The sequence below is a fragment of the Pithys albifrons genome, chromosome 3 (assembly GCF_047495875.1).
Source record: "Pithys albifrons albifrons isolate INPA30051 chromosome 3, PitAlb_v1, whole genome shotgun sequence".
Lineage (NCBI taxonomy): Eukaryota > Metazoa > Chordata > Aves > Passeriformes > Thamnophilidae > Pithys > Pithys albifrons.
In genome coordinates this window covers 66,494,696-66,566,784 of record NC_092460.1, presented here as the reverse complement: position 1 = coordinate 66,566,784, position 72,089 = coordinate 66,494,696, and the positions used below count along the sequence as shown (strand labels likewise).

The 72,089-nt window shown below is 42.2% G+C and overlaps 1 protein-coding gene across 3 annotated transcripts; it reads left to right on the top strand.

Annotated features, from left to right (window-relative positions):
- Window positions 1–26,495: 26,495 nt before the first annotated feature.
- Window positions 26,496–41,660, top strand: DYRK2 (dual specificity tyrosine phosphorylation regulated kinase 2). Of its 3 annotated transcripts, XM_071552264.1 has the most exons (3): window positions 26,496–26,822; window positions 27,520–27,656; window positions 35,947–41,660. In XM_071552264.1, exons 1-3 carry the CDS (start codon window positions 26,768–26,770, stop codon window positions 37,546–37,548), a joined length of 1,794 nt encoding a protein of 597 aa, XP_071408365.1. In that variant the 5' UTR covers window positions 26,496–26,767; the 3' UTR covers window positions 37,549–41,660. The 3 variants fall into 3 exon arrangements, with proteins under 3 accessions (XP_071408365.1, XP_071408366.1, XP_071408367.1); XM_071552265.1 differs by lacking the exon at window positions 27,520–27,656 and having other exon boundaries at window positions 26,497–26,822; XM_071552266.1 differs by lacking the exons at window positions 26,496–26,822; window positions 27,520–27,656 and adding an exon at window positions 34,639–34,644.
- The last annotated feature ends 30,429 nt before the right edge of the window (window positions 41,661–72,089 follow it).

Here is a 72,089-nt window from a genome sequence, read left to right as displayed (position 1 = left end):
GCTTCTAACTTTAAGTCATTTCTTGTTTCTGAAGTAGTAGATACTTTTCTGGCAGCATTCCTGCAATCCAAGGAAAGCAAAAGCTTGTTGCCAGAAATCTGGCTGAATTAAAATGGGATTGGCACAAAAGTTAGCGTGGAACAACCTATGCAGATAACTTGATTTGGCAGCAAATAAGGTGCTGTTTATAGTCACATTAAGAAGCGTGAGAATGCAGGGGTGGAGCTCCTCAGTGGATTTTGTAGAGAAAGCAAGAAATGCAAGAGAAGGAGACTTGCCTCTTGCCAGCCTCAGGCAAGGAGTCAAGCTTGCAAGCGAGCAGCCTAGAGGATAGAGTTGCTGAGGAACACCCAGCCTCCTGCACAAAGAAATGCTCATCTGTGTGCCTTCTTTCCCACACCACAGCTATGCCTGTGAAACATTACAGCATTTTGGCCACAGCACAGTCTTAAAGCTGCATTTAACACACTTGTGATATATTCAGCTGAGCTTTTTTTCCCATGTAGTAGTGAGAGTTCTGAAAAGCCTGGGACCCCAGAAGCTATCTGCATTAGTTTTTCTTGAACGTTATATTTTTAGAAATAATTTATTTTTAAAACATACTTTGACAGCACAAGTAGGGTTTAGAGCCTTCCTGGGTTGCCCACAGGTATGAAAAGCCAAGCCCTGCCTCAAAAAAATGCAGAGACTGAGGGAAAGACATGACATGAAAAGGGCTAGGAAAAATTTGCTACAGCCAGGTCTATATGATGCAGACAGACATACCTACATGCAAAGGCGTAATTTTTCTCCCAAACAGATTTGAGACAGATAGATAAAACTGGTGTGCCATGCCTGCACTCCAAAATACTGCTTACATGCCCTAAGGAGGGAAATGAGAGAACCAGGACGTCACTTGTTTCCACGTGAGAACATGGACGTTTATATACGTCTATGAGCACGAGGGGGAAAATAACATACATATGTTTATAAATGTAAGCCGTGTGCCCGTGTACATATTTACAGGTAAGCAGACATGTTCAGCCCCCTGATTCATGAGTGAGTTACTGGTTGCGATGCCTGAGCGCAGCAGGAAGGTTCAGAAGCAGGAGGAGCCGTGGCAAAGCCGCCGCTGGAGGAGGAGCTGGCAAGGGGCAGCGGCAGCTGCTGGGGGACAGCAGGAGGAGGCTGCTGCCAGAGCTGCACAAATTCCTCACTCGCATTCCTGGCTGTGCAGGGAGAAACGGAAAAACACTTTTTTTCCCAACGCAGAAGCTGCTGGACATTATTTTTCTTGACTACGCCACTATAGCAATGAGAGAAGGGGCAGAAAGACACGGGCCAGAGCTTTTCACTGGTGGAATGTAAGGACATGGAAGCCCTCAGCCGGGATCATACTGAGGGTATGAAGGGGTTGGCAAGATGTGGAAGGAAGATAATATTACCAGGCATCGTTTGTTTGAGTCAGAAGAGAATAATAGAGGTATTAAAATGCAGAATAGACGAGGACAATGAACTGATGCTAGAGGAGAATACAGTTCAGTTGCCCATCTCGCCCTCCTCCCTGATTTCTTTCATCAAAAGACTCTTATAGGGAGGAGTGAGGGAATGGGCACAGAGCCATAATGCAGCAATGATATGGATGGCTGTGGTAAAAGAAAAAAAAAAGAAGAGGGGGAAAAAGGTGCACAGAGGAACAGACCTGATGAAAGGAGCATGAAGAAAGTGTCAGAAGAGGGAATGTGAAGTCAGCATAAGAGAGAGAGGAGGACACTAACAGTGAAGTCATAGATTTCTATGACTGGCAAAGACAATGGCTGAAAGAAAAAAGACACAAACCCTGAAAGCTGGAGCAGGAGCAGCATTTAAGGCATTTGAGTACTACCGGTCTGTCTGGGATCAACTGAGGAGTAGAAGACCATAAGCAAATGGTTAACAAGTAGTGGAGATGTCCTGATGAGAGCTGAAGATTCTGAAGCCAGAGATTATGATAGCAGCTACATCAGAGAAACAGAGGAACCTGTATTTTTTTCTGCTGATTTCCACATGCACCTCACCCGCATGAAATAATTTAAAAAACAATGGATTTTAATTACTGAGAAAAAAATTGAAATTTTTCTAAAGTCTCAGTCTAAAAATTACCTATCAGGGATTTACCATTGAAATAATTAGTCCATATCTGAAGGCCAGAACAAACTGTTAGCCTAAGCACTCTGAGCTAAAAAAAATATGGTTCGCGTGATTCTCAGGCTTATGCTTTATCATGCTTACACTTTTACATTTAAACATGTTTTTTTCTTTTTAATTTAAAACTGCACTGTTATATGTATACTTTTATGTTTAAAAGAACTACGCAGAAAGGTATTCAAAACATTCTGCACATCTGAGATCTTAAAGTGACATTCAACTCCAGAATGAGCAGAACCAGCAATTTATGAATCTAATTCTCTTATCAGATGGCTATCAAGGAAAAGTGCCTGTAAACCCAGCAGAATTGCACCAATGTAAAATAAATGTGAGTGAAAGGAGAGTCAGTTCTATATGTCCACAGAGAATGGCTGTAAACAAGGTGTCAACACATTTCCTTCTGATGCTGACATGAGGACCTTGTTATCACAGTGTGATGGCACTGGAATTGTCATGAAGCCATGTTACTCATTTTCAGTAGAGGACAGATATGTCAAGATTGTAGACAGGATGAAAGTAGAGCTAGATCTGCTTATAATCATGCATGACCAGCTGGTCTTAAGCAGTAACAACTCTAAGCGTGGAAGCAGTGTGTAGAAGTAATGAATGTGTATAGCAGTCTGCAATTGGAGTTTAAATACTGATCACAGGCTAAACAGCTTGGAAAATTGTTAGTCTTTTACAAAATTGATATTATAACTGGAAAATGGCTGATAGTGTCTTGCTTATGCATATAGAATAGTTATCAAGACTGCATGCCACTGTACAAAGACAGTAGGATTGGAAGAGTAAGTTCAAATGAAATAAAATGTTCCAGATAGCTTGTCCCAGAAAACCTACCTCAAACTTTAGATGCAATATGCTTAGCCTCAAAAACACAGATGAGAAAGAAAACAGTCTTCAAAAACTTTGTCAGAAACTTCATGTGCAAAAATAGAAAGTTAAAACTTTAACAAATGATTGCTGGTTCGTGATTTGCAAACCAGCAGCTTTACTGAAGAAAATGCATCTAGCTAAATATATACTATGATATCAAAGTCCCCATCTAGCCTACTGAAAACCTCTTATTAGTTAAAAATATCTACAATTCTAGATGTATCCTAAGAACTACTTTATCCTACAAAATTAATTGCTAAATTTATTCTAATCTTGGGTATTTGATTCTGTGAGGAACTGCTACCTTTTCAGCTGGAAGACATTTCACTATGGCATCCATACAGTGCTAGAAGCAGTGCCGCTTTGTAGTGTTACAACCTCCCTCCAAGTCAACAGCAGAGCTATTTGCAGACTCTATTCTTTATAGTGACCCATGAAGCTCAAAAAGGGAGATACTCCTGTCCTAAACAAGATTAAATTAACCTTTTCCTTCAAACTGCTGCTTGGAATTTCCTGATTCATTATACTTGTAGAGCCAGACTGGTTTGTTCACAATAAGGGAAGTTACCTGGATTTAACCTATTGATTCTCTGCAAATACAACAAGGAAAAAAAAAAAGGAGAAAATGAGAAAAATTAGAAAAACATAAACACTTTTAAATGAGAAAAAACTCAGGCACTGGTGAGGCCTTCTAGAGGTGTCTATGTCTCTTCCTTGATAAAGGAAATAAAAGATGTGTTTATACTGGGAACCAAACTTTAAGGGCGCTAATGTTGGCAGAGGACTACTGCTCCTAATGACTAAAACTCCAGCTCCCCGAGCTCTGTATCAGGAAGATACAGGATATATTCCATGCCAAAGTTTGCATCGTTGATCAACAATGCAGAAGCAATCAAAGCAAAATTGTTTCCTGCAGAAGAACATAATTTTCAATAGATGGTATCCACAGTAGCCCATAACTGTGACATTCCCAGAAAGTGGTTGCATAAAATCCCGAAGCTGAATTCTGCTTATATCCAAGTTTTTATACTAAGTAGTGGCAAATACTTTTGCTTTATGTGACTAATTTCAACTATTATTCAACCACTGACAAACATGCTACTGCTGTGCTCCGATCAGTCATGCTGGGTCTTCCAGCAGTGTCACTTGGTACTAATTGACCTAGACAGACTTTGACACCAGAAGACCAAAGGAGAAAGAAATTCCCTAGACAATACTTAGGAGAAAAAAACTTGAGATTTGATAGCCATAGCCTGAAGCTGAACCATCATTGCTGTATATGTAGCTGTGAAAGCTTAATCAGGCAAGACTTTAATTTTGTATAGCTAGCTTCTAGTTATTAAAGAAATTTATTAATACATAAAATGGAAGTGATCACCTTGATAGTCACAACAATCACTAGTGTGCCCTCATTTTCAGGTGTGATATTCTGATGTTAATCCTATGTTTCTCTAATTTTTGGACCACATTTTATCTACTTTTTCCATGGATGATTTACAAAATGTGCAGGGCCAAAGTCCTGAGGACTAACTCAGTGATAAGCAGAACTTCTGGTCTTCCTACCCATCCCTAACACACAAAATGACAGAAGCACAGGACATATTTTTGACCTGAATACAAACAGTCAAAGCCCATCACCACTTTCACTGGAGGGGAACCTGCAATGTACCATAGAAGGTATTAGCAGTAGTCAAGCAACTCCTGCTCATCTTTGGGTAACAAGAAAGCTGCCTTGGTGTGTCACTGGCTTGATGTTTCTGTCTAGAGATATCCTGTATGAGAAAGTCTGGCCTATGCCCTACCCTAAAGCAAGGCCTTTCAAGCTGTGTTCCTCAAGTCTAAAACTCCCAGGTGTATTTTCTTCTTTACCCCTTGAGCACATCCCCATAAACTTTCTGTGCCCCTTTGCCAGAATGCCTACAGACCCCTTGAGGACTTGTGCTGGTTTGAAGGTGAACCAGCAGGGGAAATGAACTCACCACGAGAGAGATTATAAGTCAGAGCTAAAATTTAATAATAATATTACAATAACAACACTGATACACGAGGGAAATTGCTTTCAACTCACAATACCCCAGCAGTATAACCCAGTGTCCTGGGGCACAAACCCAAGGGGGTTTGTTTGCCCTCTTGCTGAGACCCCTGTGGCTCCCCCAAGTCCAGAGCAAAAGGAAAAGAAAAACCTGTTGGTGCAGGCGAGGGCTGTGGTCTGGGCGAGAGCGGTGATCTCCTGCTGTCGAGGTCCTGCTGCTGCTCTGGATCCGACGAGAAGGTCCTGAGGTCTTCTTACCCACCACTTATGTACCCTCAGGGAGCACTCAGTCCCTCCCCCTGGGCGGGGACTCACACAATGGGTGATTAACTCTGGGAGCCAGGGGTTGTTGAGCTGTTGATGGCCCATTAGCAGCTCCGCCCCCCTCAGGCTGGGTGTGAAGTGATAATGGCTCCCTGGGCAGCTGCTGCTAATGGCCCATTGTCCTTGGGGAATGAATAGAGGGGGTGGAATACACAGGTTTGATCACCACCACACAGGGTTAGCTGGTCCCTCCAGCTGAACTAGGACATTATCCACCCCTTATTCCACTCCATCTAGTCATTCCCAAATTAACCCTCTTTTTACCTATACATATATATACACATGTATACAATGAAACATTACAAACTCTTCTCACTCAAAATTAGGTCCCCTTGTGGTACACAACATGTTTCTCCATCTTTTTGCATTACCCACCAAGTGCAACCAGGTCCTTGAGCAAAGACAATCCCTCGGATGGGTTTGCCTTTGTTTGAGGTGGGACTAACCCAAACAGTCTTTCCTAACATACCTCTCATATGGACCACAGGGACTTTATCTCCATCTACAGTATTCAAGAGTTCTGATTGGGCAGGGCCAGCTCGATTGATGGAGCCCCGGGTGTTGACCAACCAGATGGCCTTTGCCAAATGCAGCTCCCAGTGTTTGAAAGTTCCCCCACCCAACGCCTTCAAGGTTGTTTTCAGCAGTCCATTACATCGCTCAACTTTCCCGGCAGCTGGAGCATGGTAGGGGATATGATACACCCACTCAATGCCGTGCTCTCTGGCCCAGGTGTCTATGAGGCTGTTCTTGAAGTGGGTGCCGTTGTCAGACTCTATTCTTTCTGGTGTGCCGTGTCTCCACAGGACTTGTTTCTCAAGGCCCAGGATGGTATTCCGGGCAGTGGCGTGAGATACGGGGTATGTCTCCAGCCATCCAGTGGTTGCCTCTACCATGGTCAGCACGTAGCGCTTGCCTTGGCGTGTTTGGGGAAGTGTGATGTAGTCAACTTGCCAGGCTTCCCCATACCTGTATTTCGACCACCGTCCACCATACCATAGAGGCTTCACCCGCTTGGCCTGCTTGATGGCAGCACATGTGTCACAGTCATGGATAACCTGTGAGACACTGTCCATGGTTAGATCCACCCCTCGGTCACGAGCCCATCTGTATGTTGCATCTCTGCCTTGATGACCAGAAGCATCATGGGCCCATCGGGCTAGAAACAATTCACCTTTATGCTGCCAATCCAGATCTACCTGAGAGACTTCAATCCTGGCAGCTCGATCCACCTGCTCGTTGTTACGATGCTCCTCATTAGCCCGGCTCTTGGGTACATGAGCATCTACGTGACGGACCTTCACACTCAGCTTCTCTACCCGGGCAGCGATGTCCTGCCACATCTCAGCCGCCCAGATGGGTTTCCCTTTGCGCTGCCAGCCGGCCTTTCTCCAGCGCTCCAGCCATCCCCACAGAGCATTGGCCACCATCCACGAGTCAGTGTAAAGGTAGAGTCTTGGCCACTTCTCTCGTTCGGCGATATCCAAAGCCAGCTGAACAGCTTTCAGCTCTGCGACCTGACTTGATCCACCTTGTCCTTCAGTCGCTTCTGCAACTCGACGTGTAGGACTCCATACAGCTGCTTTCCATTTCCGGCTTGTCCCTACAATGCGGCAGGAGCCATCTGTGAAGAGAGCATATCGCTTCTCCTCTTCTGGTAGCTGGTTATATGGTGGGGCCTCCTCAGCTCGTGTCACCTGCTCCTCTTCTTCTTCAGAGGACAATCCGAAACTCTCACCTTCCGGCCAGTTAGTGATGATTTCCAAAATCCCAGGGCGATTAGGATTCCCTATCCGGGTTCGCTGTGTGATCAGAGCGATCCACTTACTCCATGTGGCATCAGTGGCGTGATGGGTAGAAGGAGCTTTTCCTTTGAACATCCAGCCCAACACTGGTAGTCGGGGTGCCAGGATGAGCTGTGCCTCAGTGCCAATCACTTCTGAGGCAGCTCGAACTCCTTCATACGCTGCCAGGATCTCTTTCTCAGTTGGGGTGTAGCTGGCCTCAGATCCTTTGTATCCCCGGCTCCAGAATCCCAGCGGTCGTCCTCGAGTCTCCCCAGGTACTTTCTGCCAGAGGCTCCAGGATGGGCCATTCTCCCCGGCTGCAGTGTAGAGCACATTCTTCACATCCTGTCCTGTCCTGACTGGCCCAAGGGCTACTGCATGGGTAATCTCCTGTTTAATCTGCTCAAAGGCTTGTTGTTGTTCAGGGCCCCACTGGAAATCATTTTTCTTCCGTGTCACAAGGTAGAGAGGGCTTACAATCTGACTGTACTCAGGGATATGCATCCTCCAAAAGCCCACGGCGCCTAGGAAAGCCTGAGTTTCCTTCTTGCTGGTCGGTGGGGACATAGCTGCTATTTTGTTGATCACCTCTGTTGGAATCTGACGACGCCCGTCTTGCCACTTCACTCCTAGGAACTGAATTTCCTGAGCAGGTCCCTTGACCTTACTTCGTTTAATGGCAAAACCAGCTCTTAGGAGAATCTGGATTATCTTCTTTCCTTTCTCATAAACCTCCCCTGCTGTGTTCCCCCATACAATGATGTCATCGATGTACTGTAGATGTTCTGGAGCCTCACCCTTTTCCAATGCAGTCTGGATCAGTCCATGGCAAATGGTGGGACTGTGTTTCCACCCCTGGGGCAGTCGATTCCAGGTGTACTGCACCCCCTTCCAGGTGAAAGCAAACTGCGGCCTGCACTCTGCTGCCAACGGAATGGAGAAAAAGGCATTGGCAATGTCGATGGTGGCATACCACTTGGCTGCCTTGGACTCCAGCTCATACTGAAGCTCCAGCATGTCCGGCACAGCGGCACTCAGGGGGGGTGTGACCTCATTGAGACCACGGTAATCCACCGTCAGCCTCCACTCTCCACTGGACTTTCGTACTGGCCATATGGGGCTATTAAAGGGTGAGTGAGTCTTGCTGACCACCCCTTGGCTCTCCAGCTCACGAATCATCTTGTGTATGGGGGTCACAGAGTCTCGGTCAGTGCGGTATTGCCGACGGTGCACTGTGGCTGTGGCCAGCGGTACCAATTGTTCTTCAACTTTCAGCAGTCCTACAGCAGAAGGGTCCTCTGAGAGGCCAGGCAAGGTGCTCAGCTGTCTGATTTCCTCTGTCTCCACAGCAGCTATGCCAAAGGCCCAACGCAGTCCCTTTGGGTCTTTGAAATATCCATTCCTTAGGTAGTCTATGCCAAGGATACATGGGGCTTCTGGACCAGTCACAATGGGGTGTCTATGCCATTCCTTGCCAGTCAAGCTGACTTCAGCTTCCAGTACAGTCAGCTGTTGGGATCCCCCTGTTACCCCAGAAATAGAGATGGATTCTGCCCCGATGTATCCTGATGGCATCAACGTGCATTGTGCACCAGTGTCCACTAAAGCTTTGTATTTCTGTGGGTCTGATGAGCCAGGCCACCGAATCCACACAGTCCAATAAACCCGATTGTCCCTCTCCTCTACCTGGCTAGAGGCAGGGCCCCCCTAGTTCTGGTCATGGTATTCACTGCGCTCTCCCTGTGAATATGACCGGGAGGTTCCTTCAAGAGGATCGGGCATAACATCATCATTCCTATACTGTCTGGAGCCTTGCCCACGAGAGACCGGAGCAGCCTTCAACCTTGAAGAATTGCCTGTGTTAGTTGTGCCTCTTTGCAATTCACGTACCCGAGCTGCTAAGGAAGAGGTGGGTTTCCCATCCCACTTCCTCATATCTTCTCCATGCTCATGGAGGTAAAACCACAGATTGCCGCGTGGAGTGTACCCTTTCTCCTTAGCTGGGAGACGCCTGCTTCTGATGGCGGAGACTCTTGTTTGTTCTGGGGAGATATGGAAGAGTCCTTCCTTAATCTTCTCTTCCAGTTCAGCCAGTTTTGTTTCCACAGCTGAGACATGGGCTCGTAATGGAGCAGTGACAGTGTCTTCATAAATCCTGAGTTTGCTGACCAGTGCACCCACCTTGTCTTCTCCCTCTCTCCACTGCAATGTTGCAAGGTAGCGAGAATACATTTCTGGCCCAAGTCGTGCAAATTTTAACCACATCTGGGATGTGCACTGGACACCATCTGGACTTTTAGGGAATCTCTCATCCTCTGAAAAGATTATCTCCAGTACGGCTAATTCCCTTAAGCACCGGATACCTTGTTCCATCGTGTTCCATTGTCCTTGCTGTACGTGGAGGTCCTCCTTACAAAGATATCTCTCCCTCACGCTTGACAACAGTCGCCGCCAGAGGCTGAGAGTTTCCTGTCTCCTTCCAATGCCCTGATCAATGACAACATCTCGAGACAGGGATCCCAGCTGCCTTGCCTCACTCCCATCTAGAATTGTATCATTGGCTGCAGCATCCCAGATTCGAAGTAGCCAGGTCAAGATGGACTCATTTGCCTGTCGTGTGAACTCTCTCCGGAGCTCACGCAGCTCTCCCAGGGATAGGGACCGGGTGATTATTTCTGGCTCCATTTCTTCTGCTTGAGATGAAGGTCCTGACTCTTCCTCGTCATGCACTATACGAACTGATTTGGTCTTTGATTTTCTTTTCTGGACAGGGGCAACTGCTATCGGTTTCTGTTGTCCTTCTGGCTCCTCCATGGTTTGCATGGACATGGTGCTGGTTGATGTATCTCTCTTCCTCTCTGGCTCAGTCATGGTCTGGGTGGACATGGCGCTAGTTGATGTATCTCTCTTCCTCTCTGGCTCAGTCATGGTCTGGGTGGACATGGCGCTAGTTGATGTATCTCTCTTCCTCTCTGGCTCAGTCATGGTCTGGGTGGACATGGTGCCTGTGGATTTGCTCCTTTTCTCCTCCTCCTGATGATGCTGTACCACACCAAGCAGTGTGCGGTAGGCAGTGGCCAGGGCCCAGCAGGTTGCTGTGAGCTGCACATCTCTGGGACTACCAGAGCATCTTCCTTTCACATAGCTTAGCATTTTGGCAGGGTCCTGCAGTTGTTCCGGGGTGAATTTCCAGATCATTTGAGGAGAGAAGGTCTCCAAATACTGGCCCATATCTTCCCACTTCCCGTGCCACTCAACATCATCCGCTCCCAGGGCAGGCCTCCAGCAAGTCTCCTTAGAGAGCCCAGTTCTGACCCTAAACATGGTGTATACAGTACAGAGGAGACAAAGCAACACTAACAGCACTAACAGCAGGATTATGCTGTCCCTAACATCAAAAGGAAGCTCAATATTTTCAATGATTGTTGTAGCAGAGGTGAAAAGGTGGAAGTAACCATCTCCGCCTGTTTTCCCCACAGTCTGGGTGCTATTTTTAATGAGACCCCAGAGGTAACAACCCAAACCAGGACAGGTAGACCAGACTGAATATACATTCACAATGAAATTCATTGCTTCTGATGTTATGACAACATAAACGTAGTATATTAATAAAGCAATTTTGATCCTTCTCCCTGGTATTAAAGAGAGCATCAAAACAGGCACATGGTTCCCCATGTGTCGGAATATGAACAGGCCCAGATACACCATCCACATGAATACATCAAGCAACATGGTAGTCAGGGAGTTTCTGTACCCAAATACACAAAATGAAATTGTAGTTCTGACTTCTCTCTCGTGCCCCACGTTGGGCGCCAAAAGATGTGCTGGTTTGAAGGTGAACCAGCAGGGGAAATGAACTCACCACGAGAGAGATTATACGTCAGAGCTAAAATTTAATAATAATATTACAATAACAACACTGATACACGAGGGAAATTGCTTTCAACTCACAATACCCCAGCAGTATAACCCAGTGTCCTGGGGCACAAACCCAAGGGGGTTTGTTTGCCCTCTTGCTGAGACCCCTGTGGCTCCCCCAAGTCCAGAGCAAAAGGAAAAGAAAAACCTGTTGGTGCAGGCGAGGGCTGTGGTCTGGGCGAGAGCGGTGATCTCCTGCTGTCGAGGTCCTGCTGCTGCTCTGGATCCGACGAGAAGGTCCTGAGGTCTTCTTACCCACCACTTATGTACCCTCAGGGAGCACTCAGTCCCTCCCCCTGGGCGGGGACTCACACAATGGGTGATTAACTCTGGGAGCCAGGGGTTGTTGAGCTGTTGATGGCCCCTTAGCAGCTCCGCCCCCCTCAGGCTAGGTGTGAAGTGATAATGGCTCCCTGGGCAGCTGCTGCTAATGGCCCATTGTCCTTGGGGAATGAATAGAGGGGGTGGAATACACAGGTTTGATCACCACCACACAGGGTTAGCTGGTCCCTCCAGCTGAACTAGGACAGGACTGAAGAGCCCTGCCTTATGCCCTTGTCAAGTCTGGTTAGACCTGTCCAGGCTCAATGAGGAACACTGAGACCCTTTAAGAAACAGTGTGAGATTCTCTCAGCAAGCCTCTGGATCTTTTTCTCATGCAACAAGTACGCTCTTGGTGTGTTAGCATGCATCATGCTACATTCCTGCTCTCAGCCTCCCTCAGGGAATGAGAAGCTCAGATGGGAGGGAAGACATACAGTTTCTGTGTCCTTTCTGCATCTGGGGATTTGCTGGTGCCTGGCCTATTGATAGGAAAAGTCTGACTGTGTGTTGTAGTTTGGGATTATTATGTAAATTCTCTCCCCTGCCACTAACTGCCCATGCCAGCAGTTAACAAAAAGAAGTAGTTAACTGTTGATCACTTGGGTGGGGGCAGGTTTGTCTCTTTTGTTTTTAGGGACATTATTCCATTCTTAGCTCGGCGGAAGAGGGGGGGGGACGGGGAAGGGTGGATGGGGGAGGTTGGGGGGGGCGTGGAAGAGTGGCTGCCGAGGAGGGAAGCTGCTCTGCTGGCACTGCTGGGGCTTCTGGCTGAGACGCTGTTTTTCTCATCGCTGCGGCTGTTTCTCCTGGTTCCTGCATCTGGGATCGCGGGCCTCGGTTCCAGCCTCACCACCGCCTGCACCGTCACGGTCCGCCCGCCCCGGCTGGGGCAGTGACCCAGGAGAGAGAGGTGTGCAGCTGCTTTTGCAGGACACGTGGTGGTTTCCCAGTTTCAGCTTTCTTTTTCCTTCATCTGGGACAAGAGACACAGAGTTCATCTGGGAGCTCACCACTCGTCCGTCTCGCTGGAGAGGGACTGGGAACTACTGGGAACTCACTCCGCAGCCAGCCGGACTGTGACATTTGACACTGCTTAAGTATAACTTTCCTCCTGGAGGAAAACCTGCTGGGTTTTTGTTGTTGTTTTTTTTTCTTTCTCTTGTGGTGTTGGGGAAGCGGTTTGCACTAGTCTGTTTATATATATATAGCAGTTAAGAACAGTTATCCTTATATTAAAATTCCTTTTTCCTAAATTTGATAAAGAGTGGCGTGATTATTGTGGAGAAGGCCCCCTCCCCCGCTTGTGGGTAAACATTTTGGGTGTTTTCCCCTCTAACCAAGACATTGTGCTGTTTTCCTTTATTTCCCAGTAAATTCCTGAATAGCCAACACCACATTATTAATTTGTAACTACCTGATCTGAAATGCTTTGTAATGCACACATTTGTTTCTCTTCTTCACATACCTTACTTCAACTCATGTTTTACTGTATACCCATGGATACTTGAAAGCCTAACTCCCATTGATATTAATATCTCTCCTGGCTGTGAAGAGACATCTCAGTAAGGTAATAAATAATGATTATAGCCTCTGTGTGGTTCTTTTTCACTGTTGTGGTTGTGTGAAGTCACAAGAAGTGGTCCCATTCATGTCCACGAACACTGTCAAGTAATCTTTGTGTGTTAATCTGTTGTTCCATTGTGAGGCACTTGGTTTTGAATTTCACCCTTTTTTTATTCTGCATTAAAAATTCTTCTGGAAGCATGGAGGGGAAATATTATCTATTTTTGTTGCTGCTGCCACTTTTGATTGTTCTCAGTTTGTGTGAACCTACAGTAAATGTTTTTCTTGTATTCTGGTACTTCTGTTTACCTAAAACTCAGTGTTACATAAGAGATTTTTCTAGAAGCAATGGAAAAAACCCACTAAAACATAATACTTAACATAGCACTTTAAATACATTTTTATTTATATTCTGCTGTTGGAAAGATGCTTGTGTTGTTGATGTGCTCTTTGGAAAGATATTTGATTTCCTCTCACTGGCTGAAATTTTTAGAATGTACATCATCCAAATACACAGTTATATCATATGTATCACATATCTTACATGTTTACTGTCAGCATCTTTGTAGTCTGACTGTGATATATGACATATAAATATAAAATAGATACTAAACAGATGCTTTATACAAACAAGGATTCTATTTCACTGGTGAGGTAAACTGATTTAAAAGAAAAATATATCTAAACTCTTAACCTGGACAATATAGAATTTATGTACTTTTCACTGTTCAGCCCTGAGCATCAAACAAGTGAGTTTACTCACTTTTTAATTTACCATTGCACTTCAAAAGTATTTTGGAATCATCAGGAAAAAAAAAATCCATGCTAGTCACTTACATTTACCTGAGCATATCTCACTTCACCCAAAAGAATCCAAAGTCATTTCAGAAGATCGAATTTTATTAAGATGGTTACATGAATAATCCTATTTGGCTTGGTTTTACTCTGCCTTGTATTTTCTGTAGCTGTCTTGGTTTCTGGCAGAGGTTGTGCGAAGTGCTTCTCCTCTTGTCTGGGAGTTTTTTAATGTAATTCCTAAACCCTTCAGTGTTGCTGTCGATAGCATAAAATGGAATAGGATCAGACCTGGAAAATGGGAGGCACAGAATGGAATCAGTCAGTTTAAGTTGCAGGGAAAACGCCTAGTACACATGCGGAATATAATAAGTACTTTTGCCATAACTCTATCCAAATAAAATAATCTTTTGCAGCTACCTGATGCTTACATGTAAAGGTAAGGTAAATTAGCTTTGATATTAGGGTGAAATTACCTACAGCATCATACATTTCTTTTGAAATCAAATTAAGGGTTACAAAAATAAATGAAGTTATGCTCAGAACTAAATGGCTAACAGCTCTGGGAGGCAAGACTTGTGTCTCTTGTTACTTTCTGAGTTACATATTTATTTTCTGCTATGGATGGTGAAATATAATCTAGCAGTCAAATTTATGAGGTTTTTGGGTTGTGGGTTTTTATATTCATCTTTACATTGCATCGTTTTTCTTGAAAACTAAAACAACCTGATTTTTGCAATCAAGAGAAAGAATGTCAGATTGTTCTACACAGTAGCAATTACAATACTAATAGCTGTCTGCAAGCAAAATCTGACCTGTGCACTCCAGGAGTGATGACTATTAATGTTTATTCTGAAAAAATACATATATTCTGCAATATTTTATTAATTGATGTTGAAATATTTTTTTAATATGTACATAATAAATCTTTTTTCTATCTGCTGATCACGTGAAAATGACATGCAATGTGAATGCAAGATAAGCCTTTGACAGTCTAGGTGGGGAGCCAAAATTTGGTAATACAGGGCACTCAAATCAGACACAAAGAGCTTCAGACAAGAACTATTTGAAGATTAGATAAGTTGAAGATAGACAAATTCAAATCGGAAATAAGATCAAAGTATTGGAACAATAGGGATGGTCACTGAAGTTCAACATACAGGGCTTATGATGAATTCTCTATCACTTGGAATATGATGGATTTTTTTTTGTAATACATTCTCTGTTTCAAATCCCAGTGTAGAGTCTAAAGAAGGATTTTTCTTTAGTGAGTCCTACGGCTTGCATTACACAGAACTTCAGACCAGGTGATCACAGAGCCATGTGAAGTTCAAATCTGTGACTCTGCATGTTGAAATGGCTTTGAAATTAGCGATGAGCACTTGTCCCAGGTAGATGCTGAGAGTTCTGAGTTAATTTACATTTTGACCCACTTCATAGATTTAGAGTTTCTGCTGTAGAATACTCTCATGACCCACTTTTGCAGATGTCTTCAATTCTGACGATAGCTGCATTTCCTTACATCCTTTTCTCTTGCTTACTGTTCAGATACTGTTGTGCAACGTAAAGTTTGAAGAGGCACTCTAGATTCAGAAGGTGTGTAACATGAAAAATGTCTGTGGGATGAAAATAGAATGGTTGATCTAGATACAATAGATTTGTTTAATATCTAGAAGGTAGCTGATAGATTGGTTACACTAAGGATGTCTCAGCTGATTTTCAAATACAGAAGAAGGACAAGATTCTGATAAAAGAGCATTGATTAGGAAGCTTGCAAGGTGAAGGAACAGGTAACAGAAAGGAAGTCAAAATCATCAGGTAGCATAGTCTTGACTAATTCTTGTCTACAGCTCTAACTGCTTCCACTTCAGGATCCAGTTACGTGTGTGGTTTTGCATGTTTTTGACAGATGGGCTAGAAAGACAAAACCTACAGGTACTAAATTACCAAATAAAGCTGTCAACATTTTGTGTCACGCATGACTGGAGACTCCTAGAGATCCAAATAACTTGTTTCCTTAATGCCAAAAGTGAGAACGAGTCTGAGTGACCCATACTCACAGCTTGTAGGGTTTAGTGTAACCATCCATTCTTCCACAATGCAATCTCCTGAAGAAGATGTTCGCGCCTGCCAGATTCATATTGCATATGAAAAAGGTACCCTATATGTTGTGAAAAAGTCTGTAGAAACTGAGAAGAATTCCTCAGTATTACTTAATGGAATAGGAGATCCATCTTTCCAGAGCTCTGTTCTACAAGCATTTCCACATATCCTTTCAGTGCACACCTCTCTACCCACACTACGCACTGACATGATACTGGCAGGCCATGGCAAACACTGAATTCCCTAGTTTCCCTCTCAATCCCCACACATCCTTCTTCCTTATGACATCCTTCCCCTGCTTCTGGCTTCCAGCACTGTCTTTAACAGTGTCAGAGTCTGCAAAAACTCAGAAATGAAAAGATGGGGCAATCACAGCCTGAGGGGGCAAAGTCACAGGCAGCTGAGAAGAAAAGGTTAGGGCTTGTCATGGATGTGCAAAGATGCTCTCTCCACAGCATTACCAAGGAAAGAGCCCTATGGAGGCTTGCAGCACTCATGTGATTCTTGCCCAGGGCTCTGCTGAAATTACTGTCAGTCTCAAAGGAAACTTGCAACCCTTAAAGATACAAAGCAAATTTTTTGCAAGCACCGACTACACAACACACACTATGAACTAATGATTAAGAAGCAGATATCAAATCACTCATCTGTAACAGATTTTAAAGATGCAGACTGTAGAAATATAGTTCTGTTGATCTTGTCAAATATCACTGGGAACAGCACAGCAAAGTTGTCCTAATAAGAACTGGATGAAGGGTACCTTTTTCTAAAGCTCTACGCGAACTGTACTGGTACTGGGCATTCCCATTCAGTGCACAGAGAATTCCATATTTGCATAATGTCAGTCTCATACCAGGTCCTTCTTCTGCTATGAAAAATGCAACATCAGGATATTCTGTCTACTTCTCCAGGACCTGTATCAAAATAGAAATTGCCTTCTAAATCATGTCAGGAGAAGAAAATGGCAGTCTTGACATATTATGAACCATATGGGAAAGAAGAGCTTAAGCAGAGTGCTTCTGTCTGTTTCTCTCAATTGAAGATGACAGTAGTCTGGTTGTTTTTTCAAGTTCTGCATTGAGGTTTGCTTGTATCTAGGTAAAAAAAAAAGAAAAAATCTGAACACCAACTAACCCTTGCATGACATGTCTAGCCTAAGCTGACAAGCATACTGCATGGGTAATTTATATTTAGAGCAAGGCCCAGAGGTGTCTAAAGCAATCTACTTTGAAAAGTAGAAGTTGTCATATTCTAAATCTGCTCTTAAAGAAAACTGGACCTCTGTGTTGGTTTCTGGATATACAACATTCAGAAGAAAGCAATATTTGAAAAAAAAACAACCCATGTGATATCTGGAGTTCAGTGAGGTACCTGCTGTCAGGATGCTTTATGCTTTTAGATGAGTGGCCAAAGCAATTCTGTCACTGACTGATATGAACAGTGTTTATGCAACTGATAGACATTCTTACACAAGTTGCTGGTAAGTGCATTGACTGTAGATGGCTGGCTTTTGGGGAATTAGCTTTGCCTTCTTCCATTTGACACTTGTGGGAGAGGTGCTGTGTTGGGTGCTGTTTTCTAAGCTGATGCCTCCCTCACAGCTGCTGGAGCCACAGCATGTCCCTAGGGCATGTTCTCTGCCTGAGCCCCTGTCTTCTGCAGCTACTGTCATTTCAAAGACTTCATATCACAGTGCTTGGGGAACATGGGAAATGAAGATGCCTCCTTGTGAGAGATTTGCTTGCTTGAGGTTAACTGTTGGTTTTTTTCCCCAAGCAAATGTTTCCTGGGAATGCATTCAAAGATTGTCATGTTTCATGGCTGAGATATTCTGTTGATCCTTGGTTATCCTCTCACGTAGATCATGGAGGATTTTGCTCCACAATAGCAAGTAAAGGGTTTAAATTTTCAAGACAGGTGAAAATAAATTGAGGAAGTTTCTTCTTTCCATGATAATCTGCATAGCAAAACTTCTAAACACTTATGGTTTTCTCTGTAAAGACCATGAAGCAGTCAGATGTCCTGCCTGATGCTGATTACCTCTATGAATAGTTTTCTTGTCAAACAAGTTGCTCTCCACTGCTATTAACTTCTAGAAGTGAGCATGGGGGGTCTGTTATATTCAACTAGTGTTGTTTCGGCACATCTAATATTATGATAGTTGAATATTTACTTAAAAACCTTATTTCTCAAGGGATCAGTATGTTTTGATCATTTATCTTTCTGTATAAAAATTAAATGCCTATCTATATGAAGCAATGTGCATACTACTTTGCAGTCCAACTTTCAGCCTTAAAAGAGAAAGATCTCCTGAAATGAATGCCAGGGGAAAACTCTAGGAAATGCACCGATTTTGTATTCTTACAGGATTTGGATAAAAAACTGTAGAGTAGTGTGGAATTTCTACTTTAAGTCTTGGAGGCAGCAATGACAACTTTGGCTAAAAGCCAAAAGAGGAAAATTATTTTAAGAAATACATTACAAAAATAATCAGCTATAATCAGCTATCCTTGTGAGAAGCATGCTCCATTCTGGTCCTCTAGTTTGCTTCCTGTGGTTCTGGCATTTTGCCAAGGGAGACTATTATCTAGAATGAAAAAAAAAGGAAGAAAAAAAAAGTTAGTGGCACATATTTATAATGAATTACTTCATTAAAAAGCCAGAGAGGAGCACTTGCTATGAAAAGAATGTTCTGACTTTCATTTTGGCAGTATATATATATCACCTCTCTGTTCAATGGCACTCCCCAGGTACTGAAGATGTCTCAGTTAGACTTGTGTTGTCATCTCATGTCACATATGGCCTGTGATACCTTTCAGATATAGACCGCTTAGTACATATTCTCGAAACTGCAATTCAGGTACAGTTGCCAGTCTGCCAGTGTACTGAACTTTGCCAAATGAGTGCTTTTGCCGTCAGTTTATTGTACAGAAGGGGACTCTGTGATGACAGTGGCTCTTTTTTATTTCTAAAGAATACAGACATCTTCAGAAGATGTTCTTGAACTGGACAGCTTGTGCAAGGGGAAAGCTCCTGGGTATTTGCATCACCTCTGTTTTTTGTATGTCTGCTTTGACCATAGCACACTTTTCCAAGCACTGGGATGGGCTTTGGCACCTATCTTTTCTGCCACAAGTGATTTCTTTTTATGGGTTAGGCACTTATTAAGCCTAGCCCTCCATGTTTGATGTTACTCATTTCACACATAACTAAACCTATTTATAGGGAGTTACCTGCTCTGCCCTTCTGCAGATTAAAATTACAACTAAGCAAAAAATTTATAATTTAAAGCCCAGATCCTAATCACAAGAGGAACTGTGTGTGAATGGTCTTTTTGAACTCCTTGGGATTCATTTTACTAATAAAATAGCACACATACTGAAATGTTCCCTTGGGCGTCCCTTCTCTTTTTCTCTATCTGTAGCACATCTGCAGTAATTTCTCATTATTTTTTTTCATTTTCCAAATTATACAATTATTTTAAGTTTCAATTTTCTGAATTTATTGTGAACTGTTTATGTGTTTATGTCCACATTTATTCCTTTGGAAGGAGATTACAAATGATGATCATAAATTAAAGCCTCTATTTAATTTTCAGATCATGTATTTTCTGTTTTTCTTCTCTCATTCTTCACACCTGAATAGACACATCTGCCAAGCATTCATACAGCAGTGTAAATGAGAGGCTGGGCAGCTTAGGGTATTTCCACTCCAAAGCACTAGTATTAAGGTACTGAACAGGACATTGTGAAGATCACTCTTAGCTTTCCCTCCCCAGTAGAAATACATGCCTGCACATCCCTTCTTGTTACTCAATTAGCAGTCTGACTATGCTCACTTAAAGTCCTTTGCGCATTTCTGAGATAAATTGAGAAGGGTAAGGAGGCTCATTATGGAAGAAAACATATCGCATATGTTGCACATCCTATCCTTAGGAAACACGGTTGGGTCTCCTCTTACCATGTGCCCTCAAGAGATGTAGTCTGTGTTTCCTATGGTAAGCCCATGTAAGACTTGCACCCTGCAAAATGGGGAGCTGAAGAACTCTTCACAGATGTCTAACATCTTTAGTTCCCACTCAGTTTAATTCAGCACATCAGATTAGTTCTTTTCTTGTTGCCCTAACAAACCTTGATTATATTTTAATAAGAAAGTTCTTTCCCAGCACGTAGCCTTAAATTTGCTTTTCAGCAGGTGGCTCATGATTTGACTCAAAAGTCACCATTTAAATCCCACCAGTAGATTATACTAGTTAATAATATAACACTCAGGCCATGGGACTTAATGATTAATTTTCCTTTTATTGTTAATAAAATCTGCCCAGAGAAAGCCTGGGTAAGGAAAAGAACTTAGTTGGAGTTCTTTCTGAATTCTGAGTTCTTCTGACCCATTATCTTTTAATTATGTCTCAGTTTTATGCTTTCATAGTGCAGTGATTTTAATGATTGTAATAAGATTTACCACAATTGAGTGAGATATGTAATTTCTCAATTCAGAGTACCCCTGTGAGAGACTGGGCTCCCTGACTCAGGGGAGCTGAAACCTCTCAGCACCTGACAGAATTAAATTCCAGCTTCTATGAAACACTGCTGTGGAGAGTAGCTGACTCCCCAAAACCCTTTAAAGTTAAGTCTCTTTAGTTTCACATGTGAGATTGGACAAGCAAAGGTTACCAGGTGTTTCAACAGCTGGGACTAACCCCATGTGTGAACAGCTGGTTTGGAAACTGAGTAGCCTACACAAGGAGTGCAAGAAAGATTACACTGAGCTTCTATATAATGATTTTCAAGGTGGTTAGAACAGGAAACTGAATTCAGAAATGACACAAGGACACAAAGTTTAACAAGTTTGTGGTTTCTCTCTGAAGGAGTTCAGTAGAAATCCTAACTATCAGCTGCATGCTAAGCTTGCAGTAACTGTTGTTTTATGGGACCTTCTTAGGAAACACTAACATGCAAGTGACATGAGAACCAATAGTTTTAATTTATGTCTCTCCAACTATCACATCTTCCTTGTTTGTGTAGCTGAGGGAACAGAGGAGCTTCACATCATGGTGGGAAGGGTCCACAAAAGAAGAAGGGCTAAGAACACATGCATAATTTCCTTTTTTTTTATTCCAAATGTTCACTTTTTACCTGAGTACATAAAGGAGGGTGTGCCATCAGCTGAAAAGAATCAGCCAGCATTAGGCTTTTTGCCTGAGATTAGTTTATATTAATGCTACCCACGGACTCCATCAGGATTGCTTCTTCTGTATGAGACAGGAAAACAGGAATATTTCTCCTCCCATTACACATGCTGGGAGTATACACAAAGGAATAAGTCTAAAGTTCTAATGAATATTAATTGTATAAGAATCCAGAAATTATATAGGAAATATATACTACAGAAATTTAGAAACATTGGCATAGTCTGGTAAAAAGGGAAAGTATTTTACTTAATATGCAATTTGCCAGCACTAAAACACAAACATATTGTGAGATAATCTTCCACAATATAGCTGTAATAGCAGACAAATAAAAAATTACTTGTATGCTTGCAGACTTACAGGATCTCAGAGATTCTCTTCAGGGTGTACTCACTGACCACTAAAACATCCTTTGTTGCGTCTTAATACTGTAATAGAAGTTGTGAATTATGTGGTCTTAAACAGCAGTTCTTAAACCCTTGAACACAGAATAAAGTTTAACCTCAAGAGAACACACACTGGAATGAAGGCCAACAAGCATCTGAACCTGGCAAGCCAGTTTAGCTTCATATATCCTCATGTCAGTATGAATATGTAGTAGCAAGCTGACTTGTGGCAGTAGCTCTCTATGCTCGTGCTTTGAATACTTCATTTTTTATAATTGCATTGAAATACAGTTTTATTCTAAGTTGCAGGAAATCTTTTGTTTCTGGGAACATTGGAGAGAGGGTGGAGTTGCAAACTTTACATGTATACCACACAGTGAAGTGCATCTTTGAGAGCTAGTTGAGCCCTGACTGGTGCTTTCCATCTTCAATGCATGTATTTGTAGGTTGCTGTATTTTGAACTGCCTACGCTGTTCACAGCATGATCTGCTGAAAGACAACACTGTAGCATACACAGTCCTGCTCATGCCTAAATTATCCACAACAAATTAATGAAAACCTCACGCTGATTGTGTTCAAGTCATCCTGAGGCAACCACTTACTGGGCTTAAGGGTTTATTTTTAAAATACATATCACTGGCTGAGACAACAGACCTAGACCCATGTTTAATTGATGGTGAGACATATTCTAAATGTTTTAATGTCTCTAGCTCAGCATCTAAGGTCTGCTACACAAAACCAATGGAAAATAAAATCATTTATTTTTAAATATCTTAAGTCCTAGAACGTTTTAAAAGAGTTGAGAATGAGTAAAGATACTGCTTAGTATGAGAGCATTATTAAAAGGTGGCAGAAAACCACATTTTTACTTTCTTTGTTGTAGGCTTGTCTTACCTCTACTTTTCATAGAATCACAGATTCATTTTTAGGTTGGGAAAGACCCTTAAGTTCATCAAATCCAAAAATTAGCCTAACACTACCGAGTTCACCACTAAACCACATCCCTAAGTGCCATGTCCTCCAAGCCCATGATGTTCAAGGAGGCTTGTATTTGCTGTACCTAGTGGTCATTTATCTAAAACCAAAATAGTTTGCTGTGCCTGGTGAGAACAGTCAGAGCATAGGAAGGTGCTGAGCAATTGCTGCATCCGTCACTGTGGGAGCTCCACAGTGTCATCACTGCAACTTTGGACACGCGTGGCTTCTCAGGAATTCCCTGGTGTCTGACCACATAAGCATATGCTAATACCACAGGGGCAGAGATGCTGTGTGACTGACCAGCCAGCCTCGCTTGCCCTACAACTACATTCCAAAGCCCCATGTAATTAAAACCTAACCAGCACCCACTTTGGAGAGGTAGGTGGACAGGCACAGTAGATCTCTCAGTGATGCTAAGGAGGTATAGTGTTCTAACAGGGCAACTAGATGTGAACTGGGTCCCAAGGCAGCCTAACAAAACAGACCTCAGCAATCCCTCACAGTCTGCTTAGAATTAGTATCTGTCTTGGTCACAAGAGCCCTGACTGAATGGCTCAAGAAACACAGTATGCTCTGTATGTCTCTACACTGTATTAGCATATTATCTTCAGTAATGCATTTTAATGTACTATGTGGGCAGAAATAATTTTACACTAGGTTTTACAGATAACATCCTTTATTCTAGACTGTTCTGGTTCTGATGTTTTTTTTAATATAAATTTTAATTTTCTCATTTAATGGTTGTGATTTTACCACTTAATTTTTACTTATTATTTGGCAATTTTAGTTCTAGAACACTTGGTACAGTTTATTATGGGAGGATGATATTTGTGAGAGACCAACCTAAGCCTTGTCAAGACAGCTCTGACAAGCAGCCTTCTGATGCCACCAAACTGCTGCCTTGGGTGCTCACTCTGGTACAGAACCAGTACTGCCTTTGCCCCACTGAATAGGCACTTTTCTATCTGCAGGCCTCTTTGGGTACCCATCTGGAAAGAAAGTTTTCAGCTATTTCTGTAAAACACAAGTGCTTTGGTGACATTATCTTACAAGCCCCTTGCAAGTACCTGTCGGACCTATTGGAGTGGGTCCAGAGGAAGGCAACAAAAATGATAGAGGAATGGAGCACCTTCCCCGTGAGGAAGGCTGTGAGAGCTGGTGTTGTTCAGCTCGGAGAAGAAAAGGCTCCAGGGAAACCTTATTGTGGCCTTTTGATACTTAAAGGGGACTTATAAGAAAAATGGAGACAAACTTTTTGGTAGGACCTGTTATGATAAGGTAAAGGGTACTGTTTTAAAACTAAAAGGAAGTAGATTTAGACTAGATATGAGGAAGAAATCTTTTATGAGGGTGGTGAAACACTGGCACAGTTGGTGCCACCAGAGAGGTGGTAAATGACCCTTCCCTGGAAACATTCAAGGTCAGACTGAACAGGGTTCTTAACAACCTGATCTAGTCGAAGCTGTGTCTGCTCATTGCAGAGGATTGGACTAGATGGCCTTTGGAAGTCCCTTCCAACCTAAACTATTCTATGATTCTAAGTAATCTGTCACTCAAACATGCAGTGGATTTGGTTGTAAGAAAGGGAAGAGTAATCTTCTATCATTACAGGCTAGTCCACACCTTTGGGTAATAAAAGCTCAGTGAGCAGGAAAAAGGATCAATAAAACCCTGATTCATTTTGGTCTCTAATTTCTGAACACTGTACACTTTCTCCCATCAGGTGCTTAAATACTTATTTGAGTCCTGGGAACTGAAGTCTGTTGATCTCATCCCCTGTGGCACTGGTCTGGAAACTGCTGATATGTTCAGTATGGCTAGTATTAGAAAGAAGAAAGTTTTATAGCCACTCAACAGGACATAGTTCAGATTCCTGAGTGTAAGACCTGATGTGAAAGAATTAACCTTTGCTTTAAGTATTTAGGCTTTGCTTTCTTCTTTTCTTTGTATATCTGCCTCTATGATTTTGAAGAAGGCTGTTAAAGGTATTGCTATTTGCAGCCAAGGTATTTTACAATTACATTAGCATGTTCCTCCTCTTGACCAGCCTAAATCCTGCATGAAAGAGGCTTTTAAACTGAAGTTGCTTGCATTGCCTTCAGAAGGAATAAAGATGGGCTTGCCCTTATCTTGAGTTCCACTTCAAACTCCATCGGGTACTATCCTTGACAGCAGATGCCAGGATGGGCTGCAGATGGAGAAAGAAAGAGAGGCATCCAAGCACACCCAAGGACACTTGCAGGCTTCAAGACTAGGGCTTACAGCGCACACAATTTCAGAAAGAGACTAGCTGGACAGGTACCATTGTAATGTGTTCCCACTGAGGTAATTAAAATACTGTTTAATGTGTGATAGACTAGCTCCATTTTTTACATAGTATTCATAGCAGTCCAAGAATGTTGAATAAACTGTGGAAGGCATTCTGTGGATGGTGTACCTGACTGGAAAGGAGTTGAAACAGGACACTTCGCGGGCTTTGTCTTATCTCAGTGTTTAGGTGTAACGAACCGCAGAAAATGCATGAAACCATCTGTGACACTGACAGTCAGCAAATACACATTTCAGATGAAGAGCTCCTGCAAGCCCTTATGAAAAGATAATTGATATCGATTCCAGTTTTTCTTATTCAGATTGAATGTAAACAAGCTTTCCCCCTTCCTCCCTTCAGACTAACTAGAAAAGTATTATTTTTTCCCCATTCCTGAAATGTTTAGGGTATCTGAGAACGCTAATGTTATTGCAGTGTGTAATATTCAGATACCTTTGGTATGCATGCACTACTTGCGAAAATGATGAGAAAATACAGAAAGTAATCAGAAGACATTATTTATACATCTGGCAGCCAATGGGAAGGGACACTGGGAGGGCCTGTGGACATCCAGGGCGATACTGAGGAAGACAAAAGCTTTCTTTCAGCTACAATGAAGAAAAAAGATTAGGAGGGTGTGGATGGGAGAAGGTATGATTGTTTTCTCTGCGTGACAGAAGGGGTTAGAGAAATTGTTTATTTTTTTGTACCAGTACAGGAAATGTCTTTGCTTATGCATGTATCTGTGGCACTGGAAAAGCCAAAGGAGCGGATTTTTTTTTTTGTTTTGCTTAGGCATAGGGAAAGGGGAGATTCATTTTTCTGTTTTTTTCTGTGGAAGAAGAAGGGAGGTCTGTCCACAAATCACAGCTGTCCACAGCTGTTTCAAAAAGGAAAACCTGCGAGGTCTGTATGGACTTCAAAAAGAGTTTAGCTTAGGTAGGACAGTTCATTTCAATGCTGTCCCAAGCGGAGCAAATGTTGAGTCATCTATTTTTGGCAGCAGTGACGTTCAAACCGACAAACCAGGAATTCAAAGCATTGTACTCCACACAGCACAGTCGCGCAGTTCGGAAAACAAGGCCAGTAACGCCCCTCGCTCTCTCGTTCTGGGCTGAGGCACTTACGCCTCCAGCAAAATGCCAAAAGCTTAAGTTTTTATCCCACTACACGTTTCAAGTTATTTATCTTTCCTCCCACGGGGTCACCTTTGTCCTTCCAGTCTGCAGAGCGTCCCCGCTGCCTGAGCAGCGGCGATCCCCGCCTGCTCTGCGCCCCACGATTCCCACACACGCCGACTTCCCCGTCGGCATCTCCCCCTCGCCCGTGGCATCCAGGGGCGCAGTCGGGGCGGGGGCTGTCGGGGCGGCCCGAGCCTGTCGCTGTCCGTGTCCGTGTCCGTGTCCGTGGCGGTGCCGCGGGGGTGACCTCGGCGGGGCGCGCGCCCGAGCCCGGCGTGGCCGTTGTGCGCGCGGGGGGACGCGCGGCCGCTGCGGCGCGGTCGTTGTGCGGGTCGGGGTCGGGGTCGGGGCCGGGGCCGGGGCCGGTGCTGAGGCCGCGCCGCCTCCGCGGCGGCGAAGCGGTAGGGAACGGGAGGGAGCGGCAGGGAGGGACGGAGGGAGGGGACGCGAGCGGCGGGGCGGGGCTGCCGACCCTGTTCGCTGTTTGTCCTCGCTCCGCCGCGCGAGGAGGAGGGTTCCGTCCGGCTGCTGCCGCTGCCCCCTCCTCCGTGCGAGGGGACCGGGGAGACCGGGGCGGGGGTGGGGGAGGTGATGATCTTGGGCCGGGGGCTGCGGCGGCGGCGCGGCTGCTGCTGCTGCGGCTGCGGCGGGAGGCGACGGCGGGCCGTTGGAGTGTCTGTCCGGCCGGCCCGGGGCCAGGGGGATGCAGCGCAGGACGTGTCTGGGTCTGGGTGTAGCTGATCGGAGAAGAGAGGCAGACGCCGCCCGGAGAGGCCGAGGAGCAGCGGAGGAGAGCTACCCTGACATGCCTTTTCCTCTCCCTCCTCTCCAGCGGCCATGTTAACCAGAAAAGCCTCAGCTAGCGCCGCCGCTGGTGCTGCCTACCCAGCCGGTAAGGAGCGAGACGGTCGCCGCGATCGCCACCGCTGGGCCGGGCTGCAGAGGCCCGGCGAAGAGGGAACGGGGGCCGGGGGGGCTCGAGCGCTCTGCAGCTGCCGCCGCGGCGGTGCCGTGTGTGTCGAACAATGACCCACCCTCCCCCCGCGGTCGCCGAGCCCGGGGGAGTCGTCGGGGGCTGCGCGCTGGGCTCCGGCGAACCGCTGGTGTGCGGGGTGGCGAGTTCACCTCGGGGGAGCGAGTGGTGGGGATCGAGAGGAAACACTTAGGGAAACGACCCAGGGAGAAGTGGGGGTCGCCGCGAGTGCCGGTCGCCGTGCGCGCCTCCGCTTCCCGCGGCACACTTGTGAACCTCTGGCGGGTCCCCGGCGGCGCCGGGATTGTGCCGGGCCAGACGGCTCGGGGGGGCCGGGCAGCCGTCCAGCCCCGAGGCGTGCGCGGAGCAGAGCCGGCTCGTTCTCCCGGTTAGGCGCCTGCCGGTGGCGGGTTAATCTCGGATGAAGGGTTTAGCCGGGCGAGCATGGCCCGCCCGCGCTATTAGCCGGATCGGTGCTTGTGTACGCCGCGGCAGTGATTAGCTTTTAATGGCTTCTGCCCGAAGCAAGACGGGCGGCGATGTCGGCCGAGCGCCGGGGCCGCCGCCGCCCCGACGGCCGAGCTGCCCGCCGCGCTCACCCCTCTGCTCTCCGCAGGCAGGTCAGGGGACAGCGGCCGCCCGCTGCAGTCCTCCCCGGGCACCGGAGCCGGGGTCTCCCGGGCAGGAGCTGGGACCGGCCCTCCATCGCCCCTCGCATTGCCGCCGCTCAGGGCCAGCAACGCCTCGCACACGGTGAGCCCGGGCACGGGGCGGGGTTGGACGGGGTGCGGGGAAGGGACGTCTGGCCCCGCGGTCTCGCCACGCTGTCGACGCTCGCCGGGTGTCCCCCGTGGCGGGACCGAGACTCACGGGCACCCAGAGGCGCGTGGTGCTGAAGCAAAGTACATCTAATTTCTGCAGGCTCCGATGAAATGTGAATGTTTGTTGTGAGGCCGGGACCCTGTCACAGCACACATTGCTTTCTCCCCCCTCTCGGTCTGGTTTTGTGTCTCATTTTCAGTGACAAATTCGATCTTTCACACTCGCACAGAGGAGCTGTTCTGGTAAATGCATTTTTGAGATGACATTGTTTTGGCAATGAGGTTAGTCACTGTGATTAAAGGGCCGCATGAACTGTGGTGAAAAATGAAGGCTGCTCTCCCCTTTATATGGCTGATCAGCTCAGGCCGATCACAGTCTTCCCTAGAAATAGCTATCACTGTGCTCAGGGACAATGATTGGATGAATATGCCTTCATAGGTGCAGTAGTTTACCTATAAAGAAATAACCTCTGGTGGTATGAAAAGGATGTTCTTTTCCGGTTCTGTGATACCTCACATTATCTCCCACTCCTAGTTAATCTACTAGGAATGAAACTTCCCAAGTATGCCGCTATATATGGGTAAGAGAAGATATCTCTGTCCTGAAGGCCTGACAGAGTAGGGAGAGGGGTCTAAATACTGCCATGTTAACGCTAAATACCTGAAATTTTTATTGCATACATTTCCTTTTAAATGATGAAACATTTCATACTGACCCTGAAAGGCACTGATGGCATACTTTTCGTAGTATTAATGAGTTTTTCGTGGTTGCTTACATACTGTCTTTGTAAACATATGGCAGAGCTTTAAATGGTAATGTGATTATGTACTAGTGGAAGGTGAAACTATGTCTTTAGATCCTAATGTTTCAGTGACTTTCCATGTACCTTCGGGAGTAAAAGCATCTTACTCAAATCCATTTATAGAAAGAATTGGCTTAAATTAAAAAGATCAGTATATGTTGGATATTCTCAAAAGGAGTGATGAGTATTCTGCAAATTCAAGGTGGAGCTGTATACTTGAGATCAACATCATTGTATATTTATGTAGCTAGGCTATAGTCTGAATTGTTCATTAGTGTGAAAGGCCAATTTTTTCATATTCCCATACCAGTTGAGTGCTGCTTGATTTTAGATTTGGGGCAACAGCTTAGGGCGTTTTTAGTAAAATCATAAAAGAAGGAATGTAGTACAGACAGCCTGGACCCCACTCATCAAAGTCCATTTACAGTAGGGCCTACAAATATCAGGGGCCCACATATAACAGATCCCAGACATAATTTAGAATTTATGAAAGCATGGTGGGCTAGCTATTTATCTGTAACTACTTACAAATTTTGGAAGTACATAATTTTGGTATTTTTATACATCAAGTTTTGCGTGTTTGTATTGTATAGTGTGTGCATAAATAAATACATATGTAAAGATGAAGTGTTTATGAAAGCATTCCAGGAGTGTTCAAGTGTTACATTTCTGTGTTTCAAGTATTTTTAAAAGTACATTATTTTCTGTGTATGGATATGTTTATATATAGTATATATACATGTGTATATATAAAGATGAAATACTTATAGAAGCACAGAGGAATGAGAAAGCATTATATGGCTGTGCTTCCTGACCCTCTAGATTCTGACTGTTCCAAACTCTGCCTTTCCTATGTGATGCAGAGCCTACTCTACAGTATTTATTTAGCCTTGGGTGCTATTACAAAAATACCTCAGACAGCCTTTCTGAATTTTGTGGGTGGTTATTTTGTGGTTGGCTAACATAACTTTTTGTGGCAAGGATCACATACGACATCAGGATGCTGGATTTTTAGCCTAAAAAAACCCCTAGGGCAGTATCTGTTATGTGACATAATTGCAAACTTAGACCTACTGACCTCAGCTGACACTGATAGACTGAAACCATTGTTTTTACATCTCACCACTTCCTCCAATCAGACCTGTTTGAAATGAAGCATTTCAGTTTTCTTTAATGCTTTTCCTTCTTCATGTTCATTTTTCTTGTTCTGTTTTCATCTCTGTTGTATCTGTGTGACTTCATGACTTCCGTAATAGCTAAAAATTGAGTATTTGTGTTTCAAACTTTCAGAAGGTATAGTGTGCTTAAATGGGTGAACTTACAGGTGGTTGGCTGTGTGTGCATTGTATGTGTACTAGTTGTGAAGAGAAACTGAGATCAATGAGGATATGTTTTTTTAAGCTAAAGAGTTTTCTTACAGAGGAGAAATCCACTACCTGTGATATTCCCTGCAGTAGTGAGTTCTGTCATGTAGCCTGTAGTGAAACCGAGGTCTCCTACTTTCAAGTGAAATGTCACTGTTTGGTAGAGTATAGTAGCACAAGTGGAAGGGAATACCCTGCTTAACACAGGCTTCGTAAAACAGCACAGAGGTTTTGGCTGCAGCCTCTGCAAGCACAGCAACCTTTGTTGCTAAGCAGGCAGTTGTGTGTTGTAGTAAGGAAAGGTTTTGTTTTTGTTTTTTTTAAATCTGACTTCATCCTCGGCTTATTTGTTTCTGCTTCCATCTTTGACTATCTTTTTTGCCTTATTGTTGAAAACATGAACTTTTTTCCAACCTCTCACCCTCCTAATTTTCCTCTCCAAAGTCATTACTTTCTCTTTTGAAGCCTTAAGTTCTTGCCTTGATGATTGGAACCTTTTTCCATTCTCTCTGTCCTGTTTCACTGTGCTGTTCTTGACATGCTGCAGTAGAGATTATCTTGCTTGCCTGCTGCTCTGCTTGTGTAAATCCTTACCCATCTGAGAGTCCCTCTCCCAGACTGTTCTGTCTTCTGCCTGTCTCTGTCTCTGTTGTTTCTTGCTTGGCATGTATCCCTGCATTCTGCACTCTTGCTGCTTCTCTTGCAGTAAAGCAGTATTAATATTTTTATTCTCCTGTCTGGTACTGTAACAACAGCCCATTTACAGTGCATGATTCAATTCCTTCCCTCTTCAAGCCCTAAGATTTCCATACAGCAAGACTATTTTCTTTTGCCACTAGGGTTGAATGCTCTTTCAGACACTTTTTCATCAGTCATTCAGTATTAATTTTTTAAATTTAATTTTTGAAAAGAAATTTCTGAACTCTGTTAGTGTGAGAATCTGGTAGGTCACAAGCTGCAAATTTTTATTGTGGGCATCTGCTTTAAAGCTGATAAAACCAAAGCAAATACTTTTCTGTTGTGGTGTTTTCATGTGTTAAATTGCTACAGAAATGCTGTCACACTAAGTGAAATAACTATGCAGTCATGACCTGGATTTTACTATATCTAGTTTTCTTTGGGTATTCCCTCTTCTATATAAAACTTGTATCTAGGGGGAGTATGAGGCTATCTTAACTTTTAAGGGGAAGGGAGGGAGTGGGGAGGCTCTGAAATTTGGACTCCAACAGTTGGTCAGTGTGCTGTGGGGACTGCAATACATCTGGGCACTTCTCTCTTGTGTGTACTTCAGCGTATCTGAACAGTTCGATTTAGTGATTTAGTGTGCATTGACTGTCCTTCTGGATTTCATCATGTGTAGTAAGTGCAAGGTGTCTCAGAAGTATTCAAACTCACTGCTCCCATGTAGTCTAAGAGGATGAAAAAAATGTAAGAACAGGTATCGCTCTTGAGGCAGAGTTCTGCCTGTGAACGTATTTCCTTAATAAAGTTAACTTTTCAAAAAATGACCTTATGTACAACAACAGCAAAAAATCCAAATGCTGTATTTTTTTTACAGTTCTTGTTGAGTCATGAGCCCAACAAGGGCTTAATTTTTTTGGTGTATACTCATAATAAAACCATTATGACAATCCAGCATTATTATTGTACTAATTAGCAAGTATTTTTAGTTCTGAACAGAGGAATGCTGTTAAATTAGTTTATCAAGGATAAAGAAGGCCTTTTGTACATTTGTTCAGACTGTAGTCAACAAAACAGTGAAGCTTGCTATACTTGATACCACATGCCTGTAGTGTATTAGACCCAGTAGGGCTGAAACTGCCATGCCCAGAAATGCTTTAAAAAAAGGGGTATATAATGTAACAATTAGTCTTTAATTAAGTTACTGCTTTAGAACACTATTTCTCCCTTGTCCTCATTATGCAAAATAATAGCAGATAATGACATCTGATTCCTCTGCAGAATTTGAACAGGCCATCATGATTGCTTTATTATTAAGATTTATTTTATAAACGTTTTTAGATTCTGATTAACAGCAAAATCTTTTTTTCTGTGGTTTTGGTCAAAATAAAGTGATAATGTATAGCTGAATTATGTGCCTGTCTTGGATCGTTTTAAGGGTGCTAATTAGCACAACAAGTGACTGTTGCAAGCATGGAATATGATACAATTGCATTGATGCTTTTAAAGTTGAGAAGAGATATGTGCTACTGTGGTGCTCAATCCTGTGGTCAGTCTTGTAGAAGTTCTTGAAACAGACCAGTGCATTGGCCGTTTCTGCAAAGGAATTGTCAATGAGTTTGCCTTCTGGTTAGCAGGGTGGACTCATCTCTGTGCTACTTCTGTGTTGTTACAGATCTATAAGTGTAGTAAGTTACTATTCTACTTCTGTCTATTAGCCCATTTGTGAAGACAAAACAAAAAACCCCGCAACCTTCAAGTACGCCCAGCACCCAAATAAAAGTTTTTTTTTGTTTTTTTTTTCTATTCATATATTGATGGTAGTTTAGGGTGTGTTTTTGTTTTGGTTTGCTTTGCTTGGTGTATCTGCTTCAAAGATTAGGTGAGTGTTTTCAGCATAGTCAACTTTGTAAACTGAGCAAACAAAATAAGTAAAATCGTAATGGTGATGTTGCAATCATGAAAAAACTACTGAGAGGGTAAAAAGAATCCCATTGTAACATTTGCTGTAGTTTTGTGATGGATATTGCCAGAAGATCTGGGAAGATGAATTCTTTGAGTTCAAGCTTACCTGTTATTTTGGTATATTTTATAGGCAAGTGTGTACATCAGTTTTTGAAGATACTTCTGTAAGTCATACAAGGTTTGGATGGGTTTGAGCACAAGCAATATAATAGTATTGTATTTCATAAATGCAATAAATAACTTTCATCAATGCATGCAGATGATCAGTTGTGTAGGTTGCTCATTCTGGAATTTACAGTCCCGTCTGCAGAAGCAAAATGGAATTGTGTTATAGCCCTTTCAGGCTTATGGTTTCGGTTGAAAAGCTTCTGTGTACTGAGAACAGCTTGGTGCTGGGCTAAGGAGGCTGCTGTAGTCCTTTGTAGCTTCCCAAGCCCATTAGTTGTGGTTCAGGAACATACGGTGTTACTGGTGAAGCCTGTGGAGCCTGTAAGCAGTGCAAGCCTGAACTTGACAGCAATCTCAGACACCCAGTAGCCAGAAGTAGATAGGTAGAGCAAAGGGCTGGTGCAAATCCAAACCTTATCCAGCTTGGAAATAGAAGATATGGTGTTTCTTGTGCAGGCAGTACTATGAGATGAGGAAAGTCCATTTTTCATGTTGACTTTGTGGTCGCAATATGTCTGATAGCTCTGAAACTCCCCTCAGACTTTTTGAAAGAAGAGTGAGCTCTCTTGTCCGCCACAGCTTTTGAAGTAGAGCCTGTGCTAATGTGGTGTCTTTTCTTCCACAAGAAAAACCAGTGGTACTGTCTGCATCTGCACTTGCATTCACAAGCAGCAGCTGACTGAAACTAGCAAAACCAGTCGCTTTGGATTTGGGTTGTAGTTGGGATAATGCTGGTGATTTCATTCCGCTGCTTGAAGAAAAAACCCAACATATCAACAGCGAAAGAAGCCATGAGGCTGCCTGAAGGTGCAGGAAGCAGAGCTACATGGTTTACACTTTAGAATATGTTTGCAAACACACTTTTAGAAAAAATAACTCTTTAGTCCCTTTTGAGAAGGAATAAATATTTGGGCTTTTTGCAAGCCCTGAAGAATTTCTCAGTCCATGTGTTGAAGAAAGCAATGCTTAGGAAGGCTAGAAGATAGTTAACTCTGAAAACAGGTGACTTGAGAGAAAAAAAAATTCAAGATGTGAGCTGTGGCAATGAGTACTTGGATTAAGAAATTCTTAAAGATGATTTTCTCTGCTATACTTTTTCTTCCTCATTGTCTACATTTGTATTGTCTGCTCCCAGTTTGTGCAAATATGTTCCATTTTGTTGTCCAGCTAGGGCTGCAGTGGAGATGTGTGTACTTGGAATTTCGTAGCTTGAGTCCTTGTAGTTGTATGGTTACTCTGCTGCTTCATTGTGCCTTTCTTACACAGTTCTGCAATGCTGCATGTGCTGAACTTGTGGCACATCTTACTAACTACATCTGGTTCTGAGAGGGGTGATTTAGCAGCTCTTGGGGCCGATTTTTTTTTCTTTACAGTAACTGCTGTTTATATAGAGGATCAGAGCAACCTTCAGGAAACTGCTACTGCAGTGCATCTCAAATTTGACCTGAAGGAATTGCCTGTAGGCATGATAAGCTGATTAAGTTCTCTTGATGATTTAATTTATGGTGCTCTTCAGACATCAAACTAGGAAGGGAATTCTTGTTGATTTCCTGTATGTCTTTACTGTGCTTAAATGTTACAGATATCTTTGCTGTGAATTGTCATTGTGTGGTGTAATGCTTTCTGTGAGATTGATGAAATTTGATAGTGTGAGCCTAAATTTCTCTGCAAATAAACATACACTGTCAAACTGCAATGATGAAATAAAATGAACCAGTTATTCAATGTGAGTCAAAATGGAATCAGAAGAGCAGTGAACTTGGCAGAAGCAATCCCTGAGGACACTTGTTCTTACATTATGTGTTTCAGAGCTGCAGATTTCAAAATACTGTCCAAAGGTGAAGCCGGTGTCCAGCTGGCAAGTCTTTGGGAACACGTTTCTGAATTTGCAAAAACAGGCTACTGCCATATCAGACTGATGCCTTAACAGAAGCACAAAGTATGCTTGAGTCTGCATTGCGTGTCCGGGTTTTCTCATTAGGAAGCAGTTCTACTGTTGCAACACAGATTTCGTTGCCTCGTATTACAGCACACAACTGTCATTTTCTGACTTCATTTCAGCAATCTTAAATGAACAGGGAATGTGTTATCCTTAGCTTGCCTACTAAAAATGAGGTTCAGATGAAAGGTGCTCCAAGTCCTGGCTTGATCATCTATCTGACATAGCACTGAACTTCTTGTCAGTAATTTGGCATAAATATTGAGACTGGTGAATCAGCTCAAAAGACGGCAGAGGAATTCTTCCCACATTTGTATAAGACCAGGCAGAAGACAAATTAATTATCCTCTACTTTACAGCAAATGAGGAATTCTAAGGACAGCTATTTTAGTAGCAAGTATATTCTTGTAAATTTCTTGTTTCTCCTTAAAAATAACAGGTTTAGTGCAATAGTTGTTTGTTTGCTTGAAAAAGCTGAATGCTGCTGTTTATTTCCTTGTGAACACTGTCAAGAACAAATGTAGTTTCTAAAATCTTTTTTCCCATTCCTTTAAAATAAAGTTACTTGCATGTTCTTCAAGGCAAAGATTTTCTTTCTACTCAAGTCTGCATCAGGCCTCAAACCTCACCTTACTTAAAAGTTATTGTAAGACTGATTTGGGAAAATGCTAAAGGATGTGCTTATTCTTCATTGATCGTAATGTTTTGCTGAATTGTGACTGTCTCAGTTGCAAGCAGTAAATGACATCTCTTGAACCTCAGAAATGTGGAGGTTCTTTTCATCTTTGTGCATGTCACAGCACATTCCTTATTGCTTAAAAATATATCTGGAACTTTTGACATACAGCAAATTTAGGAATAAGTTAAAATCTTGATTTCTGAGGTGAGTAGGAGAGCCTTAGCCATGTAAGTTTTAGCAGGCATTATATATTGATCTCCAGCATCTCTAAAACTGCTGCTATTATTTTTTTTGTGCATCTTGATGTTACAGGACTGCTGCCTTGAAAATTTCTTGGAGAAATTGTTAGCTTACCATGGTAGCACATTTGTGATTGCCTTGTTGCAAGCATTTTGGAGAGTGATGAAAACAGCATTTGAGAAGCAAGGATCAGGACATTAAATAGCATCCAGCTGTATGACAGTATATGTGCTGTATTTTTTAGATTATCGAAACAACTGACTTCTAAGAAAATACTTCATTTTGAGATGATTTAGGCAGAATGGTGGGTTGCAGAATGAATGTTGAAGCATAGAGTTCATGTCTTTCTTGTTAACTGGGTATGTATTTATTTTTGGTTTTAGGTTGGAGGCAATAAGCACACAATGAACGAGCACCTCCACGTTGGTAGCCATGGACAAATCCAGGTTCAGCAGCTCTTTGAAGATAATAGTAACAAGAGGACAGTTCTGACAACACAGCCAAATGGACTTACAACACTAGGCAAATCTGCATTGCCAGTGGTTCAGGACAGACAGACAGAGAGTGCTCACAGACGACAAGGGAGCTCCAGCTCTTTAAAAGCTGCAGATGGAACAGGGAAGGTGAAAGCCTCTGTTATCACACCAGAGCAGGCAGTGAAGCAATACATGCAAAAATTAACAGCTTTTGAACATCATGAGATTTTTAGCTACCCTGAAATATACTTCTTGGGTCCAAATGCAAAGAAGCGACAAGGTGTGATCGGTGGTTCAAACAATTGCGGGTATGATGATGACCAAGGGTCTTACATACAAGTACCCCATGATCATATTGCATACAGGTATGAAGTGCTGAAAGTTATAGGGAAAGGAAGCTTTGGGCAGGTGGTAAAGGCCTACGATCACAAGATGCATCAGCATGTGGCACTAAAAATGGTGAGAAATGAAAAGCGTTTCCACCGGCAAGCTGCGGAAGAAATTAAGATCCTGGAACATCTCCGGAAACAAGATAAGGATAACAACATGAATGTTATTCACATGTTGGAAAACTTCACCTTCCGCAGCCACATCTGCATGACTTTTGAGTTGCTCAGCATGAACCTTTATGAATTAATAAAGAAAAACAAGTTTCAGGGCTTTAGCCTGCCTTTGGTTCGCAAGTTTGCCCACTCAATTTTACAGTGCTTGGATGCTTTGCACAAAAACAGAATCATTCACTGTGACCTTAAACCCGAGAACATTCTGTTGAAGCAACAGGGTAGAAGTGGTATTAAAGTGATTGATTTTGGCTCAAGTTGTTATGACCATCAGCGTGTCTACACTTACATTCAGTCACGGTTTTATCGTGCACCTGAAGTCATCCTTGGTGCTCGTTATGGGATGCCTATAGATATGTGGAGCTTGGGCTGTATCCTAGCAGAGCTTCTGACTGGTTATCCACTTTTGCCTGGAGAAGATGAAGGAGACCAGCTGGCTTGCATGATTGAATTGTTGGGCATGCCTTCTCCAAAACTCTTAGATGCATCCAAGCGAGCCAAAAACTTTGTGAGCTCTAAGGGTTATCCCCGCTATTGCAATGTCACAACCTTGTCTGATGGCTCTGTAATACTTAATGGTGGACGCTCTCGGAGGGGAAAACTGCGTGGCCCGCCAGAGAGCAGAGAATGGGGTAATGCATTAAAGGGATGTGATGATCCCCTCTTCCTTGACTTCTTAAAACAGTGTTTAGAATGGGATCCTGCTGTCCGTATGACACCCAGCCAGGCCTTGCGGCATCCCTGGCTAAGGAGACGGTTGCCAAAACCTCCAGCTGGGGAAAAGGCCTCGGCAAAGAGAATTACAGAGAGCACTGGTGCTATAACGTCGATTTCCAAGTTACCTCCAACTTCAAGCTCAGCTTCAAAACTGAGGACTAATTTGGCACAGATGACAGATGCCAATGGAAATATTCAGCAAAGAACAGTGTTGCCAAAACTCGTTAGCTGAGTTTGAAAACCCAATGCTGTTAATATGAGAAATACAATGTGGCTGAGCCTTATTTGTATGAAAAATTAGCTCAGATATACATTTTTATTTGCTCAATAAATCTATTCATTTGTAACTTTCAGCACTCATTTTAAATGTAAGAAATGTTGATTTGTTTTTATAAAAACACGGGGACAATGCTTTAAGTTTTTATACTTATTTTTTAAAATGTTTGTCTTCTACAGTACAATTAGCCTTACTGTAACTAGTGTGACACAGTAATAAACATCAGTGGCAGGCCACTGGTTACAACATGACTGTCATGCATTGCAGCGTGGTATCAAAGGTATTAACCTTTCTCTTCCATGATTTATACTAGTTTTCACCTGGGGTAAATTTGGAAGACTGCCTTTTGGATTTTATGGGTTTGTCTTGATTCTGTGAACACTTACACCCCATGACTGACTGGACTCCAGGGAGAACACTCAGAGAATACAGTTAAGCACTTGTAAGCTTGTTTGAAGTGGAGCCATAGCATGTTACATTGTCATTTTCTATGTGGTAGCCCAGAGAAAGTAGTGATATCACTACTGATACCATCACCTCCTATGGAATACTTTCTCTATTCAAAAGTAGTGGACTTTAACTAAAATACATTGCAAAAAATAAGAATACTGGGGCTAAAATGACTCTCTTAACATGCATGCCATGTGGCGGAGTGAGAGGAACAGGCAGTCTTGGAAAGCATGAACATGGCCGTGTGTCTGTTCCTCTAAATTTCAAAGTGACTGATGAGTTGGTAAAGCAAAATGTTTTTGACTTCATTTCAGGTCTTTAACATGGAGCATTCACATTGAGATTTGCCTTTTTGTTTTCCTCTTTCTTTCTCTTCTGTTTTTTCTGATGTGCTCCTTGGTCTCCCAAAATCACATAGGCAGAAGTACTCGTTCTGTCAGTTTTATACTGTAACTTCCAGACTGTTATACTACATGTATTTCAAGATTGCTTTTATTTCTTCTGTCAGTGTTTGAGTGACTGTGACTTTTCTGGTACATTTACACTTCAAATCAAATCTGCATGTAGGGGCAAACGTGTTCCTACGTTGCCTCCTGTAGAGGACTACTTCACCTTAGACAGCTTAACTGTAGAGGGAAAGATTGTTAGTGGAAAGCTTTTCAGTTGAAAGACACCACCCTAGATACTTCTAATAAGGGAGAATTATCAAAGGAAATCTAAGTGCTTGGAATTTGATTTAAATCTTTGGCATTTGTAGCTGAAAATTAACTTTGAAAGAACAGTTAGAGATATGTGTAGATTTGTTCATGTGTGTGTGCTAATGCTTGGTTTTCTTTTTTTAACTGTATTCATGGAAGAAAGGTGGTCTTCACTAAGGAATAGTATCTAGACCTATGAAAGAAGTATTCACACGTTGTGGCATGTTTTCAACAGGAACAGTCTGAAATCTGAGATCAGTATTTTAATACGTACAATGGCTGTGGTCTACATTGGATGTATAAAACATGAAAAGGGAATTTTAAACAAAGTAGAACATAATTTAGAACAGTTTATGGATGTTACAAGACATACTAGAATGGATTGCAGTAAACCTTAGTAACTTGACTTATAAATAACATCTATATGCACAGATTTTGCTGAGTTACTTGTACAAATTGCAAAAAATACTTAAAGCATGGTCCCCTGAGAGGCCAAGAAAGTTTCCGGTTAAGTTCTCCTTCATCTTCATTAATTTACCACTTACAGCTTAATTTGTGTTTGTTTGTTGATCTGTTTTATTTTTAATTTAATGTAAGACCAGGGGAGGGATATAGTGACAGAAATGACAGAATTCTCAGGAAACATATTGCTGAACTTCTTGCCAAAAAGTCAACACCTAAAGAAGCTCCAAAAATAATTTCTGAGTAGTGGATGGCATTTGTTGATTGATAACTGTAAAAATTAGACCATCAATCAACTTACTTTTTTAAATAGATAATTTCCTGCCTCTAGTCAAATTAAATTATTTAGTGTTAAATGTTCACAACTTTATACAATGTGTGTAAGTGCAATATGTATACATGTATGAAATCATGTTAAAAATGAAATATATTAGTAGAGCTAAGAAAAGTGAGGTTTAGAATATGAATACCCAGTAAATTATGGTCAGTAAATTCTAAGTCTGGAAAAGACATACATTAATTTTAATGTAAAATTAACTGACTCTCATGACTGTGGGAATACAATAGTGTGTATTTTTCTACAGTAACAGGGAATCTACTTCCTCTACCATCTCCTTGACTGTACCACTCCTTTCTACCTTAACTCTTCCTGCAAAAGTTAGGAAATAGGGATGCTGATGTTAAGAGTGAAAGAAGAATCACCTCCCTTAATATATTTTAAAGGAGACATCCTGCCTTTCACGGTATCTTAAGGTGAAAACATTCATATTGTTCATGGATCATTTATGGGCTACAACCACTAAATTTTCTTTTTCATATAACCAGTTCTTAATGCCAATAATGCATTTATGATCCACCTTCATAGATGCTACCGGAAACCTAAAGGCCAAAATATAGTGTGCAGAGCTATTTTTTTAACCCAGATACAGTGGAACTTCCTCTATGCTAAAGGAGCAGCTACATCAAGGTTTTTGTGTGATGTGGCTGCTTTTTATTGTAGCTTATTTATACCCCTAAAAAGGGGGGATTGGAGGTGGGGGGAAGGACATTGCCTCTTACTTTGATGTGTTTTTATTCTAAGGGCTCTGATAATTAGGCTGAGAGAAGTTGACTTGGGAACAGTGCTTAGTCTCACGCGTTACCATTGTCTGGGGTTGTCTGAGCTGTTTTCAGATTTAGTCATAGCACAGTCTTTGTCTTTGGTTGCAATCTCACTTGGCTCAGTTTCTTGCACCACTGGTGTGTTCATTACCACTTAAGTGTGTTGGAACAAGAGAGTGATGCAAGATGTGTAGATTAAGGATAGAGGATGGATTGTGCCCTTGGTGTTAACAATGTGCCTTTTGTTACAAATGCCATGTTGTAGGGCATGCATCTTGGCCTCTTTAACCCTTGGAATACTGGTTAGTAGGGATGATATTTATTTTTAAGTGCTATACCTGTCTTAAAACATCCTGTAGATGATCCAGGCCTTAATAGAAACAATAAGGCAATCACACTGCTTGCTAGAGTGGAGAGGAAACTGTTCTTGTAGTATGTCTCGTTAAGGGGTTAAAGATGGCCCTTCCTCATTGGTTGGTTGTACTTTAACATCAAATTAATTTTTTTTAAATGATTTTTTGTTATAGTGACACTAGACAGAAATCAACTGTATTTGTAAAAATTTACCTCAAACTCTTTAGTTTTATAGTGTGATTTAATCCCAGGGCATTTGGTATGAACCAAAGTGCATTCCTTTTATATGTGCCTGGCTCTTACAAAGGTGGCCAGGGATTTTTACAATTTGGGTGCAAGGCACTTAAGCCACTTTTAACTTGGTGGGTGGTTTGGAGTTACAAATGACTTCATGGGAATGTTGAAAACACTTTAGACATAAGTAGCATCGGGCAATATTAGAATCTTTAGGAAAGGATGTGCTTTATTTAATGCTCTCTCCATTCGTTAGTATTGTTTTCCATCAGTAATATTTGGGATAAGTACGAAAAGAACTCTTTCCAGTCAAGCAAAGATTAGAATATTGCCCAGTGTAATGCTATGGTAGCATTTGAATAAAATAACATTTGTGAATTATTGTTTCTAGGGGCTTGTACATCTCTGCTACAAATTGTAATTACTCAGTTCAACTGCTACAATTACGTCTAAGCAGTAGCTTGGGTTTTTATGGGGCAACGACTTAGACACGTGACTGTAATATGCTGCAACTGTGTGTACTGAAAACGTGAAAAATGATTGAATGTGGACTGTGTATATATTTATGTATAATTTTCTGTGAGATGCTGCTGTTGCCACTTAACATTAAAGATGTTGTAGTGGGTTTTAATCCTAGTGGCCAGTTTTATGATACTGTATGTATTGTACAGCTGATAACAGGAGTTAAGACTGTTCTAGTGAATATTTGTTACATTTTATTGTTGTGGCCAGAGATCATTTCAGAATAAAATTTTATGTCCTACTTTACTTCTCTACACTCTACTTTGGTATTTTTTCTGGTTGTAAAGAGAGTCCTTGGAGTGCTGGCATTTTTTAAATGTGGAAAGACCTTCTCCTAGCCTGCTGCCGTCGGTGGCAGCATTGCCTTTGCCCCCCCAGTGTGCTTTCTGCTATCTGTATATAGTAATTATCCATTGCTGGAGGATGACTTTTCTGCTGCTTTACGTGTCTTGACAGCCTTGAATATTGCCCAAAGGCTGCTTTTATCCTGAGATTTCAAAAGTTCTTCTCAGGACTTAGCAATGTATTTTGTATTTTTATTTGCCCCATACTTGAGAGCAAACATCTTTGGCAGGAATTTTGCAGCTATGGATGTTGTAATTTTTTTAACCTGCTATTGAAAAATTTTTAAAAAATTAGACCTGATTTTTCAAGAAATTTACTTGAGAAAGATGCAGTGTGTGTTCTTTTTCTTAAACCGATCAAAAATGACACAGATTTCTGCACTAATATTTGTGTCAGACTGAGTTTTCAGAGCTTGTCAGACTTTGTAAAGTCCCACGATAATGAGAACATAGTAAACAAAGCTGTTTGGCTAGAGTGGGTTGAGTTCACAAATACATCCAGAGTAGTTTCACTATCTTGTGGTTGGCCATGTTCTCTGCCTGGTAATGTCCGTGTACACCAGAGCAGTTTCAGTGGAAAGCTTTCTGATTAAGGTGAGCTCAGATGGAAATCAAGGGATTTTAATTGCACTTCAGTGTCACCTGTTCAGCATAATTGGGAGATTCCAGAGCGCAAACTCCATCAATAATAAATACAGATAAACATAGTTTACAGCCCCAAAGAGCAGCTAGGCAAAAATTACATCTTTCTTTTGAGGACAAAGGCTTTTTTTGCAGTTGGCTTTTTTATGGATTTCTTTTCCTTCTGATCTGTCTCTCACTGTCTCCACCAGCCATCTGTCCCTCTTGCCAACTCCTGCACACTTTCATCATACCTGTTTTTTCATTTGGAGAAAGGTTGGGGCCATCTCACCTGATTTCAGTTGTCTGGAAGTTGGCTATTGGCCTGTGCTGTTTGCTGAGATTGCCAGTCTGGTGAGGAATGTGTGTTGCCCTCTGCCAGCCTGGCTCCCACGTGTCTTAAGAGCTCAGATTTATGCCTAAAATGAGGCCCTTGGAATGCCACCCTGAGTGACAGTCTGTAGTTGGCTGTTGTCTCCACAGTAGTTTCTTTCGTGAAGAAACTGTGTCTTCATTTGGATGTCAGCTGTACATCTCTTGTTCTTACAACAAACCCAGTGAAGAATGCAAGAAGTGTAATGGTGATCGGGTACTGTGTTATTCACCTGTAGGTGCTGATGCTTTTCTTGAAAATACCGTCTTAGCCTATTTTTTTAAGATCTTCTTATTGAAAGACCCAGCATCAATTTTACTATTGCTTGAAACTTGAGAAATGAAAAACCAGGTAGATACTATGGAATGTATCTGTACAGGGCTGTCTATGGCCAGGAGTTGGTATGGAGAGGGAAAAAAAGCACCTGTATGACAAATATGGCTGTTTAAGGTAAGCATAGTCTTCCCTGGGATCAGGGAAGGTTTAAGAATTTTCAGCAGTATGAGGTTGAGATTGGGAAAGACTTAAACGCATCTCAATGTGTGAAACCATTGATAGCCTATTTTTCAGTGGAAAAACATCTTTGAGAGCCTCTCATTTTAAACTCTGTACTAATAATTAAAGGATAACATTTAAGAATCATTTCTGTAGCTAAAACTTTAAAAACATTATATATTTCTTTTTAGAATGTGCTTTATAATGCTGTTACACTGCTAGCATAGTCTTGTGTTTTATATTTTATTGTTCCTGAGAGGAAGAACATTCTGTGTCTTTTTTTTTTTTTTTGAGAACATGGTACTGGACATCTCCCAGCCATCAGATATGCTATAGCAGTAGAAGTGGCATTGACAGAACTGGTTTCTGTTCTTTCGCAGAAATCCTCTGCATCTCTTGAAACTGGGGTTTCTCTGTGTCATTTTCCCTGTTTGGTTTTGTCTGTTGTTTGTTTGCTTGTTCATTTGTTTGTTTTTAAGAAGTGCTTTCCAGCCTCTGGCTGTGGTGTCTTGGATCTCTGCCAACTATCGAGCACTTTGGCATAGGGAATACTGCAAAAACAATGTTTCTTTAGCTTTTTCCCTAAGTAGCACAGAGTCTAGCTCAGCATCAAACTCCAAAGACAGGGAATGCACATTCACCTCCAGCTGCTGGGTTCCAGTCTCCACACCAGACATTAACCTTGTTTAACTCCTGCATGAGGTTCTGCAGAAATGCCACGTGCTGCACAGTGTAATGGCTTGTGTCCATCACTTTAAGGGGGAAAAGGAGACTACAGTAGAAGGCCGCGACATCTTTTTTGAGAAGGTTAGGGATATAGATGGAGCTAGGAGGAGTTTTGCTGAGAAATTCTTGGACTGGGAACTCTGCCTAACTCCTGGGAGGTGGCAAATACAGTGTTCCTGCTAACAGAGTAGGAACTGTTTGCCCTGTTTTGTAGACTGTGTTTTCGTTTCTTTGGTTTGGTTTGATTATCTGCAAGCTGCACATGACCATGCATGCTTTACATACCTGAAGACACTGTCTGGAGCAGCTGCAAACAGTGAGATATTTCTTTATTACTAAACTGGCACTGTGAAATCCAAAGGTTCTCATTCAGTCTGTCTGAACCGGCAGTGCTCTGTGCATAGCACACACAAAGTCTGTTTAAAACTGTCTAAATTCTAAGTATTGCAGTGCACTCTTAAACCTTCATTGAACATAGTATGTGAGAGAAATGTCCACCAAGCAGAAAAGCAATTATAATTATTTTATAAAGACTTTTGAGCAGTTTTCAAATATAATATTGATTTAAGAGACTACCTCTTTAATAAAAATGGTCTGAATAAAGAGAGAAGATTTTTATTTCAGCTTCAATATGACAGTAAAATTACCACATTTAATTTTTTTCCACCAAATGTGTGGGGTTCTTGCAGATCCTACAAGTATAGTTTGCTCAAACCACCTAGGTATAGGGATCTGCTCTAATATCTCCTGAGCAGGACCTAAAATTAAGGATTATGCATGTGTATGCAGTGTATATATATAGGTATGTATGTGTGAAGATACACATGAATCCTTGAAAAGCAAACTCACAAACTGCAGACATTCTTCATAGTGCTTTGCAAAGAAAAGAGATGTGGCTTTGTTTTCCCTTTGCCTCTGAAGGTTGAGTGTAAGTGCAACATTTTTTGCATTACACACACGTCAAATCCATTTCTCCCTTCTGTACTCCAGTTTCACTGTCAGGGTGTACAGAGTGAACCTAAGCTTTCCAGCTGGAGGCATAAGGTGCTGGGTGAGCAGGAGACAGGTGTCACCCCAAAGACAAGTGGAGTAACATTTTCTGAAGAGGACCTTCAGCACTGCGAGTTGCTGTTTTTGTAGCTTACCCTTTTCTGGCAACTGAAATTGTTCATTTGGGATTAAAGCCTGAGTCCATGTGCTTAGACTGGGTTCGTAAACTTCAGCTGTGAAAGAAATCCTGAAGCAGAGTTTGGACAGCCCATAGCTGGAATTAAAAATGGATTTCTAAGCATCCTAGTACTTGTCACATCCAACTGTGACACTTAAAAATGGGCTTTAAGATTTAAAAAACTTTTCCAGATGTCTGTGCAGTGGGTGCTTTGCCTAGGACAGCCCTGGGCTGGTGGGCCTGTCTACCCTGCACACCCGTGACAGTCCCTTTGGCTACCCTGGGAGGCTGGTGCTCTTCCAGCACTTCTGGCTTCCTTAAGGTACAAAGAACACTTCATGGACAAAAACACTGAGAAGTGTTGCTAAGGAGAAATCAACATTGTGTATCAAAGGCCACTGCACACTGCACAGGAGGCAGCACTACTCTTTGCCTGGGTGTCAGTCCTGTGAGTTATTCTGTCCTGCTGGACCTGCTCCTCCACAGATGTCTCCCAGGCTTGTTAGAACCCATCTGTCTGCCACATTGGGGTGGACCAGCAGAGCTCATTCCTCCTGAGCTAACTTGTCACTGCCTACAGTTCTGCCTGAAAATTGCTTGCCAAATGCAAAGCTGGTTTGATGCTTCCAAGATGCAGCTGCTGCCATAGGGTACCTGGCAAGGTGCTTCAGCCCACCAGTGGCAGCTGGCCTCTGCTGTACACCTGTGCAAAGGTGACACTGATCCTGCTCCCTGTGGGGTGCTCCTGTCCCTAACAGTGCACATGGGGCAGGGACACTTCCCCATTCCCTTCCTGCATGGCAGAGCCAAAGGGTGATGCTTAGATAATGTGCTCTCAAAAGGCAGAAGGAGGAGGGAGGTTCTCCCTATCCTGGGACTGGTAACATCAGACAGAGCAGCTTAGCACCTGTCAGGGTGGGATGTGAGAAGCTGTTACACACTGTTCCACTGGCACAGGGAGAATGTTTCAAATCACAGGCGTTTGCAGATGGCCTGTCTGAATTAGCTTTGACAAGTACCTAAGTTCTTTTAAGTTACACCACAAACGGGATCCTGGAGCTTTCTCTTTTAGTCACTTTTAAATAAAGCTTTTTCTCTCCTCCTGGTACAGCATTTCTGTGTTTTTCCCATGTAAGACTCTTGAGAAAAAATGAGATCTTTACGTAGCTTAGGAGCTGTATTTTGATTGACTAAATGATTTATAATTAGTCAGCTTCTGCCAGTACTCTTCATATGTTGATTGAAACTTACCGACAGCAGATCAGTGCAGGCAGAGCTGACAGAAAAGCATGCTGGTGCCTTCTCTCAGCAAATACCTTTCAAGCCCAAATTTCCTCATTCTTCTGGTACTGACTCAGACCAATTGTCTTTATGGCCAGTGACTACAGGAGTTACAGGGTTGCACTCCAATGGCCATCAGTGGTTTTATAACAACACCCCTGCAGCTATTGATGGTCTGTTGTGTGGGAGTACTGGTGCTGACAGCCTTGTTAGAGCGTGTGAATGAACTGTGTGTGAAAACCTGAAGGCAAATGTGCCTCTGCCTTTGAAGGATGTGAAGAAGAAGCCTTTCCCCACCAGGCAGAAGCTACTTGACCTGCTTGCCAAAAACGTCGTTCTGGAGTGGGCTCACTTGGGCAAGATTAGAAACAGAAGAAAGACGGCTGGTATGGGCCTTCAAGGAGATACAAATCTGGGTTTTTCTCTGTTGAAGTGATGGCACAATGGGCACCTGGAATATTCTAGGCAGGAAGGAGTTGGGCACACAATCCATCCTCAGCTATAGTAGAGGATCAACGTAAGACTCTTTGTTCCCAGTTTCTTGGTTTTCCCTTGGCTGAGGTGAATCTGGCAGTGCTGGACAGACAATGTCCCCTTTTGGGCAAAGGACATCCTTGTGACCTACCCCCTTCATAGATGGGCAGGTTGGAGACACAGGGAGCACGATGCTTGCAAGGAAAGGGCAAAAAAGTAGTAAACAAGGAATTACGTTTTTCCTCTTGATGATTTCATCTACCTCTCTATTGCATTGGACTTTGGTATCAGCAAACCACCACCTGCTTGAGTCATAAGTGCCCCATGTATTAAAAGTCAGATTCAAGCCACATAAATTTAGGAGATTAAAAATAAAAGCTACCTGTGAAGTGCTATTTGATTTTCTTCATGGATCTCAGCTTTCAGAGTTTTACATTTGTATATTTCTTTTCTATCTTCCAGCCAAGGCAAGCAGAAACTTTCTAGGAGCATATAGCCTAAAGGACATCTATTAAAGCAGATATCACGTCACAAAACCCCTTACCTAAATGTACTACTTTTCTTCTATAAAAGTAGTTAGCTTACTAGCATCTACTCCTTCTGTTGAAAGACTGCTATAAAACACTGTTTCTCTGATGATTAGAAATGTGTTTTTGGCTTAAAATAGTTGATGAATTCTTTTCATGCTATTTGTTCATGCCAGCATTGTCTTGTAGCTTGAATGATTCTTCCACCGTGCTGGTATTTGGACATATATTTATAAAGTGTAATTTTATCCCCCTCAGCCTTTCTTTTGCTAGGCTAGCACTATTGAGATATATTTGTCTCATCAGTAAAACTGACTCCCATTCCTGTCCTGCTAGGTCTCTGCACCTGTTCTAGCTTCAGTTCAGCTTTCTTAGAGCTCTGTTTGGCATTCTGCTTGGGGTCCCACCAGGGGTATGCACAGTACGAAAACCGCCCCTCGCTGCCCGCTGCAGTATTTCACCCAGTGCCTCCCAGGATTTTTCTCCTTTGTGTCATGTCAGCAGCTGTGGGCCATTCCTCAGACCTTTGGCGGCTCCCTTACCTCTCCTTCCTTGTGCTGCGTACAGATGATGAGATGCACGTTACTGCAAAATTTCTCTTGGCTGGTATATATCTACTTGGCTTTGATTAGATCCCTGTTGCCTTATTGTGAGAATTGAAACCCCATGATTCTCATGAGTATATGTAATTTGAGCAGCTGGCACTTTTAGGAAAACATTAGAAATTGTGACTGTAAGAAAAAATAATCATATTCAGCATTCATTTTTCGGAGATACATTTCAGATGTGATGCAGTTGGCTCTAATCAACATTGATGGATCAAGGTGTTGATGTTGCACCAAAAAAACCCCCAAAAAACAAAAACCCACAAAAACCCCCAAAGATTTTTGACTATTATGTTTCGAAGTCTCATGACTTCAACGTGTGTTTTTCCTTAAATCCTCACTCCTAAAATTATTATTACCCAGTTAAATTTTCTGACATTTACTGAAATAAGAGTTTCGAGTTTCAAGTTTCAGAATGATATCTAGAAAGAATGATGTTGTAAACCTCAAATCCAGAGAACAAATCCTGTGAACTTAAAAGGAACAGATTATGAAAAGCGAGCAGATTTAAATCTTAGACTAATCAATTTGCAGGACAGGTAGCAATATTGCTAAGGTTTTCAGAGTATTTAGAGTCCTTAGTGCAATCAAAGCATATGAAATAGTGTGATTTGAACTAATTCTACACATTTAATTGAGAGTTGCTTCATGCAGAGAGATCAAGCCAGATGTGATGGGACTTGTAGTGCCTATCTGGTCATCTTGCATTGAAAAGTCTTACACAGAGTGCTCAGGTACACTGTTGTAACTCTTATAAAAAAGACACAGAGACAGGAGGTGGTAACAGTAAAGCAGTTGTGGAAAGCATGAAATATTTATAACTGCTGGGGTGAATTTAGTGCCTATGAGGAACTGATAGTGAGGCTGAACTTTGCAGTGCATGCTCATGGGTCATGAGGATGCCACATATGGGCTCACCTGTTTCTACCAATTCCCACTTCTATTGTCACTCATGGAAAGGTTGCAGGTTCTGATTGGATGTGCCAAATTGTAGGCATGTGAGTATATTTGCTTTCTGAAGATGATGTTTAGATTAAGTCAGTTTAGGAGAATACAGTTGTTTCTACTTGACAACGAGCATAGCCAGATACAACTATACCCTGGTCCAAGGCTGAGATAGATTTTGGGTTTGGCATTATTTGTCCACTTGATAACATCTATTTTCCCTGTCTATTTCTGCCTTTCATACTAAGGTTATTAGAAAATAAAATCAACTGAATTTTAGCCTTAAAAGTGGGCAAGGGATCAGGCTTATAAAACAACCTGCTCTAGGAGCTGATGGGTTTGTGTCTGTTGGATGATGCAAAAAGCCAAGGCAGAGGAGGAACATGGTTTCATTACTGACAGCTGCTGTCCAGCTGATGTAATTCAGCAATAGCCAGTGACAGGCAGAAACTATAGAAGATACAAATGATAATTCTTTGGGGAGCTCTAGACATAAATAATTCATCAAAATGAATTTTATATTAGGGGTCAACAGAAATTGAAATCAGCCTGAGTGTTAACTCTCTCAGGGAGGAATTGACAGATTGCTTTTGTATGAACTATGCAGGGGGGAAATACAGGCAAATTAAATGTAAATGGAGAGTACAACTGTGTTCCTACTACCTGGAACCAAAGCAAGAGAGACATGAGAAATTAAAAAAGAGAAGCGTTATTAAGGAAGTGTCTGTAACTGAAACTGCTGTTGGATAACAGTGCCAGAATGGGTAACAGCAGCAGAAGAGTGAGTTGTCACAGATCCATACCATTGCACAATCTGTGTATCATTTAGTCAACAGCAGAAAAGTGTCTTCTTAGTAATCAGCTCAATCATAGTTAGGAGCTGATTAATCTCCCCAAAATATTTCATGTGTCTGAGTAAGGACACACGTCTGTATGTGAGGGAAGGACAGAAATGCCGGTGTGGAACATTGTTCTGACTCCCACAGGTGGCATCTGCAGGGGACTAACCCACAGAGTGGCTGAAACCATCCCCCACTGACTGTGCCATGGGCTAAATCACCCTGCATCCCGTGGTGCCATTCTGCAGCTGCATCTCAGAGGTGGTTTTCCAGGAGTAGCAAAGCCATCATGCCCCATGCCATCTGAGTTCCTCAAGGAAAAACATTTGTGCTTCAACTGAGCAAATTTAATGTCTGTTTCTCTGGAGCTGCTTTTAAAAACATTTCTTGGTGAAACTCTTTTTGAGCTGGCCTAGCACAAGGTGACTATTTTTCCACATACCAGGCTATAATTCCGCAACTGTGTTTGGATTTTATGTTTGCCTCAGTTTGTGAACTCTGACTAGTCAAATAACTTCACCCAGAGGAAAGTTGGCATTTGAATAAATGCTGGTTTAGGAATAAGTTGTTATAAGCCTGTGAAAATGACATGTGGCTTCTATGCAGTACAAAATTTTCCACCCAGGCTTATATTTTCAAAAATGGTCTCTAATTTTGGATATCCCAATTTAGTCATCCAGAAGCTGACTTGCCTGTCCCCAAGTCTGAGCATGTATACTTTACGGTCTCCAGAATAGCTTCTCCAGTCCAGTCTGCTTCATTGCAGAGAGAGCCCTTGTTTTGTGCTATTCTGGATTCATATTTTGTCATTGTCTGAGAACTGCTGTCTCCAACATATGGAATGTTTTCCACACTGTATGTTTTGTGCTCCCTATATCTGGGAAACTTTCTTTTCTGGGAACATTTAATACTGCCTTAGATCAAAGGTCTTCGTCCTATCCAGACCCAGGGACAAACAAACAAACAAACAAACAAACAAACAAACAAACACTTTATTTTCCTGTATGATCACATGCAGATTGGAACCATGAAAATAAAGGGAGAGATGCTTTAACTACTTAAATTATTTTAAACCAAAAAGGAGTGGGAGAAGGATCATCCCTTGTTACAAAAAACATGAGGCTGGCTGCGACCTCACTGTAAATGATGCCACTTGAAAAAAAATTCAGTTTGGTGCCCCTTACTCCTGTTTAGCTGAGTAACTTAGAGAAAATCTCCTTTGAGCACAATGGAGTGAGGGCAGTCAGACAATAAAACACTTAAAATGTTACATTTTTTTGTGTGCTAACCTTGTGTAAGACAGAGAGTTTGCTGCTTGCTTTCTTTTTCCTTTTGTGTGCTTGCACCTTTTCATGGGGAGGCATTTCTTATTTTCTGATCTGATGCCAGTTAAAATGTGATGCTTTCTCTTATGTGCAGAGGTGTTGCTGTGATTTAAGGAAAATGGACGTGCATGGGGTAACGTACCAGTAAAAAGTGCATGTGGTAACGTACCAGTTTCCAAAATATATAGGATAGCCTGGTGAATTGTGCTGATCACAGAATTAATGCTCTCTCTTATTATTGGATTCATGCTAGGTGCAGGTAGCATTAAAAGGGGCTGGAAAACCGCAAGGGACTCTGTAGGGTTTTTTTCTCTTTAAGATAAAAAAACTTACCTCTCCTGTCAGTTATATGCAATTGTCAGAGCCAGATGAGAAACAATGATATGAAAAATAAATGTCTGTGGCACATGATAGGAACCAAGCCATGGCCAGAGGCTGATGTCTCTCCAGGCTGTTTCTACAGTTTATACAGTGGGAGCAACCAAGCCAGTCTTTTTACTTGGAATTCTTTTAACCCACTAGATATTGTTGACATCAATTCTATGGCGATATAGCCCAGAAAATAATGAAGGAGGAAAAGCTGCTGCCCTGTTTTTCAGAAAGCAAGAGGTGGCTGAGCCCTGTGCAAGGGATGTCAGCTGTTGCTGAAGTGGAGTGGTTTTTTTTGACTGAGGAAGTAGCAGTGTCAGAAGCAGAGTGTGTCCACAAGGTCACTTGCTGGGAACATACCAGTATGCTCTTTGCACGTGTTTTTGAGCAACAAACCCAGCGCTGATTGACAATTTTGCAGATGTACATGTGGACAAAGAATGAAAATTTTCAGCCTTTATAGCATGAGGCAGCACAGTGCCCATGTCCTGCAATGCCCAGTGGTGTCTGTTGCTGTCTGTCCCTGTTAATTCACTCTCCCTTTGAAGAACAAGGGATGAGGTTAGAAATCACAGTGCAGCCCTGATGGAACTCAGGGTGGTGACAGGACCCTGCAGTGTACAGGACAGGGACTCAGGTCAAGGTCCACCCCCAGCTGCTCAATTGCTGTAAGACTGAACACAGCAAACACTGCTCTCCTCCCCCTCAGGTTGGCCAGGGAGACCTTGGACTGGTAGGCACTGAACGATTGCTTCTAAATAATTCAAACCAAAACAAGCAGAAATAAGCCAGGAGCATGAGATGGAGAAGGAAATGGGCTTCCCTCTGCATGAGACCTAGAGTGAGAAATAGCAGGCAGCAAGATGCTCCTGGGGTTGTTGTGAGGCAGGTGTCCTCTAACCAGGACCCTCCACTGCATTTACAGGGGATCCTGGAGGACATGGACTATGTCCAGTCCACAGTAAAAACCTCCAAATGATTATAATGGAAGCATAGGATTCTCAGCAGTGACAGGTTACTGCTGGACCATGGCTCTTGCTAACCAATATAGTTCCACCACAAAATGATAATAGGGAAAACAAGGATTTTTCTCATTTTCCCTCTCCATACTTGGATACTTTTTCCTTTCCTTTACTTGAAGAGGGAGTATGTAGTGCTGCTTTTCATTTTCAGGGCCAGACACATGGATATGTACTGGCATTCCCTGCTGGCAGCATAGGATTAATCCTATGCTTTTATATAGGTCTCCCTTGCTCTCAGCTGTCGGATTTTCAGTGTCAGTGCAGAGATGGCAGCAGGTCCCAGTGCCCCCACCAAAGCTACTATAGCATTACCCACACAAAATGCCTTTGAAGTGAGACACTTCAGTCCGAGTCCTAATACAAGTGTGCCTATTACATACCTGACGCTACCGACAGATAAATCCTTTGTGGCATTCTACTCTTGCAACTAGGGTAGTAAAACAAAGGGATGGCACAAATCCTTTTCCTCTGTGGAGTTTTAACAAGCCATTCACTTGCTGATGATATCTGGCCATTACTGGAGGGCAATTTTACTCATCTAATTCTCCAGAGATATAAATTTGTTCAATGAGTTGGTGCTAAATATGAGTGTTCATTTTGATTTTTCTGCACTGAGACCACAACAGCCACTCTACAGTGTTAAGTGCTCCAATCATTTTTATGGGTGTGGCTTTTCTCCACTCGTTCATCAAGCTTTTTAAAAATTAATTTCCATTATTTCCTCTGAAAAAGATTAACCTGTAGCAAATTTTTATAGCTAGACTTCACTCTAAGAAGGGGATGTCTGCTCATTTAGATATGAATGCAATTGCAACGTGACATGTTGATATGCAGTAATGATGCAATCGCATGAATTACTCTCCATAAAGCTCATCTAACCTTGTACTCTTTGTATCACTCCTGGGAGTGACAACTTGTATCTGAGGAAAGCAGCACTGTGAGGTATTAAAGTGTAATTTATGGATTCATTTACTGGAGTTCCAGAATTGATTTCCTTAAATGTTGTGGAGCATATCTGATGCAAATCCCCTGTGATTTGGAACAATATAGTAAAATATCATCAATTTTTAGTTCCCTTTGTAATCATGTAATGAAGACAGAATGTCATTTGTTAAATGGGCCCTTTCATCCTCTAGGTGAATTAGGTGCAATCATAATTAAACTTTCATTTAGAATTGGAACTAAATTAAAATCATATAAATAACAGAGTCTTTGGGATTGCTATTCCTAATTAATAAGGTAACCACTCTTGCTGGAATAGACTTTTGATGATGCATTAATAACTCTGAAATCCTATTATGTATTTATCTAAGGCAATACATTATATTTCAAATGTTTAACAGAATGCTCCCATAAGGAAGGCTCTAATAAAGTACTCTAATAAAGTACCTGAGTATCTGTACTGCAGATTCTCGTAGAGCCTCCTGCTGCCTCCGAGGGCTAGTACAATAAAATCCACATTGCAATGTGGTGCAACATTTTATCTGAAACTGTGTTCTTGGAGTGCCTTGGAGAAACTTGATTCTTGGAGCACCGTGCAGTGTGCTAGCACACTGGCTTGGGTGACTTGCATACATACATGCATATATATGCACACAAACATACCCACCCATCCCCAAGAGCATAATTTCATTACATTTTTCTTCCACCCAAGGGCTGGTTTGATATGTACGTGAGAGACTTTGGATGTTATTCTGCAAAATAGTCAATGCCTAAGAGTTAGACTTCAAATTGTGTTTCAGAGTAATGCAAGTATTACTCTTGTGTCTTGTACTTAGTATTTATTTGTTTATATCAGAGTCCTCAACAGATATCATGCTCAGTGTGTACTTGTTTTCAGTATAGAAAGAAACTGCTTCATGAGGATCTATAACTGTGTAACATCCAATTACTCTTACCTACTTCTTCATCTCCGTAGTACTGCGACTGGTTTTGGAGTCTATGGTGTTCACTGCCCCAGGATGATAGACAAGCTCTACTTGCTCCACTTACAACTCTCCAAGCCCAAGCATTTACCTTCAGCTTCCCTGAATCCTTTGAAACCTAACTGGGTGATCTAGTTGCAGGTGACTCCAAGTGACTTCAGCTTCACTAATATAAATGTAAGATGCAAAACAACAGCAGAAGTTGTGAAAATAATCATCATTAGGACATAACAGTAAGAAGTGAATATAATCCCCTCTTAGTAGAGCATAAGAAAAGAGAAAGCAAAGTTATGGATGGTGTTAAGCACTTTTTAAAGATAATTTGATGGTAAGGCTAGGACAAAAAAAATCATATGGAATATAACTCTCTTCTGGCAAGAAGCAACTTGGCACACCTTTCTATCATTCTGATATCTATTTGCTCATTACTATCATATGTAAAATGCAGTATATTTTTTCCCTTGAACAGTCTATGTAACTACACTTTTGCAATCTGCCTTGATTTTTTGCATCAGCAGTGTTTTAAAATATTCGTCAGTCAGCACCAATAAAACAATAACCTTCTCTGATTTACTGAAATAGAAGTATAGAATTTTCATTTGAGAATATATCTGGCAAAGTTCTTTTTCACCAAGCTTAGACCTTATAGGTAGATATACTGTAGACCAGTACAACATGAATCCAATGAGACATTTGCATAGAGCACCTTTTGGTTTTTATACTCCTTAATTGCAGAGGAAAAAAAAAGTCTTTCACCCTTAGAGCACTGCAGTAATTTCAGCAGCTGAGCTGAGTCTTTTGAGGGTAGTGAGTGCAGTAAAACACTGTTGTGGTTTGCTTTTAACTGCTCAGATCAAGGTCCCAGTCAGCTTTCTGGCAGACAATGTCTGGAATGGATTTCATCATCTTTCATGCAGTGTTTTGTAATCAAGGCATTTAGTAACTGTAATTCTGTGAGTCCTGTATATAATTTTACATGGGTTGTTATAACAGTTGCATTGCTGATTCTGAACTTTGGAGGTGGGAAATTTTGGCCAAAAGGAGGAGAGAAAAATGGGCAGTGGGCATAAAAACTCCCTTTGATCAAGACCAAGGAGCATTTTGCAGTGCTTTGTGCACCCACGTTCCTCCATAATTATAAATTGTCATGTTCATGTGCAGATGTTTGAGTCAATTATGCAATTTTTAAACTAAAATAAATCCTAACCCTCTCTTCAAATTCACTAACTGTATACGACACAGGCTTTGTACTGAAGGAGCAGGATGTCTCTGCTGCTTGTCCTATGCAAACAGCAAGATAAGTCATGTCAAGATGTGCATCAGCTTTTAAAAAATTCTTACTATGTTTCCTTTTCATATGAAGTATTTCAAACCCCGCCTTCCCCCACTCCCCCAATTTCCCTTTATTGTGGAAAATGGCAAAGATCAGTGCCTGTTTCACATTCCCTTAGCTTTTCTCCAAACTAAATAGTTCACAAGGCTGATTTCCCAGAGGTGTTGGGTAACCACATTTTAGCAGAATTAATGCTTGGTCAAATTTTGTGACAAGCAGGCACCTCAGAGTGGGAGGTTACTCCCTGGTTTGGTAATTTGTTAAACCTCCTCTCACGTGAAGTTTCATTTCAGTATCCTAAATGTGGTAGTTGATGTAATTTCTTCCTTTTGGGACCCTCTTCTTCCTATTCCTTTTTCTAAAGAGAGGCAGTGGCTTACATGATGAATACAACATTGAAGGCACTATCCCATCTGTAATAGCATATTTTTAAAAATTATAATTCTTGTTTCTCCCATGTGGCACAACTTGTATTTGTTTTACTGCAGTTGCATGATGATTTTGATTCATCCATTCCCAGTGCACTCAAATCTTATCTCTGAAATATTAAAAGGAATACAAAACTAAACTTGTTTTGATGAGAACAATGCAAAAGCTTCAGCACAGCTGTGAACTTCACATTTTTACTGCTGTTTTGGTATTCTGCATCTACTTATTCACAGCATAACGCCCTTTCCCTGTGTCGGCGGAACCATGGACACAGTGGTGTACTCCATCTGCCCTGGCCTCTGATGAGAAGAAGAGGAGGAGGCTGCCACACTACTGCTTGCCCTGCCTCGACCCACTGCCCCTATTGCCACACTCAACAGCTCTACAGCCTGTCCTCCATGGGGTGCTGGCTGTGCTGCTCCACTGCCATGCTGCTTTGGCATCACTCGTGGTGCATCTTGCACGCTCCGATTTATCATTCCAATTCACCAGGGTTGTACACATGAACAAGGAGGAGACCTGCTTAGATAGATTCTGACAACAGCCTTGTCTGTATAAAAGATCTAGGTAAAAGTGCCAAATTTCACTCTATCTGACATAATCTTTCAATGTTCCAGAAGAAAATAGCTTTCCTAGGATGTTCTTCTCACATAACTGCCCTTGGACTGGATAAGGGTCCTCTAATGTTGTGTCTATCAAGAGAAACTTTCCTGCAGGAAAGTTCTAATATCCCTAAGCTGTGTACTTCAAGCCTGTATAACTTTATCATGAGTTTTCAAGAAATCATAGAATAATTTAGGCTGGATGGACCTTGGGAGATCATCTGAGCCAATTCCCTGCTCAGAGCTGGGTTAACTTAGATCACATTGCTCAAGGCTGTGTTTGGTTGAGTTTTGTATATCTTCAAATATGGAGACTCCACAGCTTCTCTGGACACCTAGTCCAGTATTTGTTCATCCCAATGGTCATTTATTTTTCCTAAAGTCTAGTTGGAATTTCTTTTTGTGCACCTCATGTCTAGCCTGGGTAAACTTGTTGGATGAAAGACCTTCATGCAAGTGGCACTAGGCTCCATTTGCTGTGTCCGTACTGGTGAAATTTGAAGTTCTTAAACTGTAGGACTACTTGGACTATTGGGAATCAGCTGTTGGTCTCAGTCCAACAATGGCACCTGTGTCACAGAGATGCCAAAATAATTTGAACAGCTTATCAGCCTTTCTTGCAGTCTGAATGAAGAAGATAAAGGCTGAAAGGACAGATAAAATCATCTCCTTTGTGCCCAATGAGCTTTATTCAGACAGGCTTAAAAGTTATTGCCAGCAGCTACCAGTGCTTTGCTAATGTCTGCCCCTAGTTTCATCTCTTGCTAAGAAGGGTGCCTTTTGCCAGGGCAGTCATTGCAGCACTTGCTGTGAACACCAGAGGCTGGCTCTCTGCACTCACCAGGCTCCAGTAACTGCTGCCAAACTGGTGCTCTGTGACATGGCCCCTTCTCCCAGCCCATCTGTCTCTTCTGTCAGGCCCAATGCTAGCCCTGAGCTAGCACAATGTTGGCCATACACTCCCCATCCCAACACACACCTCTGTGCAGTGAAGGGAAGAGAACAGTTGCAGTCCCAGTGTGAAACCCATCTACCCACCAACCCACTTTCTGTGAATCATGGGTATTCTCATTTGCTCTTCTGAGGACTGCCAGGAAGAACATACTGTCAGATCTTGGCCCATTTGAACTATTGCACACACTTCATCTTGGAGATCATTGTAGGGTGGATCTCCTTTCATGGCCCAGACTTTATCTCAGTATTTTCACCTTAACCATCTCCCCTGTGACATCTATTGGTGCAGAGTCTGAAGTCCAGCTGTGTGCAGCTCTAGACAAAATTTATTTTTATTTTTATTTTCTATGATAGAGTTGTTTTGCATTTCTTTGGCTTTTAACTTCCTTGTTCTTTATCTTGATGATAAGAGATGCTTGAAGATAAGTGATACAAAACAGGAAAAACCCTAATTATGGTAGCATAGCATTATAAAATAAATAAATACATGAATAATCTGTAAGAAATATTCAAGGGATATGAAAAAGTAGAGTGCCAAGAGCAACTGCAGTACAGCTAGGCACATGGGGTCATCATAGCTGAGTAAATGTTGAGTGCCTAAACAGAATAAAGTATATCCAGCAGAGATAACCTTCTTATCCAGAATAAATTGAGGCTGACTGGAGAGATTTTCATTTGCTCATCTATAAAACTGTCACCCATGAGGTCTGCTGCTGGGCTACTGCTTAGGGCAAACTCTGACAGCACAGGCTTTTTTGTTCTGAAGGTGCACCATGTCTCTTCACTGCTTGCCCGTCTGCAAACAGAAGCATGTCCCATCTTTCCAAAACTGTTGATACCAGCATGAAAGGTCGTCTTTCTAGGTTGCCTGGAGACACTCTTCCACCTCTGGATCCTTTTAGAAACTTCTCGGGGCAGAAATTGTTTGAGTCTAATACCATTTGATTTGTGTTCATTGCTGAAGACTGAGACAGAGACAAAAATTGTCCTTGATTTCAGACATTCCTGTGTTCATAGACCGTCTTTAAAGACCTGAGAGATACTTTGCTGCTGCCTTGTCAACTGTCAATCCTTAAAAATGATCAGAGCAATTTTTTTTTGAGTAAGTAATACCTTTTTAGGGGTCAGGAGTTTTTTCCTCTTACTCAGTGTAATGTTTTCTGACAACAGGGAGGAAATAATTGGAGACAGGCTTTCTCAAGTCTGCTTTTGTAGTTTGGGGTTTTTTTTCCAATCCCTTCTCTGACAGATAAATATATGGCAAGTCTAGCTTGGTAGCTGCCAGACTAGTCTTTTAATACTTTACTATAGCTAGTGCTTTCCCATCTCTTTCCTTTCACATCCTGTGTACTTCAAGTCCCAGGGCCTAACCAAATCTAAGCTAGAGACCAAACCCTATATTCTAATCATCAGCAGGGATAGACAGTTCTCAGGGCAACAAGAGCATGAGAAAGTCTGGGGACTGTTTTCACTGAAATGCTTCTTGTATTACAGTAGGGAAGGAAAACATGATGGTTGCCCATGTCTTGGCTGGGATTTTTAGCTAAGGCCTCCTGCATGCCTCTGAAACACTGAAAAGCATTCTGGATGCTGACCATGATGCCAGACCTTGGCTCCTACATAACTGGTCTGAGTTACAGCATACTGGGGACACACGCTAAGTTCAAGGGTGTTGGTAGGTTGAAAATCCAGCTGCACTTCTGAATCTTAAACACAGGCTCAGGAATCCAATTTAAGCTTTGATTTTTTTGGAAAAGTATGCCTTCAGTCAACAAAGCAAGCTTTCCTTCCTTTTCCTCATTATACAACTCATGCAGTCTCTGCTCTGATGTGATCCTGTCTTCCAAAGGCTGTGGCTTTCTTAGATAAACTGAGCCTTATCTAATTAGTTATTTATATATCAACAGTCATCACAGAGAACTGAACACTGCAAAATTATATCATAGGTATGAAGAGGAAATTAAGTCTCATGGTTTGAAATGGAAGAAAGTATTAGCAATTCTGGCAGTATCTTATCACTATGTTGCTTCACATAGGCTCTCTTTGTGATCTTCTTTGACCCCTAGGCTGAGCTCTGGAAAAGAAGTGCAAAAGCCCAACTCTTCTTTTTTTCAGAGACCGATACCTTTCAGCTACACATTGGACCCCTTGCAATAAAGGTGCAGCCCTGCTAATCCAAACAGCCTCATCTCAGTTTGGAGTAGTCTCTACCTGGGAAAGAGCAAAGGAGAGATGGATTACAACCCTTTCACAGTGATGGTGATCTGCCTGATGCAGTCCAGACATATGTTTGCTGCATATTTGATTGAGTTCATCAAAGACTTCCACAAGCCACTCATTTTAGATGGCAGTCCAAAGGGCAAAGGCTCTCTGCCCTGTTTGCAATCCAGTCTGCCACTTACACATTTCCCCCCTTTCTTTAAAGGTCAAAATTAAATGGATATTTCTTTACCACTTTACAGACAAATGCTTTGATAAGTGACTGCTCAGTGGCCACAGGGATGAATACAGAATGTGGTAAATATCCTGGCAGACAGGTGAGGTTTTTAAAATACAGGATTTTGTTTGTAATATGGAAGAGGAGGTGAATTTTTTCATTGTTAGATTTGGCAGAGGTGGATCTCTTCAAGTTGTTAATTTCTGTACTGAATGAGTACTGACATTAGATAGTCAAACTGTGTAAGACAGAGATTACTAGTATTCAGTAAACAGAAATGCTTGCAGCTCTCCAGCCCTGGAAATCTGCAGTGAAACTGTTCCCTCCAGCTGAGGGAGGTTTCAACTGCTGCACTGACAGCATGAGCCAGAGGTGAGGTCAAGGTATCATTTAGGGCTGGCCTGTTCCTTGCAACAACAGAGAGTTCTCCAGGGACACAAGAGCCTTTTCCCCTAAAAATGTTCCTTAAATGGTATCCAGAAAAAAAAGAGTCAGTCCCTGCTCTCAAATGAGTGTATTTCCACAGCGATCTGCTTATCAGTGGACAGTAGTGAGGAAAGCAAGAAGCTGGATGTTTGTTAGAGCCACCCAGCAATGTTACAGGATAACTAAAAGCTTTTGCATAAATGTGTCAGCAAACCTCTGCCAAAAAGCAGCCAGAAAGCTGGCAGCCTTTCTGCCAGGTTACCTCAGCTGTCCTAGGATTCTGTGTTTTGAAAGAAGGAAGAAATCAAATTGAAATTTAAAAAAAACAGTAAAATTGATAAACCATTTCTGTAAATTGAATGAGGAACCTCATTGTGTATACTAGTCAGGTAATGCTGACACAAACAAACCTGGGACATGGTGATACCAGGTATCCATAGAGCTTGCTCAAAGTGGTGGCATGTGCCTCCTGTCATACTGCTTCCACAGCAGACCCTGAGATGAAAGCCTTTGCCCTTCCTCTCCCTTGTTAGCATTCTGGAGGGTGATAAAGAGGGAAGTTCAACACTCAGGTCTCACCTTTCCTGGTTCTTTCACTTATTGGAAGACTTCTATTTGAAAATGCCTGCCTACATTCAGGGCTCTGTATCAGAGGGCCACTTCAGTCAGCCTCTGCAGTAAACCGTATTTATTGCATTATGCCATATTACAGTTGACTCTACTCTGCCATTCCTCATCTTTATAACAACAATAAAGCCTTAAAATTAAAGCAATTCCATTTTGGATTGAAAAATGTAATAAGCTCTTGAGTGATCCTCTAAAAGGTCACAGTTGTTCTAAATAAATATTAAAATCGATGCATGATATTGGTGAATTCTGATGAGAAATCTTTATTAAAAATTGGTCTTAATTTTTAATAAGAGAACCTGCAAGTCCAAACATCAAAGGTCTTCATATGTATATGCAGGAGCATACACACATACATCATTGGCACATGGCAGTGTTCATTGTGATTCCAAATTCTGAAATTTTTCACAAGCTGTAATGAAAGGAAATATAAATTCTTAATATGATTTAGGTCAAGGTAGTAAAATGAATGTAAAAGGCAAGGTGAATGTTTTTCATAAGTCTCATTTCTAGAAATGTACTACTAGTAATGTTTTTACTTAATGGTACTTACTTAAGCCAGTCATGGCAGATGTACCATGCAGTCTTATGTGCAGAAAGTCATAGTCTTCAATTATATGCGATGTGCAAAACAAAAGGAAGCAGAAAGAGGGGCAATGTGAGCCCTCTTTTCCTTTTGTGAGTAGAAGCACCATCTTGCTGTATGACTATCCTTCCTCAGATTATTTATTCTGGATAGTTTGTGGGGAATGTAAGCCTTGAGGTGGGTGGGTGAAAGTTGCTTCCATGAACAATGAAAGATTTTGATGATGGTAAGGGAGGAAGTGGGAGGGGGCAAATGAGCTTGTGGGAGAAGAGGAGGTTCAGGTGACTGAGGATGCTCCTGATGATGGAGTGACAGTAACCTCCTTTAAATATGATAACAAGACAGGAATTGCATCCCAAGAAGGCAGGACAAAAAGATCTGGAGTTTGATGTGGTAGAAGGTGAAATGAAGATGAAGGTCAGTGGAATGAGTTTCAAAAATATTCAAATCCTTTATATTTAAGAATATAATAAAACCTGGCAGTTAAATACCTCCCTGACATCTGATCCCATCAGATCTTGGAAGCCAAGCAGGGTCAATCCCAGTTAGTGCTTGGATGGGAGACCTCCTGGGAATACCCAGGGCTGTAGGTTCTAGTCCTGAGGACTTCACTGTCACTATCCAAGCTCGCTCGGCCATGGCAGATGAACCTTAGGAGTTAAACGGTGGGACCAGTTCTGTGCACGCTGTGCCTCACCTAAAAAATCCACTGCATAGGCTGGAAGGGCACACCCATGTGGGGAGAGCCCTGCCCAAATTTTCATTTGGGACTAAGTAGTATTTATTTATATATACATACCTCTCAGCTTGCACAGTGAAGTTACCATCCCTCAGCCTCTCTGCCAGGTTACCTGCAATGAATTTCTGCTCCTTACAGCAGCTCCCATGAATTTCATGAAGGTCCCTCTGCCAGGTGGTGCTGGGCATGATGGTGGTACTCCAGGGATGAGCTGTCTGTTTATTGTGGATTGGCAAGCTTCAAAACTGTTGTGCCTCCTTGTCCTTGTTTGATTCACTGTACCATGACTGTGTTATGCTCAGGTTATATTTTGTTTATTATTTCATTGTCCATTTCTATTCAGCAACCTCAGATACTTCCCATTGAAACTGTTCCTTGTCTTTTACATTTCTTTGCTCAGAACAGTATCTAAAGTACGGCTTTGGTTATCTTCCTTTTTCGATACCCTTCCTACTCCTGCCATTGTGTAACTTTTGACACATTTTAAACAATATAATGAGGGTTATCATTTAAGTGATTAAATCACCAAGTTTAAAAACTCTGTTTGAGCTTGCTGCTATCGGTACAGACTGTGTTGGTTGCTGATATTTTCACAATGGAACTTGCAAACTTGCCTAGTCCTTCTGAGTTCCTGATCTTCTCAGCCTGTGGACTGTGGATGATGTGTTCAGAACGTGGTGTTTTGTTGCAGGCAAAATAAGAAATTTATTCCATCTCACACAACCTTTAGAGAACTTGCCCATAAATGAGAAATGCTGTTGGAAAAGCTTTGCCTTGCAGTAGCTGAGTTTATGGCACACAAACTATGACACATGGTGTGCAGTACACGCCATTACCTGCTCTGTGTCTTAAATGGCAAAGTGGAAATCAGTCTGGTAATCAGCCCTTGATTATGCTATTTGCTGTTGTGTACATGCTGAAGGAGGAGAGCATCTGCTGCTTCTTTTTAAACACTTGTTAATGAAGCAGGAATTCTTCATGCCAAGAATGTAAGTGAAGAACTGCTTGTATTCTGACAAGAGAAAACTGGACTGGGAGATGTATCTAAGGTTTGTGCAAGGTGTGAAATCCTCCTTGAGATGGAAAGGGGGATTTTAGTTCCATTGCCAGCCCCCTAAGAAAGGGGCTGTCCTCTACCCTCCCACAATTCAGAGAAGCCTTCATCTGCTTTGCAGCTCTTCTGCAAAGGGTTGTTGCTGTGGAATGGTGAATGCTGAACCCCTTAGCATCTGTCTTCAGCAGCCTTTGGCCACCTCACTCTTTGTCCTCACTAAGGAACCTTTTCATTGTGATTTTCTTGCTCTACTTCTGTCTCCCAGGACAGCTCTTTGACTTGTAGTAGTAATTTGCTGGGTCTCAGGGATTACTTAGTTGAAACAGCAAAGCAGATGCTTCTTCTTTGTGGCTTCTACATCCCCTTTCCCAGTTGGAGCCCAGGAACCTAGCAAGGAGGAATGGACCTTCCACTTCAGCAGCTTTAATCTGCATGTTTTTTATGATCAAGGGCATTGTGAGGTCTTCTATTCAGAGGGTTACAGTCTCACTTTTTGCAATTGAACCTCTTCTTAGAACATTAATAATTGTTTGGGATTTCACTTTAAAAAAATAATGGAATAATGGCAAGCTAGAACATCCAAATAACTTCTAAATTAGTGCAATTGGTGCCAAGTGTATCAGTGCTAAGCCAAAAATCCAAAGCCTTGGACAACAGATCATTCAGCTAGTTGATGTATATTCATTACTTGTTATGGGAGTAGCGAGGGAACAATGCACAAATGGAAGGGAATTATTTTCTTCTTTGTGTATACAAATATTAAAATGGGGCTGGTTTTGTTTAATTGTTAAATGCCAGAGTTGTTGGGTTTTTTCCTAAAAACATATTCTTAGTCCCAGCAAACAGTTGGAGAAACAATAGCTAATTTAGTTTATCATCTTTTGCCTGCACAGCTGTGGATGGGAAGGAAAACTCTGCTTTTGCATCAAAGACCTTCACAATTCAGCCTTGCTAGCTTTAAGCCATTTTAAGAAGCATGCTTGCTTACTAATCTTTGTGTGAGGCAATTCAAAGCTCCTCGAAAGCTGGAAATGTTGAGTTCACAGCTCAAAGTCTGTTCCAACCTGGAGGCTGGCTCCTTGTGTGTTGTCCTCTCTGTTGCTTAGCACTGCTTGTCTTTCGCAACATTAAGTTGCAGGCTTGCAAGACCTCTCAGAGAGCGGTCCACGAATAGCAACTTGCAGGGGAAGAGTCAGCCTCAAGGGTTCTCCTCTACTTTCTTACAGCTGTCACTGAACGGTGACATAAACTTTGTATTTAGTGGTTGTTCATCTCCTGTGATCTCTAAAATAAAGCCACCCAATTAATTGCCTTTCTGACTGTTGTTTTAATACTTATCTTGAGTTAAGGGATAAAGGGACAAAAAAGGAACACTGTGTGATTTGTCAGTCATTAAAAGGGTGACTGATCTCTCCTCTTTCATTTATGCTCTTAGCTTGAAATTTGCCGTAAATCATCAAATCCATGTGAACTCAGGGAAGTGCAGGCACTAGTGTGTAAGCCAGCCAACAACCTGCACCAGTGCATGCATAGAAGTGCTAGTGGTTTGTTCTCTATTCTTTCATGATGTCTCTATTCAGGAAAAGTGTGAGAGGAGGAAACAGAATTGCTTACTATATCTGCATCCTTTCTTTTTGTTGCAGGAGGAAACTTCTTCATGGATTTCCATGACAAGGAAATTGGAATTAAATAATCTTTGAGGAGCCTTTCAACCCAAGCCATTCTATGAGGCAATGATTCTATGAAAGATCTTGTTTCCAAACTTCTCCTGTCAGTTTTGAGTACAATGCTCTGCAGAGGGGCACAAGAGACAACAAAGAGAAGGGAAAAAGTTGCTTTGTGAAATGGGCATTGCCAATCTGATACAGAGCATCAGGATTATCAGTGGACAGTGGAGACAGGAGAAGGAAAGGAAGGACATACGTGGGGCATGATGAGTGGTCCTCAAATGCACTAGCCTGCAACAGAGTAGAAATAGTGCAAAAAATGAGTGGGGGCAGGTTTGGATACTGAGGGTCAAGGATGAGAGAAACACAAGCATGAATTTCCTGCTGATTTTTTGCTGCTTTGAATATTACTGAAGTGTCTTGCATGCTGTAAAAAGGAGATGTTCAGTTTCCAGGAAGCACAAACTATCAGCTCAATTGTACTTAGGCTTTTACAGCTGTGTGCTTTGGAAAGTAAGTACTACACCAGCTAAAAAGTGCACCTTGCTAAAAGCTGAGTGAAGTAAATGGTGAAATGACTATTTAAGCCTGAAAATCCATGTCAAGGTCGAGATCACTGAAGACAGGATTGTGCTGTCTGCAGGTAGCTTGGTCTGAGCTTTCTTCACTTTACAGCCAACATCTATTAGCCAAAATTACTGAACAGGAACAACAAAAAGTAGTTGTGTTGTATGTGACAATGCTGATCAGAATTGAAAGGCTGAGTAAGGGAATTGCAGATTTTCTTTCAAAACTGTTTTATTTTTTAAGTGGAGCTCTTTGGAAAACACAAAACAAGCCTCACCAAACACTTGCCATTTGGGGCCGTCCTTTTTTAATGCCTGTGAGACACTGGATTATTATATGAACGAGTGGCTCAGACCAGCTCAAGTGAGTGTGCCAGGGGAAGGGACAGGTCGAATTTCATGCAGGTGAAGTGGCGCCCTGCTGCAATCCAGCCCCTTGGAGCCTCCTTGGGCAGCCCCAGAGCAGCTGTCAGTCACTGTACACCAGGAGTGCTGCCCTCACCACATGCCCTGCAGCCCCTAACCCAGCCCCAGAATGGCTGGAACACTGGAAGTCATGCCAGGTCATTGAGGGGGCGGCCACAGGGGACCAGAGCGGATATAAGCAGAGACATGTGGTGTCCATGCCTTCAGCTCCTGCCATCTCCTGGACTCCTGGTAGCTGAATTTACACTGGATCTAGGGGTGGTAGCTATAATTCTCTCTTTTCCTCTCTCTTCCTTTACTGCTTCTTCTTTTCCTAATCTTCTTTATTAATATTTTTGGTAACTTCAAGCTGGATTGGTTGGATTTTGCTACATTGCATGTGTTAGCATGTGCTAAGTCAATGCTTTGTGGGATGCTTTATTTTGGTTGAATGTTCCCTTGTAAAGTTTTGCAATGTTCCCTTGTTTTCTTAAGTTAACCCATAAAAGTACCTCCTAAGAAAATGTATGTAGTGTCTTCTCCCTTGCGCTGTCTCAAGGCACTAAAAGAGCTAAAGGCCCTTTTAAAAAAATCAGTCGGTGAATTTTTGGAGCCTTCTATATTTTTCAAGTAAAAGCCCTTCAATGAGCTTATAGCTTGAAGCCTGGGATCTTACAACATCTTAGAAAGTATTTCTACTAAAAAGATTCCTAGACCTGTGTTGAGATATCCTTTCAGTGATACTAACCCAGTCTGTATAGAGGAACAGATGAGTTCTTTCTTATTTTTTTAACTGTGATCTCCTTATCGTTTTAAATCTGCTTTGTTTATGGTGAAGAGGACCATGTTTTCTATCCACATAGGTAATGGCAGTATGATGCAAAGAAGCAAGAAAGCAGAATACTGTATTCCATAGCAATGTATTCATTAGCAAGGGACAGGAATCACTAGTTTTGCCCTACAATTTAAAAAATAAAGTGATGAGAATCCATGCCCTAAGCACTGTTGGTGACCTGACTTTTGCTGTGTGGGCTCTCCATAGTGCAGGCTGTGCCACAGGCAGACTGTGGTATTACTGTGCTCAGGAGCACGCCTTCGCCTCCCTGCTCGGTGACCCACTTTTCATGCACCAAATTTATCTGCCCTTCTGTGGCAGGAGGTTGTGGGGAGGCACTGGGAGAAGATGGTTGTGGACATAACAGCTCTGCCAAGCAAGAAGGTTTCCAGACTGTTTGAGGAGAGCTCATTTTAATTGCCACGTACAACCCTGTAGGTAAAATACATTAGCACTCTTGGCAATGCTTGGTGCATGGAGGGACTCAGCTAGGAGCAACCTGTCTCCAAGTGACTATGCCATTAAGCTTTCTGCAGGTGTTCAGAGGCTTTTCCTCAAGGTTTTCCTTTTATCCTAATGCAAAAGCATCTAAATACCCAAAAAGTTTAAAGGGCTCTCTGCACAAGACTCTACGTGTTAGAGTTCATTCTTACAAAGAGAATAGCACTTCAAAATTGCTGAGTGTTCAATTTGTTCTATAGTAACATTAAAAATGGGATTGTTTGGCTTTTTTCCCCTAGAGCTTTCTACCCTTGTGCTAGTTTTTACTACTGAAAGTAGTTCAAAGTGCTGGTGTGTGTGTGTGTCTCCAATACATGCTGCTATACCTGAAATCTTGTGTCCCAAACCCCTCCGTTGAAAGGATAACCCTGCAAAAGAGAAGAGAAAAGGGTTATTTCTCTGCATTATTTTAGGGAAATCAGGTTTCCAAGAAGTCAAGGACTGGTCCAATACAGCACTTAATAACATATATGGTGCAAAGAAAGAAGCAGGGGTTTCAAGGCACTGTGTCCATGTACTTGCTTTCCTGGGGCCTCAGCAACTTCTAGCAGCAGCTGAGATGCTATTTGCGAAATCTGGAAGAGAATTTTACTATAGAGGAGTCTTTTCTGTACACATGAGTCCATATCCCCCTTTCATGAAGACCTGTGTGGCTCACTGGCTCAAGGTGCTTCATGTTCACATGAAGTCTGGGACTGACATGCGTGTTGCAGCTGGACTGTGTGACACACGAAAGGATATTTGAATATTTTTATCCTTCATTGGGTGTACCTGGTTTTGTTCTGATCTCATATTCATAGTCATCCATCTCCTCAACCAGTCATTGGATTTTCACCGTCACATCATCTTGGCCTGGCTAAAATATAGTAAGAATCTCCTAGACCAATACTCTCCTTTTTCTGTTCCTGTTTGATGCTGGGCTCTGGCTTATGTTTAACTAAATTTTAATTTAAGTTTGTTCTTTTGCCATCTAGAAAATGCCTCCTAGTCTGGATTACAGTTTTTCTACTCTGCTTGTCACTTCCTGAGCCAATCTTCAATGTATTACTCAATTTCTTTTTGTTCTGGTAGCTAGTGGCTATAGCACCAATTTAAGTTGCTTTTGCCCAATTTTTTGTGTGAAATGAACAGCTTGTGTAATCTCTAGAAATCAACTTGAACAAGTTTGTGCCTAACAAACTGTGGTCTGTGGAAAACAGTTTAAATAGGTTTGTGAAAAGCACACAAGAATATGCTTTTAAAACTGAACCAAATAAAGCTAAAACTTCTGGTTAAAGCAACAATTTACCTTTGCTGCCATATAGTTATACTGATTCATCTACTAAAACACAGGTTAAAAATAATATTCTTGTCCTTAGAGCCTCACTTGTCTTGGTATTTTTACATATGGTAAGTGGGAACGATTATTACATCTGATAAATATTGTATCTGTAGCTTGGTATAGCAGAGCTCTGTATTCATACAGTTCTTTTTGGGGAGAAAAATAAAATAAGCAAAAAATCCCATATTGCTTTACTTTTCAGTCATGTGCATCATGGGTATTTATACCAATGCCTTAAGCTTATCTCAAAGTCACTTCTATTAAAGCCACTTTCAAGCTCACTCTAATAACTGTTGGTTGTTTTGTTTACTCTCCTTCTGCAGCAAGTTAGTTGTGATGGTCACGAAAGTTGTATAGGTCTGAGAGCAAAAGCAAAAATGGTTCACTTTTTACATAAATCAACAATTATCTCAGGTTTACTTTTGAATGAGGTTAAAAAACGTCTGAAAATTAAATTTCACACAAAAAAGCTTGCCATAAGTAAGAAAAACATTTGACTTTGGGATTTTCTTTGTTGGAAAGATCTTTCTAGCCTCTCTTTTTTTCCTCTTCCAACTCTTTTTTGACTCTGCAGCACTGTTACCAATACAAAACAGCAATACTCTACAGATGACAGGAGGAGTTTTATTAAAAGTAGGGTTGTTGTCCACTGTGAGTCTCCAGGGTGCCCATTTCCAGGTTTTCCCAGCACTCCCAAGGACAGCGGTTTCCTTTCTTTTCCATCAGCCTCTGCAGGAGCACCATCCTGTTCTGGTTTCCTGGAGTGTTTGCCTGTGCCAAGAGGCAGTGGAGCCACACTACTTTACAGCTCCAGGCATCAGCTGAGACCAGGCCAGCTTGTCCTTGCACTGTTTCCAAGCCAGCCCTTAATTATGGAAGTAACTGCCCTTCAAGTGCTGTTTGCATAAGGCTTTGCATGTGTTTGATATTGGATTTGAGGAACAGGCCTTAGTTTTTCAGAACAAATCAGAGAGCCATTTGCACAGATAGTGCTGGGCTGTGAGGGCTCAGGCTACATCCTGCTCCCCAGCCTCTGAACCAAGAGGAACATCCCCATTCCCCTGTCAGGGCTGGCCCAGGTGGGCTCTGCTGGAAGAGGCCTTTGATATCTTGGTTACAAAGAACGTATTAAGCCTGCTGAGAGGGAGGGACTGTTTGCTTATGAGTCTTTACGTTCATGTGTAATATACCAAGATGACAGGTTTTCACTGGGATTAAATTTAAGTCATGTATATATGTAAATCCAAACTCTTGCAGCAAGCTCCTGTTATAATTTTTTATGTCAAAGGTGACTGGCTTGGTTGCAGTGGGGGAATAATTTTAAATCACCTTTCCTATCTTCAAACAAAGAGTAAGTAAATTCCCTGAGCCTCAGCTCTTTATACAAATAACAGTGCAACAAATCAGCCATATGTAACAGCTGCTACCCTGTGTTCCCTCTAACCAGGAATGCAAAAATAAGTTCTTATAGCAAAAACCATATAGTTATGCACTCCTTTTAATAAAAAAGCAGGGTCCATTTGAAGACAGTGTGCTTGTGCTGGTTTAAAGGCGAACCAGCAGGGGAAATGAACTCACCACGAGAGAGATTATAAGTCAGAGCTAAAATTTAATAATAATATTACAATAAATAGACTGACACAAAGGGAAATTGCTTTCAACTCACAAAACCCAGCAGTATAACCCAGTGTCCTGGGTCACAAACCCAAAGTGGTTTGTTTGCCCTTGTGCTGAGACCCGTGTGGTTCCCCCAAGTCCAAAGCAAAAGGAAGTGAAAAACCTGTTGGTGCAGGCGAGGGCCATAGTCTGGTCAAGAGTGGCAGTCGTAGTCTGGTCAAGAGCAGTGATCTCCTCCTGTCAAGGTCCTGCTGCTCCTCTAGATCCAACAAGAAGTTCCTGAGGTCTTCTTACCCATGACTTATGTACCCTCAGGGAGCACCCAGTCCCTCCTTCAGGACGGGGACTCACACAATGGGTGATTAACTCTGGGAGTCATGGGGTATTGTTGAACCGTTGATGGCCCATTAGCAGCCACGCCCCCCCAGGCTGGGTGTGAAGGTGATAATGGCTCCCTGGGCAGCTGCTGCTAATGGTCCATTGTCCTTGGGGAATGACTAGAGGGGGTAGAATACACAGCTTTGATCACCCCACACACGGTGTTAACTGGTCCCTCCTGCTGAACTAGGACAGTGCTTCAAAGTCCATGAATGAAACAAACCTGATCTGCTGCTTTTTGTTCCAAAATAATGTTACAGAGTCACTCCAGGGGGGAAGGTGCCTCATCCAGCTGCTGTAATAGGTTTTCATACCAGGAAGGGTTTGAATGGATGGCACTGTGGGTGTGGGGGAAGGGGACCTGCCACAGCTGAGTAAGGACAGTATGGGCTGGAGTCCAGAGGGTGAAAGTCTGAGCAAGGCAGGTTGTTGCTTCCTGGTATCCACAGCTGGTTTTTCTGTTACAAAAATGAAGCCTGTTGTCAGGCATGGGAAATAAAATGTGCACTGCTTGGTGCCATTCTTTCCCTACTCTGGATCAAGGTGTAGATGTCTTTGAGGCCTCTCACAAAAACGTCACACAGCTGTAAAATGAGTACAAGCAGAAAAAGCAGCCTGATGATTGTAGAGTTGGATACAAAAAAGAGAACAGTTTTGGTTTGTTTCTATCCCTTGAGACGAGAAAGAAATAGACCAGAATGGACCTGCTTACGCTGCCTTTTCTGTTTAGCCAAGTGTATATTGGCAGACTTCAACCTCTGAAAGGTGTGTAACTTGTAACAGAACGGTGATACAGCACTGGACATAGACATGCGCTCACAGATCAGTTCCCCATGTGTGTACTTTAAATATAACTCCTCGAGCTACTCTGTTCACGGCCCTGAAGCCTGAAATTGGTGTAATTGGATATAAGGTTATGTGCTTGTCAGCCCAGCCTCCCCCCGCTGAGCCTTGCAGTAAATACATTGGATTTCTCTGTATTTGTGAGTTCCAGAAGCAAGACTGCCAACTACCAGCTCTAAGTGTAGGAAACTGCTTATCCCTAAGATAGTAACAAGACAAACTGGCACCTTTTTTTTTACTAGCAGGATTATCTAACCTTATTAATCACATCTCATACTTGCAAACTAAATTAACAGTTTTCCATGTCAACTGAGTT

What these genes read in the sequence shown, in the direction of transcription:
- DYRK2 (XM_071552264.1), top strand. Translation starts at nt 26,768, where the DNA reads ATGTTAACCAGAAAAGCCTCAGCTAGCGCCGCCGCTGGTGCTGCCTAC. An exon ending in TGGTGCTGCCTACCCAGCCG is followed by an intron (nt 26,823 to 27,519) that starts GTAAGGAGCGAG and finishes TGCTCTCCGCAG; the next exon opens with GCAGGTCAGGGGACAGCGGC. An exon ending in CCAGCAACGCCTCGCACACG is followed by an intron (nt 27,657 to 35,946) that starts GTGAGCCCGGGC and finishes TTTTGGTTTTAG; the next exon opens with GTTGGAGGCAATAAGCACAC.